The following is a 72,089-nucleotide window of genomic DNA, read 5'->3' as shown; positions in this document are numbered from 1 at the left end:
ACAAATCATTGATATTGAAAATCCATAGATTTCTTTTGATTTCAAATATCTAATATTCCTGATTTCCTCCTAGCCAAATAAGGCCTTAAAGGGACATGCCTTTCTCGAGTTGTTTCGATTCTCAAATTAACACGCTGGACCAGCTCTAAGTCAAATAAGCGGCCACATGTCGATATCTATTTTAAACTCTGCTGTCCATATCTCACTCCCTATATTTCATTGCACAAACAAGTGTGTGCTGTCCAACATGTGAATGATAAATTTTTGAGAAGCGGGTAATGATGCATTTAGACTCACAATAAATTGAGCCATTGGAACATCACTACAAACCAACACCAGAAACAAATTACATATATATACATAAAAGTTCTGTAATACCTGACCACTATAATGAAATCGAAGTCTTTGTTTTTCTATAAGAATAGAAGCGTCTCAACGAAGACTGAAGTATATAAGACTACATAGAAAATTTGCACACAATTTGAAGGGCAATGACTGAAAACACATGCAACTGTAAGAAAGAATGACATATTTTCACATGGCTGAATTTCAGCTTTTATTGCACATTTTTTTTATAGCCCTCAATAAATGGCACAATCGCACTGGCCATAGTTCAAATGATCAATCCACCCATTTAAATAATTCTAGATGCTTGAACTCTCGTTCGCTATCAATGCACAATAAAAAATCAATACATAATGTCCTTGAGATAATATCCTTGAATTAGAATTGAATGGCAAATAATATATATTTACATTACCAAAAGAACCCTTTTGTTACTTTCAACTACAACATTTTTTGTAAAAGGAGAATAAGTTGAATTCTACAAAAGGAATAATTACATTAATAAGAAGGCAACCCTTAGTAAAAAAGCAATTCCAAGTCAGAAAGTATCACATGTTTCTAATATGGACTATAAAAATAAAAAAGATGAATGCAAGCAATTACACATTTATTATACACAAAAAATACAAAAATTGTTGCAAACGCCCAAAGGCACCGAGTAAGAATTGATGCATGCGCCCTATGGCAACGAGTATCATATCATTGCCAACACTTGTTTCTTGATTGAGCATGACACATTCTTCTGATTCTTGCATTGGATTCCACGGCCGTGTATTGCGATGTCTTAAATTGACATTTTCCACGACGGTATTATATTCATCACACCATTGGGAGAGCCCACATATGTGACATTTATAGTACATCCTGTTCGGGTTATTTTGGCTTGTTGATGGGTTTTTAGCACAATTTATACTGCACTTTGGGCATCGTCGAATTGTTTATCCTCAATTACTTATAGAATCAGATGACATTGTTAGGGCATACAATAATCGCAACCACACTATGAAGGACTCAATAAGTACGTATTTCAAACACATCGTAACATTCATTGCAAATATATCAATAATAATTTTAACAATAACCACAACAACAACAACCATCACCACCTCTATGATGAGGCTCAGAACACTCAATAGAGCAACATCAATTCCACCTTGTTTGAACCATTAAGAAACCAATATTCATGATGATTGAAAGGAAACAAACCTAATGAAAAAAAAAATCAATCACTTAACAAAGCAACATCAATGCATGCCATTTGACAATTTAAAAAAAAAAATTTCTCCAAATTATGACTTCACAGAGCAACATCAATTCCACCCTGTTTGAACCATTAACAAACCAATATTCTTGATGATTGAAAGGAAACAAAACGAATGAACATAAAGAAATCATTTAACAGAGCAACATTAATGGATGCCATTCGAGTATTAATTTTTTTTTTTTTTTTGTCCAAATTATGACTTCACAGAGCAACATCAATTCCACCCTGTTTGAACCATTAACAAACCAATATTCTTGATGATTGAAAGGAAACAAAACTAGTGAACATAAAGCAATCACTTAACAGAGCGACATTAATAGATGCCATTTGAATATTAATTTTTTTTTTTTTTTTTTCCAAATTATAACTTCACAGAGCAACATCAATTCCACTCTGTTTGAACTATTGACAAACCAAAATGCTTCATGATTGAAACGAAACAAACCTGATGAATATAAAGTAATCACTTCACAGAGCAACATCACCTTGTTTGAACCATTGACAAACCAAAATGCTTGATGATTGAAAGTAAACAAACCTAATGAAAGAAAATCAATCACTTAACAGAGCAACATCAATGGATGCCATTCGACAATTTATAAAAATAAAAATAAAATCTCCAAATTATGACTTCATAGAGCAACATCAATTCCACCCTGTTTGAACAATTAACAAACCAACAAGCTTGATGATTGAAAGTAAACAAACTTAATGAAAAAAAATCAATCACTTAACGGAGCAACATCAATGGATGCCATTTGACAATTTAAAAAAAAAAAATCTCCAAATTATGACTTCACAGAGCAATATCAACTTCACCCTAATTGAACCATTAAGAAACCAAATAGCTTCATACAAAGCTATTATGTGAAGTTAAAAATAAAAACCCTAAATTGACAAACCTATAAGCAATGAAGAAAAAGCCCTAATATGTGAAGTCATAAAATGAAACCAATTTGGCATTAATCCATTCCTTCGTTGTGCTCTGTGGAGAAAGAGAGGTGCTTTGCTTTCTTTGTCTTGTTGCCCAAATGAGAGAGAGAGAGAGAGAGAGAGAGAGAGAGATGGCCTTGTCTGGTTGAGCTCTAGAGAGAGAGAGAGAGAGATGGCCTTGTCTGGTTGAGCTCTAGAGAGAGAGAGAGAGAGATAGGTTTTGCAGTAGAGGGAGAGAGCCTCCTTCAGCGTGATGGAGTTTTACTAAGTTGAGAGAGAGGGGTTTCGACAGAGGAATTTTACTTAGATGAGCAAGAGGGGTTTCGGCAGAGGAGTAACTAAATAGAAGAAATAATTAAGACATATATATTAACATTTATACAATAAAGTTGTAAGACTTACATGATAGTCTTGAAGAAACAAATGATATACCAACAAAGTGGTTCCTCTTCTTCAAAAGACTCAAACAACTTAAGCAAAGCTTACAGTCAAACAATAAGAAAGACCCAGACAAGCAAACACTAAGACACTCCCAAGATAATGTGCTCTCTCCTTTGGTTTGGCCTCCTTATATAGAGAATGAGGGGTCGGATTTCAAATGGTTTCAAATCCGCACAGACACACAAAAAGTAAGATGCTTTGGAAAAGTCATAATGCCTTTAATAAAAGAAAAAGTAAAAGTAATATTCTTCTATTGTGACCAATTTGTCGGTAGCAATAATGCTCCTTTTTCTGTAGAAACAGTAACCAACTTATCGGTGCTCTTCATTATAAATTTAGGTACACGTGTCCTAAATGTATTTGGAGTCGTACCTTTCCTTGCTCTTAATTCAATGTGGAGAATGTAATCCCTGCACAGTCATTGCCATTTAACGGGCTATAAACCGTCGTTTCTTTGTCTTTTGTTGGAGTTGATATTTTGTCTTCTTTTTCTTCCTGGGCTAATAGCAGCTTCTTTCTAAGCTCAGCTTTTGATAGTGTAGGGTTTTTATGTTGCATTAATGTAATGTATTAAGAAAAACTCATATTAGAACTCGGTGAGGAAGAGGGTATCATTTTCATGTGAATATTCTCTGGGTTCAGGGAATCATTCTTGTAACTATCCCACCATTTTATTGATATCTGTCGGCGTAATTCCGGGATATAATACCATTGATCCCTGTCATCCTCAGAGAGCTGATATGCTCATTTTAATATCAAGGGGACATGATATAAGGCCATAAAATATGATGATAGTCTCTTTTTTTTAGACTATTTTTATTATAATCAGAGAATTTTCTCTGTGAAATTTGTAATTTTTGAGAAAGTATCTGGCTACATGATCTCCATAACATAAACCAACTTTTAAACCAGTTAGGAAACTCTATTGATTCAGTTCTTTTAAATTGTACGTATAAGTTATGTGTGGTTTTTGTATTTTGGTAGGCAAAAACCTCATCCCATGCCTTTATATATTCAAAATAATAGTAGGATTTATTTTTAAATCCTTTAGTATTCAACATCCTTGGCTTTAAAGGATTTAATCCCAGGCTCTATAAGATATGATTTTATGGATTTGAAATTTCGACTATGCTATTTCAAAGTCATTATTTCTATAATGGTGTACTATAGACATCGAACATGTTTTCATCAGTATGGTTTCATACCATTCTCTACAATTGTCTCCCATATTGGGCTGAAGGTGATTGCATAAGTATATAGTTGCTATCTCAATAGGGTCCTTTTCCCTGTGATCATTTTCAATAATTATCAACGGTATATATGTTGTTTCAAGGAACGGGGTTCTATTTGCACTTTGATTATTTGTACTTATAGCGGATTGTTGGGGAGATAGATCAATCTCCTGAACTTGCTTTCGTATTAAAGATTTTTTAGTAGATTGGGAAGCTGGGCTTTTTCCCAAGCTAGAACTATGTGAGGCTAGACTTTTTTTTGGATTATTATATGGGGCCAGGCTCTTGCCTTGGCTGAGAACTATATCCATTAGCTGATATTGGCTTCTCCTTCCCTTCCTTAAAAAATTCTCGAGTCAAAAAGTCAGGAAAATGGTTATGTTTACCATTAATATGCTCAACATCAAAATCAAACTAGGAAAGAAATCCTTGCCAACAAGCAAAAAAAATTTTTGCAACGAGATTTTTTATGTCTTTCTCAAGAATATCTTTAGCAGATTTGCAATCAGTTCGAATGAGAAATTTTTTATTAAGTAAATCACTTTGAAATGTAGTTACACAATGATCTATGACTAAGATTTCTTTTTTGACAGTGCAATAGTTTTATAGAGCAGGATTCCAGGGTTTGGAAGTAAACCGTACTAACTGTTCTTGGTTTTGGGATTTCTGTTTCAGTATTCCTCCTAATTCTAGTTCAGAAACGTCCATTTCAATAATTTTGAAAGCTATAGGATCCGATAATGCTAAGCAGGGTAATTCTTTAGCTTTTAATTTTAGTTTTTTAACAGTCATTGTATGTTCATTTGTTCAACCAGGAGAGTTCTTTTTTTACCTTTGAAATAAAGGTTTAGCATCTAAAGCCAAGTCTTTGTAAAAGTCAGATATCAAGGAATCTTTGTAATTCAATTTTGTCTTTAATAATATCCGGGAATTTTGATGCAAATTCACTTGCCCTGTCGATAGGAATAATCCTTCCTTGGAAAATATTATTTCCAAGAAACCTTATTTTTATTTTAAAAAGGTTTATCTTTTTTGCTGAAACAACTAATCCAACATTTTTTATAGCTTTCAAAAATATTTTTAGATGTTTCCAATGTTGGTCAATGGTTTCTGAATAAACGAGCACATCATCAATGTAAACAATCATAAATTTAGTATAGGGATTAAAAATGTTGTTCATGATATTTTGGAATTCAGAAGGCGCATTTTTCAAACCAAAAGGCATGACATTCCATTCATAATGCCGAATGGAACATTGAAAGCAGTTGTATATCTATCTTTTTCTAATATCTGAATCTGCCAATATCCTGATTTTAAATCAAATTTTGAGAAAATACAAGCATTGATCAATCTATCTAAGAGATCTCTTTTATTTGGTATGGGATATCGAATCCATCTCAACGCTTTGTTTAAAGGTTTGTAATTTATAACCAGTCGAAGAGCTCCCCTTTCAATTTCGGAAGCTTTTTCAACATAGAAAGATGCACAACTTCATGGTGAGGAACTTTTTATGATAAGTTTCTTATCAAGTAATTCTTGTATTTCAGTTTTACAAATTGTCAGGAGCCTACTATTCATTTGAATAGGTCTAGCTTTAGCAGGAATTATTTGTTCATTAAAATCTGGTTCATAAGGAAGCTCAATAATATGATGTTCCTACTCCAAAAAGCGTTAGGAAAATCAGCACATATTTCTTGTTCCAGCATTAGTTTAAAATTGCTGATTTTATTGTGCATCTGGGATGTCATAAGCTTTTCATCAATGGTTTTATATTTGACTTCTTCTTTTAAATGAAAAAAGAATTTTTTCTTTGTAGATATTTTATTTTTAATATTATTTATCTCATGGACTCTGGGTTTATCTATAAATTCAAATTTTACCTCATGTCCCTCAATATCAGCTTTTATTCCAATGTTATCAATTTTTATAGGATAAAGCATATTTAAGAAAAGAGTTCCAAGTATAACCGGTTGGCTTAACCTTTAACCATGATAAATAGAAATTTAAAGCATGCACCATTATTATAGACCGCAGCATCAGATAGTTTATAGTTTATCAACATATTGCTTCCGTCAACGGTGTTTAAGACCTGTGTTATTTTGCTAAAGTATTTTTTTGGAATTAGGCCTTCATTTATACAATTCAAATCTGCCCCTGAATCTATGAGAGCAGTGGTTTGGAAAGTATATTCTTTTTGGACAACTATTTTAACAATGGTGAACCATCTCTGGGTTATGACTTTGTCTAACAGATTCACATATTCATAGTTTTCTAACATATTAAATTTAGTTGAAGTGTTAGGAATATCATTTTCTAGAACTTTAGGGAAAGTATCTTCGGCTTCAGGAGGAAGAAGATTATGATGGTAATCAACTATCAGGTTTCTGAATTCTTCTTCAGTATTCTCATTATGATTATCTTCTTTTCCAAAAAAGGTATTTGCCAATTATAAGATTTGAACTCTAGTTTTTAGAGTTATAACTTCATTGCGTACTTCATTTATCTTACCTTTTAACTCGGGGATCAAAGGTTCCCTTTGAGTTTGTGTTTGTTTTTTTACTCTCTTTAGAATATCAGTAAAACTATAGTCTTCCCTAATAGGGATGGGAGATGGTTTAAGAGTAGTGGAACTGGAAGGTTCTTTGGCCATATTTATATATTGCATCAAGGCATCTTTTTTAGTCTCTAGGTCGCTTATTTTACCAATTAAGTCTATGATTAAATTTTCTTCTTTTGCTAGTGTGCTTAAGTTTAAACCATGCATATCAGTAGTAGCCTTTAAAAAATTACACTGGTAGTTATTATCAAGCATATCCTCGGAATCTGAATCAGAGTCTGCGCTTGTAAAGATCAAATCTTCATCATCTATCTCCCCAATAAGTATTTCACTATCAGAGTTAGAAGACTCATCAGAGGCATCTCTTTTTATTAAGAGGATTTCAAATAATTGTTTTTTAATAACTAAATCTATTTCAACTGCATTAATTTTCTTTTTCACTCTGCATTTATTTTTATAATGTCCTACCTTCCTGCAATTGTAGCAAACTGGTATTTTTCTTTTTCTCCTTTGTTTAAAAGAATGGTCTTATAAATTTCTTTTAGGAAAAGTATATTTCTCCCTCTTGAATATTTAGACTTTGTTTTACGTAAGTTTTTATATTTTTGTTTATGGGTAGGATTGGAAGTAGGCAAAGTGTTATACCCGAATTGTTTGCAAAAATCTCCTAATTTCTTTTTCTCAGTCATTCTTTGCTTTTCTAATTGTCTTCTCAATTGTAGGTCTGTGCATAATGCAAGACCTTCATCACAGATTTATGTTGAGAGTTCTCCAAGTGTATAGAGGGAGTAAGGAATAATTCCTCCATGCTTATTTTTAAGCTTTTTCTTAACCTCTTCGGCGAACAGATGGAGAAGTCCAGCTATGAATTTTTCTTTCCAATGATCGGCTTTACTATCCTCTCTAGATAATAATCTAGAGTAAAAAAAGTATTTATACCATTTAAAGTGTGAGAGGGTTGTAAATTTGACAGTAAGTCCTCAGACCTAATAGATAAAAGAGACGTACTCCCTATAAAATGAAGTGTAATAGTGTAGATTAGAGTATTAACTGTGTCTCCCTCGTCTACAATGGTTTCTTGCACCTGTCCTGGTCCAATTTCAGTTTTAACCACTCAATTCTTAGTGGCATTCAAAATTTGATCTTTGGCTTCTTCATCCATATGAAAATCCCACCAACCTCTAAGCCATCCTGTAAAACCACATATAATGGCTTTGACAATCTCATGATATTTATTTCGCTTGCTTTATAAGGAGTGACATACATCGTCATATGTTTCATAAGGTCAAGAATTTGGTTTTTCGACATGCCGTCTATATTCCAATTTACAATAGACCTCCCTGAATATTGCACAGAGCTAGCAATAAGTTCATCTTCTATTTGGAGATCTACCGGAGTAGGTCTAGGATAATACATCCTAGTTGGGGCTACATGCCTAGGTTTTCTTCCATAACATATTCGATTAATATCTAAGCTTTCGGGTCTAAAAGCCTTCTCTAACTCAAATATTTTTTGGTTTGAAAAACTATCATCTTTTTGAAGAACTTGTACCTTATCAATTGTTTTCCCCTTACCATCTATGTTTAGTTTTTCAAGTCGTTTGACCAACTCATTCACCAATTCTTTTTTGTCCTCTTTTTTCTTCTAAGTTAAATTTTTCTGCTGCTATATTTGGTGGTGGTTTAAATAAGACTGTTCATTTTTCCCTCTCCTCCTTTTTCTCTTGAGGTCTTATTTTATTTAGTACATTTTCTATTCTGCTAGTTTGCTTTCCTATAGTTTGTAGAAAGAGATTTGTATAGTTATTTTGCTCTATTATATGAGGTATTCTTTCGAGTTTGGCCATATGATTGTTAGATTCTTTGGGCCCTATCTTAAAAGGTGAAACTTTTATTTCATGTTTTTCTCTTCTTAATTGTAAACTTGATTCAGGGGGGTGGATAGATTCTATCTTTTCACCTTTAATTGTATTAAAAGTTTGAAAGGTATTTTGAACTGTATTTATTTTAAATTCTGGATACCTAATCCCTTTTTTTTTTAGAATATATCTGAGCCATTTAAAGAATTTGACATTTGTTTTGTGCTGTAACATAAATTTATTAAATTTTATATGAAAAGCATTTTTCAATTTTTCATTAAATTCTTACAAAAACCATTCTCTTATTTGTTTGTTTTCTTCTGAGAAAATATTTTCGGATCCACTCTTTATTAATAATAAATTCATCAGACTTTTGGATGGTGAGAATTTCGAAATCGAATTCAGAAAGAGTTGGTTCTTCATGTTCAATTTGAGAAGAACTGGGGGTATCAACCTTATAAATAGGGTGTTGGACTTGGTTTGAAGCTTTTCTTAGTCTTTCAATAACTATCCTCTCATTATGAGCTTTTTCATAATCAGTTTGAGGAATAGAGGAGATTGAAGTTCTAGGTGGAACTCTGAGATGTGTATTAGAAATATTCAGCTTAGTGCTCTTAGAGGATGAGAACTGTATTTCTATATCTCCATCAGGATATTCCACTATTTGTTTAGGTTCTTTATTTTTCGGGTTCTTAGTCCGGGTTTCAGACTGGAGTGACCATTTTTCAGATAATTTTACCTGTTTTCAAGATATAGACCTAGGTATTACAGGATTGGATTTATCCATATTAGTCTGGAAGAAAATAGTTTGCCCTTTAGTATTTATTTGCCTAGCATTAAGACAAAGATTGTTCATAACCTTATAACAGATCCTATAAGCAAAGGCTAGGTTTTGTGTTCCTGGATCCATATTAAAACCTTGAGTCTTAAGGGTAAGAGTTAAAACTTTTAACAGATTAGGATTCGTAAAGCTATTGAGAAATTTGGAAAGCAGTTGAAGCATATAGGTCCATTATATAAAGTAGATTCTACGATTCCTAACAAAGAAGCGGTAAATCGTATGTCTATTATCTCTTAAACAAAGTAGTATATAATTGTTTAATCCTATTCTTGTTAAGGGTTTCACAGCTATTTGGACAAGACCTATGTGAAGATAGTTGTAATCCTTCTTTTTATACTCTTCAATCATTCTAGTTAATAAAAGTTGAAAACTATCTTGAGTTTTCATGACAGAAATAGTTTTTTCAATAGTTTTAATTGAAAAACTTATTCTGAATCAAAAGTCTATTTCTTATAAACATCAACTGTGGGAACTTTTGGGATATTCCAATTTTGGATTTGTTTGTCAATATTATCGGTAATCACTTCTTCCTTATTATTAACTCGAAGAGTATTACTACTGGAACTAGAAACGGTTCTATTCGATAATGTTCTGAATAAATTTGTCATTTTAATCTTGGTATTTCCCGAAGTTAACTGGAAACAGTCCCTACACCTTACTACCCTTCTTGCTAATGGTGGTTTTTGAGTCACAATGACTTTAGGGATTTTGACAAGATTTAAATGAGCAAGAATGTTACGTTCACCTCTGAATACAACTTGGCTCTAATACCATAAATAGCGGAAGAAACAAACGGAAAAGTCAATTATCGATAAAACAAAAGGAAGAGTCAATAGTCGATAATTTGTAAGTGGAAATAAAGATCATGAGATTGCCAAAGCCATTATTTGTAGTTTTACAGGATGGCTTAGAGGTTGGTGGGATTTTCATATGGATGAAGAAGCCTAAGATCAAATTTTAAACGCCACTAAGCAATGGGTGGTTAAAACTGAAATTGGATCAGGATAGGTGCAAGATAACTGTCCTCTCATTATGAGCTTTTTCACATTCAGTTTGACGAATAGAGGAGGTCAAAGTTCTAGGTGGAACTCTGGGGTATGTATTAGAAATACTCATCCTAGTTCTCCTAAAGGGTGGGAACTGTATTTCTATTTCTCCATCAGGATATTAAACTATTTGTTCAGGTTCTCTATTTTCAGGGATCGTAGTCTGGGTTTCAGACTGGAGTGACCATTTTTCAGGTAATTTTACCGATTTCCAAAATACAGACCTAGGTATTACAATATTAGATTTGTCCATATTAGTTTGGAAGAAAATAGTTTGCCCTTTAATATCCATTTGCTTAGCATTAGGGCAAAGAGTATCCATAACCTTATAATAGATCCTATAAACAAAGGCTAGGCTTTGTGATCTAGGATCCAACGACTTTAGGGATTTGAGAAGATTTAAATGAGCAAGAATGTTCAGTTCACCACTAAATACAACTTGGCTCTGATACCATAAATAATGGAAGAAACAAAAGGAAGAGTCAATAGTCAATAAAACAAAAGGAAGAGTCAATAGTCGATAATCACTAACAATTTAATAATAACATAAGAAATAAAACAAAATGAGTAACTAAATAGAAGAAATAATTAAGACATATATATTAACATTTATAGAACAAAGTTGTAACACTTACATGATAGTCTTGAAAAAAAAAATGATATACCAACAGAGTGGTTCCTCTTCTTCAGAAGACTCAAACAACTTAAACAAAGCTTACACTCAGACAATAAGCAAACACTCAGACAAACAAACACTCAGCCACTCCCAATATAAGGTACTCTCTCCTTTGGTCTGGCCGCCTTATATAGAGAAGGAGGGGTCGGACTTCAAATGGTTTCAAATCTGCACCGACACACAAAAAGTAAGATTCTTTGGAAAAGTATAATGCTTTTAGGAAAATAGAAAGTAAAAGTAATATTCTTCTACATTGACCAATTTGTCGGTGGCAATAATGCTCTTTTTTTCTATAGAAACAGTGACCAACTTGTCGGTGCTCTTTATATATATATATATATATATATATATATATATATATATATATATATATATATATATGGAAAATGCTTAGATTAGCCTACTAGCACATATGAACATATGAGCCCAAACGCCTTTATTGAATTTGGGTCGATCTGACAATCACGACCTCATTTCGTGTTTGAATGTCAATGTTTTTTATACAAATATAAATAACTTGAAACTTTAGGTGTTCATTCTTCTCATCATGACGCACCTAATAAAACTATTTAAAAAATAATTTGAAATAATTAAATTGACCAAATACCCCCGAAACACTTTAGGGGTATTTTGGCCAATTTAATTCTGGTAAATTTTTTTTTGATATTTTTATTAGATGGAAAGTGCTGAGATTAACCCACTAGCTCATATGAACATATGAGCCCAACAGTTCAGATTGAATTTGGGTCGATCTAATGGTCACGACCTCATTTCGTATTTTTTAAGTTTTTTTCTACAAATCCAAATGGCTTGAAATTTTAGGCATTAATTCTTCCCATTAAAGTACACCTAATAAAAATATTTAAAAAGTAATTTGAAAAACTAAATTGATTAAAATAACCCAAAATATTTAAGAGGTATTTTAGTCAATTTATTTCTTGCAAATTATTTTTTTGATATTTTATTATATTCTTATATTTTTTTAAGAATATATGCCTAAAATTTCAAGGTATTTGGATTTATAGAAAAAAATTAAAATTAAAACATGAAATGAGATCGTGACGGTCTCATCACTCATATATATATATATATATATATATATATATATATATATATATATATATATATATATATATATATATATATATATATATATATATTGATTCCCCTTCCGCTATTTATGATATCAGAGCTAGTTTTATTCAGTAGAAAATTGAACAAGTTTGTACATTTATCTGGTTAACATACCCAAAGTCTCTGTGACCCAAAGACCACGGGGAGCCAGGAAGGCCATAAGGTGCAGGGACTGTTTCCGGTTGACTCAGGGAAAGAAAACTAAGATAAAATGGCAAATTTGTTTAGAACAGTATCAAATAGAACCGCTTCTGGTAGTTCTAGTAATAATACTCTAGGAGTAAATAATAGAGAAGAAATAATAATAGATAATATTGAGAAACAATTGCAAAACTGGAATATTCCAAAGGTCCCTACAAATGCTATTTATAAAAGGGGAACATTTGAATTTAAAAGTAGTTTTTCAATAAAAAAAATTGAAAAAACTCTCTCAGTTATGGAAAATCAAGATAGCTTTCAACTCTTTTCAACTAGAATGATTGCAGATCATATAAAAAGGGGTTATAACTATCTTCACATAGGTCTTGTATAAATAGCAGTAAAACCATTAACTAGAGAAGGATTAAACAATTCGTTTTACTCTTTCTAAGAGATAATAGACATAGAAGATTCAATGACTCTCTTTTAGGGATCGTTGAGTCGAGTGTCTGTAATGGACCCATATATTTCAACTGCTTTCCAAATTTTTCTGTGTCCTTATTCGATCCAAATCTTTGGTTTTTGAATCGTTTGAGGAAGTTGGTATTTTAACTTCCACTTCTTCCAGGGCAAAGAGTAATTTTCTCCTGAGCTATGCTTTTGATAGAGTAGGATTTTTTTGTTGCATTAGAGCAATGTAGTCGGAGAATCCCATATCTGATTTTGGTAAAGAGTTCGGAATTGCCTTCATACAGATTTTTCCTGTATCTAGAGAATCATTCTTATAGTTGTCCTGGTCTGAATCATCTTCAGAAATTTAGTAGGACCATTTTAAAATCCAGAGAACTTGATATAGGGTCATGAAATATATGTGATAATCTCGTTTTAGACTAGCTTTATTATATTCAGAGAATTTTATCTGTGATATTTGGAATTTTTTTAGAAGTATTTGGCTTAATGATCCCCATAACAAAAACCAACTTTTACACCAGTTTGAAAATTCTATTGGCTCAGTTATTTTAAACTGCACATACCAGCTGTGTATATTTTTTACATTTTGGTAGGTAAAGACTTCGTCCCATGCCTTAATGTATTCAAAATAATGATAGGATTTGATTTTAAATCCTTTGGCAATTAGTGCCCTTGATTTTAAGGGATTCAGACCCCAGTCATTATAAGAGATAATCTTATGTATTTGAAATTTTGAATATGCTATTTACGAGTCATTGTTTTTATAGTGGTGTACTATTGACATCGACCCGGTTTCCATTAAAATAGCTTCATACCATTCTCTACATCTTTTTCCCATATTAGGATATAGATGATGGCGCAGATATATGGCGGCTAATTCAACAAGATCTTTTTCCCTGTGTTTATTTTCTATTATGATTAGCGGGATATAGGCTGTATCAAGAAATGGAGTTCTATCAAGGTTTGGACTATTATAGCTCAGAGGGGATTGTTGAGGAGATATTTGAATCTCTTGAGCTTGCTTTTATTATTAAAGCATTCGGATTTGATGAGGATGCCAAGGATTTTCCTGGGATAGAACTATTTGTAGCCAGGTATTTTCTTGGATTATTATATAAAGTCAGGCCTTTTCCTAAGCTAGGGACAATATCCATCGGCTGTATTCTAGGTTGTTGGCTTCTCCTTCCCCCTTGCAAAAATTCTCTAGTCACAAAGTTAGGAAGATGATTATTTTTCCCTTGAATATGTTCAATATCAAAATCAAAAGCGGAAAGAATACCTTGCTATCGAGAGAAAATTTACTTGGCGACGAGATTTTTGACATCCTTTTCTAAATTGTCTTTGGCTGATTTGCAATCAGTCCGTATGAGGAATTTTTTGTTAAGTAGGTCACTTTGAAATTTTGTGACACAATGTATTATTGCTAAGACCTCCTTTTTAACAGTAGAATACTTCTATTGTGCCAGTTTTCAGGTTTTAGAGGTAAAGCGTATAAGTTGTTCCTCATCTAGGATTTTATATTTAAGGATACCTCCTAATCCTATTACAGAAGCATCTGTTTCAATAATCTTAAAAGCTGTAGGATTGGATAGGGCTAACAGGGTAATTCTTTGGCCTTTTGTTTTGATTTTTTGACTGCCATGATATGCTCATTAGTCCACTCTGGAGGATCCTTTTTTAGTCTCTAGAATAAAGTTTTAGCATCTAAGGCTAAATCTTTATAAAAATTTGAAATATAATTTAGACATCTCAAAAATCTCTGTAATTCTTTTTTATCTTTTATGATGTCAAGAAATCTGGAAGAAAATTCAATTGTCTTATCGATAGAAATCAACCTTCCTTGAAAGATATTATGCCCAAAAAACCTAATTTTTGTTTTAAAAAGATTTATTTTTCTTGCAGAAACAACTAATCCGGCATTTTGTATAGCTTTTAAAAATATATTTAAATGTTTCCTATGTTGGTCAATATTATCAGAATATACAAGGACATCATCAATGTTGACAATAATGAATTTAATATATGGATTAAAAATGTCATTCATAATGTTCTGAAATTCTAAGGGGGTATTTTTTTAACCCAAAAGGCATTACATTCTATTTAAAGTGCCCGAAAGGAACATTAAATGTTGTTTTATATTTATTTTTCTCCAAAATTTGAATTTGTCAATATCCTGAGTTTAGATCAAACTTTGAAAAAATACAAGCATTGACTAATCTATCATGGAGATCTCTTTTATTTGGAATAGGGTAGCGAATCCATCTCAAAACCTTATTCAATGGTTTATAATTTATAACAAGGCGTGGGGCTCCCCTTTCAATCTCCGAAGCTTTTTTTACATAAAAAATTGCACAGCTCCAGGGTGAAGAACTTTTTATGATTAGTTTATCCAATCCTACAGCTTTTAATATTATTGAAACATATGCTCTTGAAATAGGATTAGAAGGTATCTTTAAACATATAATCCTAGATGAGGAACAACTTATACAATTTACCTCTAAAGCCTGGAATCCTGCACAACAGAAGTATTCTACTGTTAAAAGGAGGTCTTAGCAATAATATACTCTTGGATAATTTTCAGCAAAAATATGTGCTAAAGGTCTTGCTTTATGCACAGACTTAAAATTGAAAAGATAATTGGAAAAACAAAGAATGACGGGGAAAAAGGAATTTAGAGATTTTTGTGAGCAATTCTGCTTTAATACAATACCTACTTCCAAGCCTTCTCACAAACTGAAATTTAGAGACTCTAGAGAATTTAGAAAGATAAAGTCTAGATATTCAAAAGGGAAGAAAAATACCTTTCCTAAACAATTCTTACAACAATCACTCAGAAATCACTCAAACTTACAACAATCACTTAGAAATCACTCAGACTTACTAAAACCTTAACTATGATATATATACAAAGAATAAAGAATAATTCCACCATGCTTATTTTTTTATCTTATTTTAATTTTTTCTCCAATTAAATGAAGAAGTCCAGCAATGAATTTTTCTTTCCAATAGTCAGCTTTACTATCTTGTCTGGATAGTAGTTTGGAATAAAATACATCTTTATACCATTTGAAATGTGAGAGAGTTGGACAACAAAAATTTGAAAGTAGATCCTCATATCTAACTGATAAAAGAGTCGTACTCCCCACAAAGTGAAGTGTGATGGTATATATTAGAGTATTTACTGCATCTCCATCAGTAACTATGTTCTCAAGGACCTGACCTCACTTTTAACAACCCATTGCTTAGTAGCATTTAGGATTTGATTTTTTGCTTCTTCGTCCATATGAAAATCCCATCATCCTCTAAGCCATTCAGTAAACCCAGATATAATGGCTTTAGCAATTTCGTGGTCTTGATTTCCACTTACTTTACATGTGGTAGCATACATAGTCATATGTTTCATGAGATCGAGAATTTGATTCTCAGACATCCCATTAATATTCCAATTTACTATACATCGTCCTAAATAGGAGACTGAGGTAGTAATGAGGTCATCTTCTATGTGTAGATCTACAGGAGTGGGCTTAAGATAATACATTCTTTTTGGGGCTACAGGCCTAGTCTGTTTCCCATAACGTTACCTGATTTTTCTTTAATGTCTAATTTTTCAAATCTTTTCATCAGCTCATCTACCAATTCTTTATTATCTTCTTTCCTTTTAACTCTTTGCAAGTTAAATTTTCCTGCAGCAATACTTGGAGACTGTTTGAATAAAAATGCACTCTTTTCTTTCTCTTCTTTCGTCTCTTGAGGTTTTATTTTATTTAAGACGTTTTCTATTCTATTGGTCTGTTTCCCTATAGTCTGTAGGAATAGATTTGTATAATTATTTTATTCTATTATATGGGGTATGGTTTCAATTTTAGCCATATGGTTATCAGAATCTTTTCTTCCAATTTTGAAAGGTGAAGCTTTTATGTCTTGTTTTTCTCCTTTTAGGTTTAGACTAGTTTCAGGATGATGAATAGCTTCAATGTTTTCTCCTTTAACTGTATGAAAGGTTTGAAAGGTGTTTTGGACAATATTAATATTCTGGACAATATTATCCTGAAATTCTGAGTATTTTATTCCTTCTTTTTTAAGGATATACCTAAGCCATTTAAAAAAAATTATGTTTGTTTTATGTTGTATCATAAATTTATTGAATTTAATATGAAAGAGTAGTTTTAGTCTATCACTAAATTATTTGAGGAACCATTCCCTTATTTGTTTATTTTCTTCAGACAAAAAATCCCTTTTTACCCATTCTTTATCTATGACAAAAATACTAGTTTGCTATAATTGTAAAAAAGTAGGACACTATAAAAATAAATGTCGTGTGAAAAAAAAAATAAATGCTTTAGAAATAAACCTTGAAATAAAAAAGCAATTATTTGATATCTTCTTAATTAAAAGAGATGATTCTGAAGAATCATCTGACTCTAATGAAAAAATGCTCATCGGAGAGATAAATGATGAAGAATTGATTTTCTCTAGTTCAGACTCTGAAACAGATTCTGAAGATATAAATTGTCAGTGCAATTTTTGGAAAGACCTAAACTTAAATACTCTTACCAAGGAAGAAAATCTCATAATTGACCTAATTAATAAAATAAGTGACCCTGAGGCTAAAAGAAAAGCCTTAATTCATTACATCAACAATGGCCAAAGAACCTTCAAGCCCTCTTGCTCGTAAACCAACTCTAGTTCCTACTAATGACGATTACAGCTTTAGTGATATTTTGAAAAGAGTTCAAAATAAAACTCAATACCAAAAAGAACCTACAATTAACGATCTAAAAAATGAAATAAATGAAGTCCGGAATGAACTAATAACTCTAAAAACTAGAGTACAAATTCTTGAAGTAGCAGCCACTAAAAAGGAAAGTGGGAATGAAGAAAAAAAGCCTGAAGAAGAATTTAATAATCTAATGCATGATTATAATCACAATCTGTTACCACCCGAAATGGAAGATACACTCCCACAAGTAATAGACGATCCACAAACTTCCAATAACTGTAATATGTTAAGAACAATACAAGATTATAAATATGTAAACCTCCTGGATAAAGTGATAACCCAAAGATGGTTTACCATCATAAAAATAGTGGTACAAAAGGAATTCACTTTTCAAACTACTGCTCTTATCGATTCAGTAGCCGATCTAAACTGTATAAATGAAGGATTGGTTCCAACCAAATATTTCAACAAAACAAGCCAAGTTTTGAATACTGCTGATGGTAGTAAAATGATAATAAAATATAAACTATCTGATGCAGCAGTTTGTAATAATGGTGCATGCTTTAAATTTCCTTTTATAATGGTTAAAGGATTGAGCCAGCCTGTGATACTTGGAACTCCCTTCTTAAATATGCTTTATCCCATTAAAATAGACAATACTGGGATAAAAAGCTGATATTGAAAGATATGAAGTAAAATTTGACTTTATTGATAAACCAAGAATTCATGAAATAAATAGCATCAAAAATACGATTTCTACAAAAGAAAGATTTCTCTTTCATTTAAAAGACAAGGTTAAGTATAAAACTATTTATAAAAAATTAACATCTCCACAAATACAAAGTAAAATCAATAACTTCAAAACAATATTGGAAAAAGAAGTTTGCGCTGAAATTCCTAAAGCTTTTTGGAATATAAAGCAACACATTGGGGAACTTCCTTATGAACCAAGCTTTAACAAACAGAAAATTCCAACTAAAGGCAGGCAAATACAAATGAATAGCAAACTCCTAGAAATTTGTAAAACTGAAATGTAAAAACTCCTTGACAAAAAACTAATTAGACAAATTTCTTCACCCTAGAGCTGTGCAGCTTTTTATGTAGAAAACGCTTTGGAGATTGAAAGGGGAACCCCACGCTTTGTTATAAATTATAAACCCTTGTTAATCCAAATAAAAGGGTCCTCCTTGATAGATTAGTCAATGCCTGTATTTTTTCAAAGTTTGATTTAAACTCAGGATATTGGCAAATTCAAATTTTGGAGAAAGATGAATATAAAACAGCATTTAATGTTCCGTCGGGCACTTTGAATGGAATGAAATGTCTTTTGGGTTAAAAAATGCCCCTTGAGAATTTCAGAATATTATGAATGACATTTTTAATCCATATACTAAATTCATTATTGTTTACATTGATGATGTCCTCGTATATTCTGATAATATTGACCAAGATTGGAAACATTTAAATATATTTTTAAAAGCTATAAAAACTGTTGGACTAGTTGTTTCTGCAAGAAAAATAAATATTTTTAAAACAAAAATTAGGTTTCTTGGGCATAATATCTTTCAAGGAAGATTGATTCCTATAGGACAATAGAATTTGTTTCCAGATTTCCTTACATCATAAAAGATAAAAAAGAATTACAGAGATTTTTAGGATGTCTAAATTATATTTCAAATTTTTATAAAGATTTAGCTTTAGATGCTAAAACTTTATTCCAGAGACTAAAAAAAGATCCTCTAGAGTGGACTAGTGAGCATACCATGGCAGTCAGAAAATTAAAACAAAAGGCTAAAGAATTACCCTGTTTAGCTCTATCCAATCCTACAGCTTTTAAGATTATTGAAACAGATGCTTCTGAAATAGGATTTGGAGGTATCCTTAAACAGAAAATCCTAGATGAGGAACAACTTATACGCTTTACCTCTAAAGCCTGGAATCCGGTAAAATAGAAGTATTCTACTGTTAAAAGGAGGTCTTAACAATAATACATTGTGTCACAAAATTTCAAAGTGACCTACTTAACAAACAATTCCTCATACGAACTGATTGCAAATCAACCAAGACATTTTGGAAAAGGATGTCAAAAATCTCGTCGCCAAGCAAATTTTTGCTCGATGGCAAGGTATTCTTTCCGCTTTTGATTTTGATATTGAACACATTCAAGGGAAAAATAATTATCTTCCTGAATTTGTGACTAGAGAATTTTTGCAAGGGAGAAGGATAAGCCAACAGCCTAGAATACAGCCGATGGATATTGTCCCTAGCTTAAGAAAAGGCCTGACTTTATATAATAATCCAAGAAAATACCTGGCTACAAATAGTTCTAGCCTAGGAAAATCCCTGGCATCCTCATCAAATCCGAATGCTTTAATAAGAAAGCGAGCTCAAGAGATTCAAATATCTCCTCAACAATCCCGTCTGAGCTATAATAGTCCAAACCTTGATAAAACTCCATTTCTTGATACAGCCTATATCCCGCTAATCATAATAGAAAATAAACACAGGGAAAAAGATCTTGTTGAATTAGCCGCCATATATCTGCACCATCATCTACATCCTAATATGAGAAAAAGATGTAGAGAATGGTATGAAGCTATTTTAATGGAAACCGGGTCGATGTCAATAGTACACCACTATAAAAACAATGACTCGTAAATAGCATATTCAAAATTCCAAATACATAAGATTATCTCTTATAATGACTGGGGTTTGAATCCCTTAAAATCAAGGGCACTAATTTCCAAAGGATTTAAAATCAAATCCTATCATTATTTTGAATACATTAAGGCATGGGACGAAGTCTTTGCCTACTTGAATGCAAAAAATATACACAGCTGGTATGTGCAATTTAAAATAACTGAGCCAATAGAATTTTCAAACTGGTTTAAAAGTTGGTTCCTGTTATGGGGATCATTAAGCCAAATACTTCCAGAAAAATTCCAAATATCACAGATAAAATTCTCTGAATATAATAAAGTTAGTCTAAAACGAGATTATCACATATATTTCATGGCCTTATATCAAGTTCTCTGGATTTTAAAATGGTCCTACCAAATTTCTGAAGATGATTCAGACCAGTGGGATTATATTCCAGAACTACAAAGGAAAATTTCAATTAAATGGTGGGACAACTATAAGAACGATTCTCTAGATCCGAGAAAATCTGTATGAAGGCAATTCCGAACTCTTATTCTCCGACTACATTGCTCTAATGCAACAGAAAAATCCCACTTTGTCAAAAGCAGAGCTCAGGAGAAAATTACTCTTTGCCCTAGAAGAAGAAGTAGAAGTTAAAATACCAACTTCCTCAAATGATACAGAAACCGAAGATTTGGATCCTCCAAATGAAGATGATTGTATGAGGATATTTTCCAAACTAAATTAGATAAAATATCAGGGACGGTACGACTCCATCATCATTTAGGACACGTGTCCCAAAAATGACGGTAAAAGAAGACTGTCAACACATCAATCACTATTACTACAGTAAAAGAAGCATTACTATTGCTACAGTAAAAGAAGCATTATTGTCGACACTGTTGCTACAGTAAAAAACAACAAGAATATTTGTTTTTTTCTTTGACGTGAAGGATAAGGCATATTACCTTGTCGGTGCGGATCCCCCCTTCTATAAAAGAAGAACCATGCATCAGAAGGAGAACACCTTGGGATTTCTTTCTACATATCATAGCTAAGGTTTTAGTAAGTCCGAGTGATTTCTGAGTGATTGTTGTAAGTTTGAGTCGTTTCTGAGTCGTTTCTGAGTGATTGTTGTAAGTTTGAGTGATTTCTGAGTGATTGTTGTAAACCTAAGTATTTACTATGAGTACTTTAGGTTTGCCTCTCATCTCTACTTCGAGCTTTCATGTTTGCCTCTTACTTCTACTTCAAGCTTTCATGTAAGTGCCTATCTCTGTTATGCTTCTATACTTCTATTTTATTTTATAATTTAATGCTATTGTGTTAGAATGTTATTCTTTCTATTTAATAAATTTTATTGATTCTCCTTCCTCTATTTACGTATGTATATATATATATATATATATATATATATATATATATATATATATATATATATATATATATATATATATATATATATATATATATATATATATATATATATATATATATATATATATATATATATATATATATAGCCTGCTAGCTCATATGAACATATAAGTTAACGACCTAGATTGAATCAGGGCTAATCTGACGGTCGCAACCTCTTTTCATGTTTGAATTTTAATTTGTTTTCTACGAATTCAAATAACTTGAAATTTTAGTCGTCCATACTTCTAATCAAGTCACACCGAATAAAAATATTTTAAAAATAATTCACAAAAAATAAATTGATCAAAATATCCACGAAATGTTATAGGGGTATTTTGGTCAATTTATTTATTGTAAATTATTTTTTTTGATATTTTATTAGATTTTACTATTTTTTAAGAATACAAGTCTAAAATTTCAAATTATTTAGTTTAATATAAAAAAATTAAAATTCAAATAAGATATAAGGTTGTGACCGTCAGATAGGCCCAGATTCAATCTAGGCCGTTGGACACATATGAACACATATGTTCATATGCGTTAGTGGGCTAATCTCAACATTTATATATATATATATATATATATATATATATATATATATATATATAAAGTCTTCCCAATACCTATAGGTGAAAATGAACAGTGATTTCATCTATGCTCATCACCGTCCAAAGTTCATCGCACGGTCACGATTGTTTGATAGTGTTTCAGTTTGTATTTTTTTTTTTATATATCGAAATGATATAAAATTTGGAATGTGCGTACATCTTAGTAAGGCACACCTGATAAAAATATGAAAAATATTTCGTAAGATATAAATTGATCAAAATACCCCCATAAATTGTCAGAGGTATTTTGATCAATTTATATTTTGAGAATTGTTTTTTATATATTTTGATTAGATTCTCCTGTTTGTGATGAACACACACCCCAAATTTCAAATCATTCTGATTTGTAAAAAAAAAATGAAAATTCCAGACAACTATGACCATGTGATGAACTTTGGACGGTGATGAGCATATGCAAAAGCACTGTTCATATATAAATAGGAAAACTTTTAAAAATGCCTATGGACAAATTTCTATAGTGTTTTGCCTCTGTCACGGACTATGTCCATGGTTTTGCCTAAAAACCATCATGGACCTACGGGAGCGGCAGCGGTCTCGGAATATTTTTTGTGTCAATTTTGCGTGAAAAAATTATCATCACGGACATGCTATATCCCTGATGGACTGCCACGGACATGCTATGTTTGTGACGGATCGCTACGAACATACTATATCTGTGACGGTCTTTAATCCACGCCATCCGAAAAAATCGAAAATTACCGAGCCTATGAATAAAAATACTGTATTTTCGCCCCTAAATATCTTACAGAATCTTCCATATATATATATAGGATTTTCTAGAGTTAACAACCCTCCAAAAACCATAGGCTCAAGTTAGAGGCAGTTGTGAAGTGCCATTTTATATTTACTACCCTAACATTATTGGATAACCAAGACTTGTACACAAAATTCTTGTACACAATGGTATTTTGGACTTTCACTAGAAACCCAAAAAAGAAAACAGGGGAATTTTGAATTTTGGCCTCTGCCCTTTATCCCCTCTCTGACACGCCTCTGCTCTCTCTCCCCGCCCCCTTGCCTCCCCCACTCTCTCTCCTACCTTGCCCTCTCCCATACTCTCTCTCCGAAAAAACGCAGTAGCCTCTGCTCTCTCTCCCCGCCCCCTTGCGTTCCCCATTCTCTCTCCTTCCTTGCCCTCCCCATACTCTCTCTCCTAAAAAGCGTAGGAGCCTCTGCTCTTTCTCCCCGTAGCTAGGAGGTGCCGATCTCCTGAACTGCACCGTCGCTTTGTAAATGCTCTGCAACAACTCGGTGGATCTCAGGGTAATTTTTCATTAATCTCTTTCTATGTTTCACATCTCTCTCTCTCTTTGTGCTTGTTTCTCTCTCCAAGTTCTCAAAAATCTATCCCTCTCTCTTTCAGGACCTCTCTTAGAGTTATTATTCAAGGATGTCTCTCTGTGTTTCTCTAGAAAGCTTCAATTGCAATGAGAAACTTGGATTGAATGGATTTTATTTGAATTAGAAAACAATGAATATTATTAAAGTGTGGGAACTGTTGAATTTGACAGTAAATGGTAGGAAGAAGTAAAATGGAGGTCTGTGTTTCAATGAACTGTTATGGTTCACCACAGTAGATAAGTGATGCATGTAATGATAGAAAACAAAATTCGACTTGTTTGTAATTTTTGGCTGCAATTATTGACTTGTTTCAATGAACTGCAATTATTGACTTGTTTCAATGAACTGCAATTATTGACTTGTTTGTAAATCTTGTTGAGATCCGACACATCTGCAAAGTATTCGACAAAATTCCTAATAGAGGGCTGTTATAATACCAAAATTCCTAGTGATTTTCATGCATTGCATCCCGATTGCCAAAGTAGTGTTATGTATTTTCTAAATGGTAGGAAGAAGTAAAATGGAGGTCTGTGTTTCAATGAACTGTTATGGTTCACCACAGTAGATAAGTAGTGCATGTAAAGCAGAAAACAATTAAAGTTAAAATAGGAAAAGACAAGCAAAAAACTGTGATTTTCTTTGTGTTCTAAGCAAATTTGAGACCCATATGGTAGTGGAATGAAATAAGAAACCAAAATTGATATTTATTGAAGGAATCATTCAATTCACTGAAATGAGTTGGTGGATTTACAATCGAATATTAGATTTGTTGAAATGGGTCTTTTTGTTTACAATTGAATGCAGTGAAATAGCAAGAAAATTCATCCAAAGTTTGCTTTTGAAACTTGTTCTTAGTTTATTCTTTGGATTCTTCCACAGTGGCCACACCAAAGGAGATCAGAGAGCTGATGAACTTTGATGGCTTGACAAATGATGAAGTGAAATGCCATTTACAGGTGGATATTATGGATTAACTTTTCTTTTTCCTTTGTTTTAGTTATAATTTTGGTGGTTTTATTTGCAAATTTGTCTTTCCAATCTCCCCATTTTTATGAATTTCAGAAGTATCGATTGCCTACTAGGCGCCCAAATGTGTCAGTTTCTTCTGCAAATTCTAACCAGCAAAACCCTCCATTGGTTCTCTTGAGCAACCTTTGGCTTCCCCATGATAAATTATACGACCAAACTTCTTCTACTCCTTCTGGTTCTTCTTCATAAAGCTACCAACCCATGAGAAAAAGCACTTCCTCAAAGTTTGGTTCTCCTCAAGGTCCACTTCAATATCCAGGAAAAGCTCGAACATCTGTTAATGGAGATAGCGGTGGAGAAGAATATGGTTTATCTGATGAAGAAACCAATTAACTCAAAACAAAAAATTATCAAATACTGACATAAAGAAACATAGGAGTTGGTGACCCATAGAGGGTTATCAACATGTCCCCAGAGGTGCTTGGGCTCAGTCAATAGTTGAAAGAGCTTGGGCGGAGAGATTTTGCATACTTACAGTTCTCTCTCTTATTTTGGTGTTTTTTTACTATTTTTTATGTATAAAGAGGTTTTATGTAAACATCCACCGAGTGTATCTAAGGAACATGGTTTTGACTGTCCATAGAACCTTTCCTGGTCTTCTTTCTGTGTAAAAGATGATTGGAGTAGATAATGAAAATAATAATGACATTCGGGATACATCTCTCTCTCTCTCTCTCTCTCTCTCACTCACTGTGTTCTTTTTCTGTAATATCATTTATTTTTTTTGTAAATTTTCCATAGGTACATCAGACGAATGTTACCTTCTGTTGTTTGTGGTACATGGAGAACTTTTTCATCTTATTCTAGTTGATAAGAAAAAGGTTTAAATTTCATGATATGGTTATGGAACAAAAAGAAATCCCAAGTGAGTTTGCTATTTCGAAGCTCATATGATTTCCCTCTCTTGTGGTGTGTGCTTGTACAGGTACCAGTATGCCTAACGGCCCATTTTGAAGGAGACACAAATGAACGATTGTGTTGGGATCATTTTCAGAAAATGCGGGGTCATGATGAACCCAAATCTTGAACACATGTTGGATTCAATTAGGCAGTCCAAATAAACAAAAAAAAAGAAGAAGATGTGCAGTTGCGCACAAAAAATGTTGGTTCAATTGTGTCAGTCATTCTCGGTCATTAAAATCATCCCTTTCCCTTTAACCTATCCATTAGTTAGGTTTGATGCACAACATCAATATTGCGTCCACATTTCAACCTTACAATAATCGTTATGTACAACTCCAAAATTACATATACAAAGTTGTCTAAAAAATCTCATATGCAAACTAGTATTTCTAGCCAAAAAATGGTGTCAACATCGCACCAAAAACAGTATCTAAAAAGAATGTAAAATAATTAAAAAATGCATTGCTTTTGGTATTATAACAGGCCCCTACGTATACATAGAAAAAGCTTAAATAAAAGCAAAATACATAAGACTATTTTGGCAATGGGATGCAATGCATGAAAATCACTAGAAATTTTGGTATTATAACAAACCTGTATTAGGAATTTTGTCTAATACTTTGCAAATGTGTTGGATCTCAACAAGATTTACAAGCAAGCCAATAATTGCACTAGCTACAATGAATAAAAAAAACTAAATTGAGTGACTCTAATATGAACTCATATTTTTTGGGAGAATTTTTAAAATTATATATAGAATGAGATAGTATATAGAATGAGATAATTCCATTTATATGAGGCGCTTGGGTTTTTAGCATTAGAGGTGCCTAAACAAATACAAATACAGTGAAAAATCAAAATGCAAAGAGAACCCGACACCAAAAATTCAATCAATGTTTTTCTTCTGCTTTTTCTAGTGAATGTGAAATAAGCAAGAGCTATACAGAAGTCTCCAGTAAGAGCATCAAGAGGCAGATCAGTGACTATGATGCAGATGTATACTCGGAAGCTTCCGAAAGCACAAATGCTGTTGAAGTACAGTTATCTCTTTTGAATTCTCTCACTAGAACCACCAGCTTAGACAACTGTGTGGAAAAAGAACAAAGAGTTTCATCTTACTCTTTCTTGATTTTGATAATCTGGTGTTGTTATTCCATGATCACATTACTGTTTGCTTTTTTCCTCAGGAGTTTTCGCCTAATGCAGCCTGAGTACAACAGTTAGCATTTTCTCTCTCTAACATGAATAACAATCTTAGAGCATCGAATAGTTCATCAACACCAACTTCAGATAGTGTTTCAAGGCATGAATTCTCTCATTAATCACATACCATATTCAAAATCCAGATTTTTAGGATAATCCATACCTCATTAATGGGTTCTCAAAGAAGCACTCCTCCATTCAATATTCATTTCCTACCTACGTTTTTTAGGACAGTATTTCCTGCCTGCGTTTTTAGGAGAATGCGAGTATGAGGGGGGGGGGATAGAGAGCAGAGGCTAAAATTGAAAATCCCTCCGTTTTCTTTTTTGGGTTTTTAGCGAAGGTCTAAACAAATATAAAATGGCAAAGTCCCTTTAACTTGACCTTATGATTTTTGGAGGGTTGGTAACTCTAAAAAATCCATGATTTTTTGGAAAGTTGTTAACTCTAAAAAAATCCATATATATATATATATATATATATATATATATATATATATATATATATATATATATATATATATATATATATATATATATATATATATATATATATATATATATATATATATATATATATATGGGAAATGATCTTGTGAAAACCTCCCACACCCATGTGTGTAGGATTTCAAAGGATCATCATTAAATTTGGCACAGATCTTTAGAAAAATCAAGTCTTACAACCATGTAATGACTTGTTTAGAGATCTGTGTCAAATTTAATGGTGATCTTTTGAAGTCCTACACACATAGGTATCGAAGGGTCTCATAGGATCATTACTCTTTATATATATATATATATATATATATATATATATATATATATATATATATATATATATCAACGAATTTATCAAAATATTATATTTCAAAAATAATATATATTTATATGTGTGTGCACATATATTTTAAAGGGAAAATTTTGTATAGAGCTTAGGCTCTAAACAATCAAATTAGAGCCTACCTCAAAAATTTCACTAGAAGAGATTGTTTTGATACCCAAATAACATCAAATTGATCATCTCCACATCAAGATGCATGGACATGAGAAAATAAATAAATTTCAAGTTTCATAAATAGTGCATCTTGTAACGTATTTTTGGACCGTCAATTTTCAATATTTTCAAGATTTCACATATCTACTCGATCTACACTATTTTTGAAGCTTTAAAGTTTACAACTAAAGATGAAAAAATAATTTAAGGTTATCACAAAACTTTCCAGAATTAAAATCATATTTCTCGACACTATTTAAAGGTGGGCTCTAATTTGATCATTTAGAGCCTCGGCTCTATACAAACATCACCCTATTTTAAATATGTGTGTGCAAATATATGTTTGGGTCAAGTCTCGGTGACCTGTATCCGACTTGGGTCTAGGGTCAGGACCTAGACCCGACCCATCGGGTCCAAAACCCGGACCCAGATACGGACCTGGATCAGGTCCTGTTGGATTGTCAGGTCAACCCAACCTAATTGGCGCCCCCTATTGAGGGTTGAGGCTCACACTTCACTGCCTTATACAGTCTTTGGTTCACCTCGAATTGAACACTACGGGGTTATTTATCTAAAGGAAAATTGTTTCTTACGGGCTGGACCGCATTTCTACAATATGCGGTCCGGGGGTATAAAGCATCCATCTTAAAGATGGATGCAAATAGGTGGTCCATCTAAAAACAAGTGTAATTAACTGTCCAAATGTTTTTTTAACATAATTATTATTTCTAGTTTTCAATTTTTTTTTTTTTGTTTCATATTATACATTCTCTAAACAAATAGAATTAAATTATATTTTAAAAATATATTTATTACCAAACCCACATTTTCACATTATGCTGGCTGACCACATAGAAACGATGTCCTTATCTGAATCAAATAGTAGCACCTATAAGAAAGTTCAAATTTACCTGACGGAGTTGTTATACAGAGTGTTCCCGCAGGAGCATTCATTTTATTAAATGATTATTTTCAAGAAAATTAGATTTTAATTTCTTGAAAACCTAATTCTGGCCTTTAAAAAAATTAGAGGGTGCCTATTCAATCTTACGTTATTTAAGTTACATAAAGAATGCGATTTAATGCCTTCTTATTCTTTTAAAGTTACATCCCAAAATCTGCGGTCTAAAACTTGAATTTGATTAGAGAGAGAAAAGATACAGAATGCTCCAGTGGGAGCAACAAAATCAAGCTACCCAACCCAATTCCCGTCTCCAGCTTAAGAGTGGTAAAGATATTCCAATGTGCGATGAAACTGATGGTCAACAAGGGTATAAAACAACAAAGAGAATATCTAATAGGAGAATAGTTACATTTGTTATGAGGATGTCACAAATACGTCTAGCCATCCGATTTCATCTTAGTCGGTTTGAGTTGTTATGAAGATTGAGAAATTTTTATTTGAATTTTTAATATGGTTAGTGACACACTTACAATCATTCAATTTGAAATCTGATGGACATGAGTGATTGCGACCTATTTGTACCAAAAGTAAATGGACTCTTTGTACAATTTTTCAACAAGAAATATCCAAATATTCATGAAAATATCACATCAATTTAAGTTATATTTTGCCAAAATTATATTTTATTTATTCATGTTTTTCTATAATTATACTTTTTCGTTTAAATTGCAACCTCTAAATCCACAATCAGCCTGGCTTTTTGAGTTAGTTAATCTATCTAAGAAAAATTTAATTTCAATGATTTCATTACATTTATTTTGCACAAACAAAGGAGGTTGGAAAAATATTGAAACAGGAAAAAGAATAAATTGAGCACGAGTCCAGGACTTATACAAGGCACCCAGTAACCTAATTATAGAAAAGGAATACCATAGCCATGGGAATAACCCATTAACCTGATTATAGAAAGGGAATAACCCAATAACCTGACTGTACAAGGCACCCAATAAACTCTCGTGGGAATACCATTTCCATGCCTCACATGATAAATTGTGTAATGGGAAGATTATAGATACCGCCTTGACTCAACTTTCTAGGTATGCTACTTTCAAAATTGTGTAATGGGAAAATTATAGATACCGCATTGACTCAACTTTCTAGGTATGCCACTTTCAATATTGTTTAAACCACATCACTAAATCTATTTTTTTTTCTTTTTTTTTTTGGCATCTATCCGCAAAATAAAAGGTAGTTTTTTTTTTTTTTGTAGACATTATTGAAGTCAGTTTGACACACATTGTGTCAAACCAGGTTATCCATATTAAAGCTAATCTGACACAAATTGTGTTAAACCGGCCTTATTATAGCAATGAAACAAGTCTAATGCAATGTGTGTCAAGACTGCCTTATCCCTATTGATGTTAATCTGGTATGCATTATGTTTATCGGCTTCATTATAAGCAATGAAGCTAGTTCGGTACAATACGTACATGACTAGCTCTTGGTCCTTATTAAAGCTAGTGCAACATAATATGTCAGACCAGCTTCAATAGGGACAAACAACCAAAGCGAAACACGTCTTTAGAGAATGGTATTTTTATCATAAAAAGTTACTCTCTTTTTACTTGGGGGAGTAGATAGCAAAAAAAGTAGTGTTGGGGTTAGTAATGTAGTTTAAATAGTATTAGGGGTGAGGATGCCTCGAATGTTAGGTCTTGAGGGTTTGTATAATATTTCCTTATTTAATCGTGCAGGCCAATCGTTAATAAACTACAAATGTTGTGGGATGTTGAATAGAAAGTCTGAATTTTAGTTGCCAATCTAGTTTTTTTTCATCTCAAGTAGAGCAAAAGTTTATCGTAAATTAAGTTTATCGTGAATTGTTCTCCCTCGTAGGGCCGAAAAGGTGCAACACTTATAATGTGAATCCCAGGAGCCATATATGCCGCTCATCATGCCAAAAAGTACAAGAGGGAAAGGATTAATTTTCCTTTACCTTTTTATTTTTCTCTAGGGTAAGATATCACTCAAATGGTCCAACTACTCTACAAAATCATTTGACCTGGTCAAGTAATACAATTTGATGTTATAATACTTTTTTTATAAATTGTATTCCACACTATTAAGAAATGCTCAAATTGATCATGTTAAAGATATAAGAGTTTACAGTCTCACTGAAAATATGACTCTATATAAAGTAGAATAACGGATCATGATTCATGTAGTCGATTCTCAAATAATTACAAAAAGACTTGACGATGACAACTCGAAGGGACGCTCTTTAGGTTTTAGGAGTCCAAAACAAGTGGGGGCAGTTAGTAAAGTTTAAGTGGTCCGGGCGAAGTTATGTGGATATCGTCTCTTGTTATCAACAAAGAGTGGTAGAACCATCATTCTACTTGGGCCCATACCCATTCTTAAAGAGCAGCAACAATAATGCTTGCTTTATCCAGACTTAGGAATATGGAGTAAAAGATTTTCAATGAAAAAAAGAAAGTTCCAATATCCTAAACCTAATCAAATGGGGTTAGACCCATAACTTTCTAATTAAGTTGTACAAATTACCGAAATATCTCTACTTAGTTAGGCTTTTAAAAAAAATTGAAAAATGGAAAATTTGAGGATTTTTAAACTAATTTTCTAAGGTTCTACTTAGTGAAATAAATCAAGCAAAATAAACATTCAAACACTCAAATTAGATGATATTACACCTTAATGATTTTGTGAGTTGGTCTGATGAGTCGAATTTTATTGCTTTCATTTAAAAATTTCATTCCAAATGTAATTCCCTTTACATTCAGACATTTATATTATTTCTTGTGTGGAATATTTCAAATGTCGTTTGCATATATACCATAATACTATACTCTATACTTAGCATTATTAGTTTATAATTATTTTACTATACAAATATGAAAAAAATTAAACCGTCTTCCAATAACTTCTAATATAAAAAAAATTCTTGTTTATAACTATATAATTGAATCCAATTAATAATTAGATTAGAATTCATTAATTCATTTATTCTGAATGGTGTAATAAATTATTATAAAGAAAAAAATTATATAAGGTATCAACCTAATACTATTGAATTGAAGCATAACACCAAAATCTTCTGGCATGGGAAAACCCTCCAATTGATCATGTCGACCTCGAAATGTATGAATACGAAAAAAAGAATTTCAAATCTTTTAAAGTAATGCATCTCGTAATATATTATTTAGAATGTTATTCTCAGGCTAGAATTTCCAATATTTCATAGTCTTGGGAGCCTTATCAAAGCCTCATTTATATTATGACGTAATAATTGTAATGCTAATGGAACAATAAAATAAAAACGGAATCCGAATTATTGCATGATACGGCGTCATGTCTTTCTACAAGGTTTTGTCGTTTTTACAATTAACTCCAAAACGCATTTTATTATTGAAAATATGAAATTATCATAAATGCCCCAAACTTCAATGAAACATTCAAAATATGATATAATCATGAGGACTACGGGGAAACCATAATACTCGGGAGTCATCACCGCCCATTTTGGAGAGACACTTGTCTCCCAAGCCACATTTTTCTTGGATGAAACACCACATAATCACGTTGTAGGGAATAAACTAGTATACAATGATTCAATACAATGGTTGTATCGTGCTATACTGCAGCTACACTTTTAAAAAATTATGTTTGTGATATTTTTATATCTTTAAATTTTGCACGTACACGCTCTTTATCTCAATAATCAATCTCTTAAAAAAAAAGAGTTCAATTTGAACTATATATATGGTCAAAATGGGTCTCCTCAAAAAACGAATATAGACCATTCATTTTGTAAACTTCAAGATCTTCTCAAAATTAATTTTTTTTTTATTTTTTAACATTGTTCATCTAATGATAATAAAGCCATCCAAAAAAATTGGAAATGGAAAAATCTTTCTAAAGCCTAGATCTAAACATCTCACTAAAATGAACGGCCTATATTAATTGGGCTAAAAAAATACTTTTTATGTTGTGTTTTCAATTTTTTCTTTCTTTTGTGATTATTCATTAGAATGAAAAGAGTGTATATTTCCAAATGTGGATCAAACAAATGGCCATAAGATGATTTTTTAAGGTTGTTACATCATATTACTATCCAACGGTTGCATGAAATCATTGCCCCTATACTAGTACTTTGAGAAGAAGGTTTAAAAACAAGGTCCAATGATCTAGATCGCCCCTCTGATATTCCAATCCAGTTCGAGAGATCGACGATCTGGACTTTTAAATTGGATATCAAAAATTTTAAAAAATAAAGAAAAAGTGGGGTGAGTTCTAGTTGGTTCCGGGGACCAACTATTCCCGATATTTTATAGAAACTGATTTGATATTATTTGATTATCGATTTGAATCGACGATACCGATCAGACCAAGGTTTTTCAAATAATTGAGAAAATACAAAATGACAAGATTTGGTATTATTTTAAGTTTATTTGCACAACTAAAACATAAACACGAGTAAAATGTGGATTCCTTTTGGCTACACTAAACTTCGTGAAATTTGCGTATAATATCATACGAAATGATTGTGGAGATTGGAAAACGAGGAGAGAGAAAGTTGGGGAGTTGGAGTAGCGTGGACGCCGGGCCAACGGCTGCCGGTCGGTAACCACTCCAACGGGTAGCGGGCGAGCCTCTCTCTCTCTCCATCACGGAACCCAAGGGAGTTGCAGAGAGAGAAAGAGAGAACGGTACAGAGAGGGAGAGAGGGGGTTGCGTGAGAGGGACAAGACGTACAAGTGGGGACCGCAAATACGTGTCGCTATCTGCCTCGCGTGGCGACAAAAACCCAGCTGTGATGTATGTATCCACGTAGGGGACCACGCTACACCCTACCCTTCGTATACGAAGGATGTTCACAATAATATGTGTTAGACCGCCCCCAAACGGAGCTACCCATTCGCCTCTCTCTCTCTCTCTCTCTCTCTAAAAATCACAACTTTCTTTCTCTCTCTCTCTCTCTAAATCAGGAATGCTGGTCCTAAGATCGTGATGGCGTTTTCTTGGGTGGAAGGGTTCCACCAGGTATAGTACAAGAAAGGAAGGAATCACTTAGAGGAGAAGTTAAATGCGGTGGCCGTAACATAACAGGGCCAAAAATATATTCTGCATTGTAAAGGACTTTTTTTTTTTTTTGGTGTAATGATTCGGTTGAGGGAAGGTGGATAGTAGATAGAAAAATTCCCCCCCCCCCTCGCTCTCTCTCTCTACAAATTTCTCTCTCTGTTAGTTAGTACACGGCAGTTGCGTTTTGAAAAGAGGCTAATTTGCGCAGGCAGGCTCTAGAGTCTAGAGAGAGAAAGTTAGAGAGATGCATGCAGGAAAACATATATGAGAGGCGGAAAAGAGCGTGGGATTGCGAAAAAGTTGGGTACTCAGATCCCAATACAAAGCACAGAAAAGGAAACGGAAGCCTCACCTTTAACGAGAAAACCGCCTGCTTTATGCCCACTCTACAGTAAATGAGGCGCTGCCCCTCCTGCTCCCTCTCTCTCTGCCACCACTCAGTGGTCCCCTTGATTCCATACTCAAAACCCCTGCCATCCTCCTTTTCTCTCTTCATCTTCATCTTCCATCTCCCGTTTCTAGAGATGGGAGCGATTGATTTCTAGAGAGAGAGGGGGAAAACCTGAGGGAAGAGAGAGATGGTGGGTGAGGGGGTTGCAGAGGAGGAGGAGAGAGAGAGGGTGAAGGCGGAGATTGCAGGGCATCCGCTTTATGAGCAGCTATTGGCCGCCCATGTTGGGTGCCTGAGAGTGGCAACCCCCATTGATCAGCTCCCTCTCATAGATGCACAGCTCGCTCGCTCTCATAACCTCCTCAGAGCTTACTCCGCCATCCGCCTTCGAAACCCAAATCCCATCCTTCATCCCCACGACCGTCAGCATCTCGACCAATTTCTGGTATGCTACCCACCTCAAACCCTCTCTCTCTCTCTCTCTCTCTCTCTCTCTCTCCATTTCCTTCTGGTTGTTCGCCTAGTTGATGTCTCGCTCTTGTGCAGGCTCAGTACGTGCTGGTACTGAGTTCCTTCAAGGAGCAGCTCCAGCAGCATGTACGCATCCACGCCGTCGAAGCCGTCACCGCCTGTCGAGAGATCGAGCAGTCCCTCCACGCTCTTACTGGTGTGCCACCCTCTCTCTCTCTCTCACTCACTCTTAATGCTTAAGATTACACTGCAAGTATTAGATGTCACTCCATCTCTCTCTCTCGCTCGCTTCTTGAGACATTTATTTGCAAATACGGTTTCTGAAAATTAGTACTAGATGATCAGAAAATATTGAAAAACTAGAAAAGCTGATGCACCAAACACTAGTACATATTAATCTCTCTCTCTGGAAACACAAACAAAACGGATCTGCTGATGCATATTTATCAGTTGTCTGAATGTTGACAAGAAGAATTTACCTAAAAAGATATTAATCTTCACACATTTCACTTCTTCTTTTTTATGGAAAAATAATAAGCTCCATGGGATGAGTTGATCTTAATGATTTTCCAAAAAATAAAGATGGTGTGCAATTGTGGGAGCGCCTCATGTTTAAAAGGAAGATGAAATCATCTCTCAAACACAAAGCATAACAATGTTTATTTTTTTCCATTTACCAAATATCAATTGATGCATAAAAATGTTAAATTAACTTAAAGCATATCTCATTCTGCATGCTTCCTAGGAAAAGAAAATATGCTATCTGGCTCTTAGGCACGGTATTTTATCGTGGTATTATCAGTGTACCAGGACTCAGACCGAGTCAACTCGGCTTCACCCTATTGGCCTAGGCCGATCAATCCCGAGTTGTGTGACAATTTGGGATATTACAAAACAAATTTTAAAAAATAAAAATCGGTAAAAATCAGGTTATATTACACAATTATACCTTAAATGATTTAGATGCATTTTGGTGAGTGATTCTTCCGTAAATCATTGTTTTATATTTTTCCCATTTTTTTTTAATTTTTTAAGAATGCCCCAGCTATAAATCTGTTTTTTTCTAAATCGTGGAGTACTTTTTAAGTTTATTTGGAATCCCAAAGATTTATTTTTTATTTTGTTTTACCTTTATCTATATATATATATATATATATTTCTTTTAGTTTATTTTTACTTTTTTTGAATTTTTCTGCACATTTTTTTACAAGTTATTTAGGGCTTTTCAGCCCTAACAGCTCGGCCAGGTAACTCGTCTCGGCCATGGGGCAAGTTCCCCTGCCGAGGCTAGGCGAACTGCCGAGAATATGAAGGTATTTTACTCGAGTATAATAGTTTTATTATAATGCTTTTAGAATTCATCATTTTTGGAAAAATTGATTGTCCAGTTCACAGGATATCTAAAAGAAACTGCTAATGTTAAATTAAAATTAAAGATACAGACCTCTATTTAGATGAGTTATCCATACTTTCTCTTGGTAAATAATATTATCAATATTTAGTTTAATTATTTACGTTTTAAGCTAAGTCATAATATTTAGTTCAATTTATCCGATTTTTTCTCACGTTTTTAACGTGGGAACCCGGCATATTCAGTATACCGGCGGTAGTTATCTCTTTAAAATGGTTGGAACCACAACCCGCATGTCTTCACGCTGCCGGAAGCATGAAGACATGAGCGAGAGAGAGATGAATAATTGGTTTGTGTTGGTTTTGGGGCATAATCAGGCTTGAAATGGTGATGTTAGGTGACAAATATAGGACCCTTAGAATACAAATTTTGTCTTCCTGAGAATATATATAAGTTTGGTGCATAACAACTGTGCTGCAATTTCCCCTAAGGATTATTTAGTGTTGTTGAAGACTGTCTCACCTTCTTAGAGAGAGAGAGAGAGAGAGAGAGAGAGAGAGAGAGAGATAAATTGGTCTCTAAATTGAAATGCTTGAAATGCATGGCATCTTAATGGAGTTAGGACACATTTCTTGTTATTCCATTACAAAAGAAATGGTTATTAAATTGGTCTCTAAATTGAAATGCTTGAAATGCATTGCATCTTAATGGAGTTAGGACATATTTCTTGTGATTCCATTACAAAAGAAATGGTTATTGACTTCTTGTTTTAGCAAAGGTTGCTCCTTTGGGATGGGTTGGTTTGAATTGGAAAGGAGGTATACATTCACTCCTGAACAAATTTCACCAAACCATTGTACTTTCATACTTCATCATTTGTTTCCATTTTCAGTCTAGTGAACAAGAACCTTAAAAAAGAAAAAAGAAAAAGAAAATTCCCATAAATATTTGTAACCAATCACATGATACTGCATGCTTGAACTTAGTTATGAAACTCAAATATTATTTAATACTACAAGGGCAGTTGTGGATGACAATCAATTTTATCTGGAGCATACTATCTTATCTAAGATTAAGATAATCTAATGTATTTATATTTTTGTTCGTTATCCAGTATTTACCTTGTACTATGCTTATACTATATAACTGTTATTGCTTTTTGTTGCCTCATTGATACTTTGGTAAGCTTATGGCTGTTGAGTAAACCATGGAAATGGGTTATTTATTGCTAAATGTTACTTAAATGGTTGCCAATAATAATACTTCTTTTTTTTATCGAATAATGGAGTTGAGTAACTCAACATTTGTTTAGAAGATTCCCTTCTTTGATAAGCAACAAATTGACAATCAACAGACAGCGTAGAGTACTTTGTTTACTTGCTTTAAAGTAATGGACAAAGGGAGACATGTTGTTTTATTCGGAGGTGCATTAACCTCCACATGAAGCACCTTTATTAGTGGAAATATCTATTGACTTCTACCATGTTGAAAGATTTATGTACAATGGACTAGAGATATCATGTTTTTGAAATGTAATAGTAACACTAAGTATTGAAGACTTTATTGACAAATAAGTAATTGATCAGTTCCTATGTGAGAAGAATACATTATGAATAATACCCGTGGTCGGAATGGAACTTAAGACGTCAGTTGTAGAGTCCTACGAGCATGACCAGCTAGCTTTGAGCCCATTCCTACGCCAACCTAATAAAACTTAAAAAAAATACCACTTTAGGGCTCCACTTTAAAAAAATAACATTGTTTCTATGAGTCCAAATGAGTCATCTCTTAAAAATCTATTTTTAAGATGGATTTTCAGACCTAATTTTTAAGGATATGTAATATTTAACGTGGAGATCATGAATATGAAAAAATAATATAAATTTTGAAAATTAAAAATAATAATTATATCAATAAAATATTTGGACTGTTAGTTTCAATTACTTTTAGATGGACCACCTATTTGCATTTAAGATGGATGCTTTATACCTCAATGACCGCAAATGTAACGCATGAAACAATTTTACTTAAAAAAAGGGAAATTGTTTAAATTGTTTCATGCGGTGGGGACCGTATTTCTATATTTGCGGTCCTCGAGGTATAAAGCATCCATCTTAAAGATAGATGCAAATACGTGGTCCATCTAAAAAAAATTGAAATTAACGGTCCAATTGTTTTAATAATAAAATTATTATTTTTAATTTTCAAAATTTATTTATTTATTCATGTTCATGATCTCCATGTTAGTGATTATATGCCCTCAAAATTTAGGTCCTGAAATCCATTTCAAAGTAGATTTTTAAGACGTGACTCATGATTTTTAAGACGTGGCTCATTTCTACATGTACCCTTAAAAACCGTGTCCTAAAAACCAAAAAAAGACAAAAATGGACCATCTACAAGCAACTAATAAAATGAGGAATCACAAAATAGAAAGTATTCCACATCTCCTCAAGCCTATCATCATGTTTTTCTTTCGAATGTGAAAACTCTACCAACATGTTGAGGAGCTCTTATGGACGTGCATCTATTTGTAAAAGGAGAATGTCTTACCACTTTGATATGATAATATTATCTACATTTGACAAAAACATTTTTGACAAATTGTACTCTCTGTAAGAGCTTTCCATAAAGAAAAAACTTGGATTCCACAAAGAACACCAGTTAAAGTTGTGGTTTGCCAAGTAGGCCCTAGGTTTGGGCCCAAGAAGCACCAATAATCTAACAGCACTTCCCTTCACATACCATGTGTTTTACTCAATTTTCATTCATGAACCAGATTTTTAGCTAAGCAGATGAATAACTTTGTAAGCTTAGGGCCCAAAGGATCAAAGAAGCCCAAATATGATCCTTGAGGTTACTCCTTACTACTGGTGTCTTTAAAGATCCCATATTTACTTTCTTTGAAGGACACCAACAAATAGGCAAAGGGAAATCTTTTAGTGGAGGTAACCACTAGGCCTAGCAATGGACTGGGCCAGCCTAGCCCTTCTAGCTAGCCTTGGCCTGGCCTAGGCTAGCTCGGGCCTTCTGTTGTATGTGCAGGGCTCGGCTATGAATCGCTCAGGCCAGGTCGGCCCATGCAATGCCCAGCTTGGCCCCATAGGCTACATATATTGGCCAGCATTTGGCCCGGTCGCCAGCCCATTGCTCACCCTTCTAGCCTAACATTTGAGAATTTTTCCTTAACACTTCTATCAATATTCATTTATTAGGTGGCACTCAATTCATAATTTCCTCGTTTCAAAGACTCCATGAAATTCAAACTGTCATTAGATAATAAATTTTCTTTCGGCATATCAATTGGCTTTGATCCGTCATTGCAAAAATTTATGGGCACTCTTTCATAAATAAAATTTTGTTAAAAAAATTAACAAACCAAGAGAGAAACACCATGACCTAGCCAAAAAGGAAAAGTCATACCATGCTTTGAAACTGATAAGACTATCAAGCATTCAAGCAAAATAGTGAAAGTAGTAAAGAAATGAACAACTAAGGTATATCAAGATAAAAGTATATAAATGCTCCTTTGTTGGACTCCATAGGCGCTCTTCGCGTTAAGTGGGAACACAAAAACATGCAAAAAACCACAGGGGATCTAACATAGATTACAAAGTTTTTTGGATATCATCGCCTTTGTGTGAATCTGCCCTTCCTTTTACACACGAGTATATCTTGCTGATGGGTCGAGAGTTTGATGAAAGTATCTTGAGGCCAGCCTCATCATTACTAAAACCAAGAGCAAAATTTCACAATGCAAGTCTTAAGTATTTGATGAAGGGCAAAAGTTCTTGAATTAGCATTGGTATTTTCTCCTTAATTTTTTTAAAGACATCCCGATCCCGATTGAAGAAACTGTATGTAACCCAAATTCTCCAGGATAACCATCCCACATCCCAAAGGCCTAAACCCTTCCCAACATCTAAAAAGAACCTTGCAACACCACCCAGACCGCGGGCAAAAGTCTAAACTCGGCAAAGCAGCCTCAAGTGATCCCAGAAGAAAAGAAAGAGCCTAAGACAAGTGTCTATAGTAGAGGAGAGCCAACGTAGGTTCTACCAGCACTCTAAGTCAATTCCAAGTGCAACGCAGGTTCCACCATCGCTAACACAGGTCCCACCATCATCAAACTATATCAAGTTTTGATTGACTAGGAAATGCAGTTTAAGCGCCTGACATCATAATGAAGAAAATGTAATCATTATACGTAATGATGATGCCATTAGCACCAACGAACATCAAAGCTACACTCTTTGATTGGTTGGAAAAGGCGATTTAACCACCTGATATTGGAATGAGAGAAATTGCAATCATTACTTGAAACGGGAAAGCACATAATGTCAACGAGGTTGCTTTCTGATTGGCCAAACCAACCGCATTTCACCAGACATCGGAATATGGGAACTGTCACCTTATGATTACCCATCATTAGCACAAACGACGATGCAGATTTTGATTGGTCGAAACCACTACCCAAGAACATGTTTCGAGGTAGCCAGTTGGCACCATCATGACCTAACAGAGGAGGGACCCTCACCATGAATATCAGAAACTGTTGTGTGCGGAAGCTTTGAACTCGATGCTTTGATTTTTGGCAAATAAAGTACGACCAATAAAGTATGAAATGCACATATCCATTAATACAAAGATTTATATGGTTCACCCCATGGGCATGACAAATTGAAATCTATTATACCAATGAAAGTTATATCAAAGATTTTAGGACATAGAGTTATCTCTTTAACCCTTGACAATTGAAATCTATTATACCAATGAAAGTTATGTCAAAGATTTTGGGACATAGAGTTACCTCTTTAACCCTTGACAAAACCGAGTCAAGCAAACAATTTTAAACCTGTTCTCTTGGCACCACTGTCGATGTTTTATCTCTATTCCATAACTAGACCACTGCTTATGAAGAGACCATAACTAGATTACTGTCTAAGAAGAGAACTTTGAGAGCAATCAAAAGTTTCTCTCATTAAAAGAGGAAACCACCCAAAATCTCCATGGGAATCACTTCTCTACAAGAAATCATCTTCTCAATCTTCAGGAGGTACCATCGTAATGTTGCTCTCTATAGGATACCCTCTTCTCTTTAAGGGAGACCTTGCATCTCATGCACAAGAGGCCCTACCCCCCTCTCTCTCTCTCTCAAGAGGAAGCTACCTTTCCCATATGGTGACCTAAATAGGGCCCACAAATTCTCTACTTTTTCATCCCATATATATAAGGTTAGGAATCCACACTAAATAGGAAACTTTCTATAGATGTTTCATATATATAAAAAACCAAGAGATATATCCAAGAGTGCTAATATTTTGGATTTCTATTATCTTTAAGAAACTAATTAATATTAATCTCAATCCCGCATAATATGGGATTTCTTTATTTTGGATATCATCATATTCAACAATCTCCACCTTGACATCAAAATCAGCTTCTCACCATGCCAACATCCATTGGATAACTTTATAAATTTTTCATCTTTTGCCAAATAAATCTCTTCATCATTCTTGCTAAACAAATGCTTGCTATCATATTTCTCTACTTCTAACCTTGCATTCAAAACATTTACCACCATACTAAAAACCCCAAAATATCTAAACCTGATGGTTTGATTTTTAACAAATAAAGTACGAGAAATAAAACATGAAATATACGTATCCAATAACATAAATATTTATGTGGTTCACCCCAGAAGGGCTACATCCACAAGCATGGCAAACTACAATCCACTATACCAATGAAAGTTACATCAAATATTTTGGGACATAGAGTTACCTTTCAAACGTTCGACCAAACAAAGTCGAGCAAACCTTTTTAATCCTGCTCTTCCGGCACCACTGTCGATCTATCATATGTATTTCATAACTAGACCACAATCTAGGAAGAGAACTTTGAGAGCAATCAAAACTGTCTTTCACTAAAACGACAAACCATCGAAAATATCCATGGGAACCCCTTCTCTACAAGAAACCAGTCTCTCAATCTTTTGGAGTCTTCAGAAGGCACCATTGCAATGTTTCTTTTCATAAGAAGCTCTCTTCTCTCTAAGGGAGACACGTGCAGCTCATGCATAGGAGGCCCTGCCCTCTTTTCTCTCTAGAGAACGCAACATTTCTCATATAGTGAACCAAATAGGGCCCACAAATTCTCTGTTCTTTCATCTCATATATATAAAGTTAAGAATTCACACTAAATAGAAAACTTCCTATAGATGTTATATATATATATATATATATATATATAAAAAAAATCAAGAGATATACCCAAGATCCTAATCTTTAGGATTTATATTTTTTTTAGCAAACTAATCAATATCCATCTCAATCCCAAGTAATGTATGATTTCTTTATGTGGGTGATTTTGGATGTCACCATATCCAACAGAAACCTCATTTCAAGATCAAAATAGTCAAAACAAAATTCCAAGAGAAGCCAACTAAGGTGAAGGTTTCGTTGTATACACAGCACGACACCACACAAAATCACCCGAGCCACAATATCAAAATATCATTGACACAAAATGTAATCATTGCAGTTGAGCCACTAAGAATATTAATAAACTATAGATATCCTTAAAACCTCAACGGGTAGACTCCAAATCCAACATCTCTCTCTATCCCATAGTTGGTAAACAAAAACATGTTAGTTACCTATCATTGTCATTTGAAGAACATCACATTACAAGAACTCTTCCATACCTGGTACTGAAATTTGCTAGGATATACTAGGGTGCAATGCATCTTGCAATGATAACCTCATTAAGTTTACATTAAACTAACATGAAATACCTCTTATGTCTTATCCAAATTGCACTAGTATGCTCTAGACACTCTTACCCATGCTGAATAGAGTATCTCAAAAAATCTCTCATGAGCTTTTTTTGTGCACATGAGACTAATCAACCTTTTCGTGTATACCTGCTCAACTAACAAAACTTTGTTTTTTATAAACTAAGACACCACTATGCATATCATATGTTACATACACATTATAGTAATTTGTTTGAAACACCTTTCCATTTTTTTAAGGTAAATCAGTGGGGAAGAAGTCCTCTACATGTAGCAGGAATGGAACTCAAAAAGTCATATTGTGGTGTCTACCACCCAACCACCTATGCCTTGAATATATTCCTGATTTTTTTTTTTTAAAAAAAAAAAACACTTATTGCAAAAGAACGTTCTTGGAGAACCTTTATATCTTTGCAGTAGAAAATTGTCATGGTATGCACTTGTTTCTATAGGCACCAATAGTAATTTGATGTCAATGGTCTATCCTTGGCACTATTATGGTTCCGTTGTGAACCTGACTACTTTCATAGGTCTAATCCTAGCTTCACCAAACAAACGTGACCATGGGGATGACATGCTAACTTAACGACATCAAGTACCAAGCGTATAATATAAAATTAGGGTCTCTAAGGGCACTTAGGATCACTTTATGGCTAGTTATTCTCATTTAGTGTAATAAAAAAATAGGGATCATCGTATACACCTCCATGATGATTGTTGGGCTCACCCGTTTGAGCCCCTCTCACAAAAATTAGGAATGCGCGGAATGGTATCGAGATTTATGGGACAAAAATACCATATTTGTGTATGAGTACGAATGAAAAATAATATGTAATAAGGAAATAAATAAATAATAACTTATTGATACCGAGATTTATGTAGTTCACCTTTCATGCGAAGTCTATGGGAGAAAGCGATCAAATCCATTATTATAAATAATAGCAAAAATTTAATGGCTACAATTTTCTTCCAAGAGGCTAGGTCTCTTGGGCTCTCTGAGTTTTTTCTAGCGACTTTATCTCTCTAGGTTTTACTTCTTTAAGGTTATCCACTCTATCTTTCAGAGGTTTTCTTCCCTTTCACCCTCTAACAGGGTTATCTCTCTCTCTTCTTCTTCTACTTCTTCTTTGTCTTCTCCTCACAATAAGGATCGCTCTCTCTTAGGGGTAGTACATTTAAGAGGCTTCTCTTTTTCTTTTCTCTCTAGAAAGTAAAAGAGGCTTTTATAAAAGAAGAGGAACATCTCCAAGATGAGGCACACCACTATCTTTTCTCTCATCTCGATTAACCAACGCGTGAGTCTACTATTTGTTGTTCTCTATTTGCAACTACTTTTCCCCCTTCTACAACTTGGATTGCTATGAAACAGCTCCCCCTACAAATGTAAATAGCTATCTCGAGATTGACTTCCTAGAGTTTGTTTCTCTAGCCATGTCTGCATCTGTGTATCTTGTAGTATAGGTTTACCTCTTCCAAAGTTCAAACACTATTTGGACGTTCCCCTGATGTATTTGAAATTTAATTGACTGTTGCCCAGCATTCCTTGGTAAGATTAGCGATAAATCTGCGCATTATAGCAATATTCACCCGCGTGCACACCATAACATTTATTAAACTTCCTATGAACGACCCTTAGGGCACTTTCTGCATGTCTTCCTTCTCATTCTCGGTTTAAGGGCTATGCTTGTCACTCAACTTATGTGCCTTCTTGCCTTTAGCAACTTTACCAAATCATAGTTGTGGTTCTCATGCAAGGATTCTTTAAGTGCAAAAGTTTATAATCATTCAAGAATAGACTTTTGGTAGATAAAAGACATGTCTAAAATGAAATATTTAAGCTCAATTTATTAATAGAACGGGACCTCCTTTTGTTTATTTGATTACTCTTTTATTTTATGGCATGATCAACTAGGTCTTCTACATACTTAAAGAAAAATGAGTACCTTAAAATTTAATTTATAATGATGTATGTAGTCTTATAGATATATAAATACTTGCAATATATGCTTTATATCATTCATTAAGATTATTCGAAATAGAGTATATTTATCCAATGAGAAACATGATGAAGCATTTGAAAATTTCAATATCTACAAAAAAGGAAGTCGAAAAATAAAAAAAATTCTTAGACAGAATAATGGTTGTGAATATTGTTCTTACTAGTTAAATAAAGTTTTGCATAGACAACCAAATCATTCACCAAGTAACAGTCGTATGCCAAGTAACAGTCGTATGCCCACTGCAGCATAACAGTTTGACGGAAAGGAAAACGTACACACTAATGGAAATTGTTATTGTGATGCGCATTAGTTTCAAGCTCCCTTCAAATATTTGAAGAAAAGCATTGTATATACATTATATTTTGAATAGAAACATTTATCTAAGATTCTTCACGATAGCGGATTCCCTAACCTATGTGAGACCCCTTGAACTTAAGTGTCTCAAACTTGGACCTAAGTCCTTGAAATGTGTTGTTGTAAGGCACACTAAGAACATCAAAGGTTGCATATTTTTTAACGTAGATGGAATTTTTTTCTAAAATAATTATTTTTGTGAGCATGCTAATACATATAGAGATAATAGAGATAGATATGTACTACATGGGCGTGAGGAACATGATGTTCAGTGAATTAGAAGTTAGGAAAAGTACAAGACTCAAGATACCAATTAAGTATATTTCAAGGGTGTGGGCCACATGCCACTTAGAGATTCACAAGAACGATATTAAAACTATTGGGCATCCCGTCCCATTAGTGATGGACATCAATGGAATTGTTTTTTCTTATATAGGGTATTTAGGGAAAGTGGAAGAGAGTGACTTGTTGACCAAGTCACCATCCCACGCGATGTCACATATGATTTTGGTACGGAAAGATATTCTTCATATCCCTTTTTAAAATGAAATAGAGATGGATCTCCTTTTTTAGAGGTTATGAAATACTTCCATATATGTTTGTTATCCCTTGGCCAATACATAAAAGGAAATACGTGAGATGTGGGTTGTTATCCCTTGGCCCATACATAAAAAGGAATACGGAGATGTCGGTCTTGGTTGGTTAAATCAAAGCTACATCTTTAGGTCATTTTTGGATGTGAACATCTCTGGGTCATTTTCAACGTGCATCTCTCTAGATACATGAAGCCTCTTTCTGTAGAGAAGAAGAATATATAAATTCATCATTATCTGTGAGAGTAGAAGAAGAAGATAGAGATTCATCATTCTCTGTGAGAGGAGAAGAAGAAGATAGAGATTCATCATTCTCTGTGAGAGAAGAAGAGAGAGAGTTATCATTCTCTAAAAAAGAAAAAGAGAGCGAATTATCATTCGCTAAAAAATAAAAAGAGAGAAAGTTATCATTCTTTTTAGAGAGAAGAAAAATATGAAAGATAATCAGTGATCCTCTTCTTAAATCTTTTCTTTGTTGAGAGAGAAACGAGGAAGAATGGAAGAAACATGAGAGAAAGAGGGAACATTTTCCTTTAGAGAGAGAAAACCTCTAGAAAGAAGAAAAGTCTCTGAGAGAGAAAAACGTCAAAGAGGGAAATCCTAAAGAGAAATTTCTAGATGAAATCAGTGATCCCCAAAAAGTTGGTTTCTTGGAAGTCTATTTAATATTTGAGTTAATAGTGGGTTCGTTTCTTTCTCCCATTGACATGGCCTAAAAATGTGAACCATGTAAATTCGACGCCAGTAAGATTTATTTCTTTCTTTTCTTTATTGCATGTTTTCACACTCATGCACACACACGCATCAACTTTGGCATATTTTGTATCTCATATTTCTTGGTTCCGTTGCGTGCATACGAAAACATGTGAGATGGCTCTAAGTGGGTGAGCTCAAGTGGTATCAGACCGTGTTTCCATCGCCGTTTGGTCCTGCCTATCACCATCTTTCGATATAGTGAACTTAGCCATCATTGGACGAGTAAAGAAGAAAACAACTCCCGATCCTTTTAATCTTACTCACAGCTCCGGGCTCTGCCTCGACTTGAATTTTCAATTAATTGGGCTTAGGGGATTTTTTTGGGATTCAAACCCTCATGCGAATTCTATGTCAAAATTTTGTGAAAATTTCTACAAAAGCTTAACAGATGATCGAGGGCAGTAACGATAGCTGATTGTAATACATGGGCAATAGCTGACTGTAACGCATAGGCGATAGCTGACTGCAACACATGGGCGATAACTGACCATAACGCACGGGCGATAGCTGGCTACAACACATGGGCAATAGCTAATCGTATCAAACGAGCAATAGCTAATCATAACGCACGACCGATAGCTAACTATAACGCATTGGGGATAAACAGTGTGTGTGGATAGATGGATTCCAGTATCGAAAGCATGATGATATCGCTCAATGGGAATAATTGGATCATCTGTAAGCAAAAAAATGGAAGATCTACTATACTGTTGGGATTTGAACGCATGTATTGAAGGGGTACAACACAAGCCCAAAAGTATAACAAACGATGAGTGGAAGAGATTGGACTGAATGGCTCTGAACTATCCGACAATAGTTGGAAGAAAATGTGTTCCACCATGAGTCAATAGAGACACCCTTGAAGTCATTGTGGGATAAGCTACATGACTTGTACGAGAGAAAGACTGCCTGAAATAAGGTGTTTTTTATCTAAAAGTTAGTGAACATGAAGTTCAGAAACGGGGAATTCGTTGTAGATCGCCTGAATGAGGTGCAAAGCATGGTTAACCAACGCGCAACGATGAAGTTATTCTTGAAAGATGAGCTACATACTTTGTAAACAGTTAGGAAACCCTACAAGTCTCTGTGAGTAAGTACCAAATGGGATAGTGACTATTAATAAGGTCACTAGTAGCTTGTTGAATGAGGAGGTGAGAAAAAAAGCTTTCGACACATCAAATTCGCAAGCCCTTATCACAAATCGAGGAAGGTTCAGGAATGGGGACCAAAACCGATCGAAGACGATAAAGGGATCAAATGTTTTCATTGTGAAAAGGAATGACACGTCAAGAAAGATTGCTGGAAGCTCAAGAATGAGCAGAATGAGGATAATACCATGGATAATGGCAGGGAAACCACTTCAGTGACTACAAATGATAATGTTGTCGGAAACTGTGGTGAAAGGTGCATAGTATTCAATCATGCAACTCGGATTGGGTTGTGGATACTGGAGTATCGGATGTTACTCCATAAAGACATTATTTTGCTTCTTACAGACTAGAAGATTTTGGCTCTGTAAAGATGGAAAACAACGGTTCCTCAAAGATTTTGAGCAAGGGAGATGCATGCCCAATCCCATGTGAGCATTGTTTGATAGGAAAACAACATAAAGTCTCTTTCTCCAAGTAAGGGCTTTAAGAAAAAATTGGATCTAGTGGATTCATGTGTGTGGTCCCATAGATGTCAAGTCATTTGGTAGGGCATCATACCTCGTCACCCTTATCGATGATGCTTCATGAAAGGTACGGGTGAAATCGAAAGATCAAGTATTTGTGATATTTCAGGATTTCCACATAAGGTGAAAAGGGAGACGCGCAAGCTGTTAAAGTGTCTCAGACTTAGGAGCATGTTATCCACCACCAAGCCATATTGGGTGAAGCAATCCTCACAACATGCTACTTAATATTGATCTCTATTATTTTCTCTAGATGGTCAAATCCCAAAGTGAGGTTGGACCGAAAATGATATCTCTTATTCACACTTGATGGTGTTTGAGGCATTGATGTAAATACCGAAAGAACAAGGATCCAAGTTGAATGAGAAAGCACTCCTAATGCATCTTCTAAGGGTATTTAGATGAAAAATTTAGTTGTAGGCTATAGGATCATGAGTACAGGAATGTGATCAGGGATATGAGTGTGGTCTTTCAAGATGACCATACTATTGAAGACGTGAAGAAGGCATCAAAGCCACAAATCTTCAATGGTTCAGAACCGGTCATAGTTCTTCCATCTTGGTAAATGAAGACAGGGGAGAAGTGAAACAAAATGATGGGTCCAAAAAATTGACATGTCAGTTTCGAGTGATGAGGAGCAGGGGGCTGCCTGTTCAAGAAGTGCCACCTACAATTGAACTGAGAAAGTCCTCTAGGAGACATAAACCCTCTAATAATTACCTTGTAAGGGGTGACCCAGAAATTTATCAGGAAGTCAGGCCGACAAATACAAGGGGGTGTTGATTACAGTTATGTAAGATGAGATATAACCTTGCATAAGAATCACACCTATGACCCAGTAAAGTTGCCAAAAGCCAAGAAGGCATGGGAGTTAAGTGCCTGGAGATCCCTTTAACCAAGAGGAAGAAGGAAGAAATACAGAAAGTTCCCTATGGGTCGACTGTAAGAAGCACATGCAACAGAAGCGTGGTGAGCGCTGTGAGAGACTGTCAGTGAGTGCCCACTATGGAAAGGAAGTTTTCACCGACAAACCATTAGCCCACAAGTGAATCACCATTATGCAAAGAAGGTATTGACCAATGGACCATTAGTCATCACCTTGACTAATAATGAATCACCACTGTGCAAAGAAGGTATTAACCAATGACCAATCAGTCACCACTTTGACAAACAGTAAATCACTTTTACCGTCCGCGACTCAATTGACTGACAGTGAAACCATAAACAGATTCAAGTATTGCTAATCTTAAGAAAGAACGCTAGACAGTAATCAATTTGATAGTCAAGTATGTCAGAAGAACATCCAAAGCGTGTTTGCTTTGGGGGATGACAACCTATGTTACATGGGTACAAAGATGAAGACATCACTGGAGAACTAGACTCCATAAAGTCAATCTAGAGATACTCGATTACCTTTTCAAAGGAGTTGTTGTATGGCAGTCCAAGCTGCAGAAGGGTGAGAAATGGATGCAACTAGGGAAAATCCATACCGACAAGAGAATGTCAAATATTATGACGAAGACCTTTGCCAAATATAAGCAAGAGTCATGAAGAAGCATGACTAGCAAGGGTGTCATTGGAGCACCTGGTTGATCTATGAAGGGAAACTTCCCTTTTGGGATTGGAGGGAGAGATTGTTGAGCATCTCATCCCATGAGGACGGACATCAATGAAATTGTTCTTTTTTGTAGAGGGTAGTTCGGAAAAGTGGAAAAGTGTGACATGTTGACCAAGTCACCATTCCACACAAAAATAGGATCTCACATATGGTTTGGTATGAGAAGATATTTCTCATATCTCTTTCTAAAATGAGATAGAGATGGGTCTCTTTTTTTAGGAGGTCATGGGATACTTCCATATATGGTTATTTTCCCTTGACCCATACATAAAGGGATACATGAGAGGTTTTTTTTGTGGGATTTTGATTGGTTAAACCAAAACTACTTCTCTGGGCCATTTTTGGGCATGCATCTTTTTGGATACAAGAAGCCTCCTTTTGTAGAGAAAAAGAAGATATAAATTCATCCTTCTCTGTGAGAGGAGAAAGAGATTCATCATTTTCTGTGAAAGGAGAAGAAAAAGATAGAAATTCATCATTCTCAGTGAAAGAAGAAGAAGAAAGAGAGAGAGAGAGAGAGAGAGAGAGAGACAAAGAGAAAGAGTTATCATTCTTCTTAGAGAGAAAAAGAAGATGAAATCGAGTCAGTCATCATCTTCTTAAGTCTTTTCTTGGGAGAGAAAAGAAAGAGAATGGAAGAAAAAAGAAAAAAAGAAAGAACATTTTCTTTTAGAGATTGAAAGTCTCTAAAAAGAAAAGAAGTCCCAAAGAGAGAAAAACTTCAGAGAAGGAAATCCTAGTGAGATAAATCTCTAGATAAAATTGTTGATCCCAAGAAATTTGGTTTTTTGGAAAACTATTGTAACCTTTTAGTTAATAGTGGATTCATCTCCTTTTCATATTAACGTAACATGAAAAGGTAAACCACGTAAATTCGGTGCCAATAAGATTTATTTTTTTATTTGTTTTATTGCATGTTTTCCCACTCATATATACACACATCAACTGTGGCATATTTTTGTATCTCATATTTCCTAGGTCCGTCATGCGCATCTGCATTGTGCGGGAAGGATCTAAGTAGGTGAGCCCAACAAAAACAACATTCCTTGAGAGTGAACTAAATGAAGAAATATATATGGAACAAAGAGAATGATTTGTTTGAAAAGGTCATAAGATCAAGTTATCTAAATTTGTGAAATCCTTGCATGGTTTGAAATAAGCATCAAAACAAATACATGAAATATGAGATAGCGTAATCTTATTTAGTGATTCTGCATTTGTTATACAAATAGGTATTATATACAGGAAAATATCAAATGTTATATTATGCTTATATGTAAATAGTATGTTCATGCCTTGTAGTAACATTGCATGCATCTAGACACCAAGAACTTATTGTCTCTTGATTGTAACACAAAGATTATGTAACAAGCTGATGTGATTCTAAGAATCAAGATAGTGAGAATTTCCAATTGCTATGCTTTTATAGTCTCACTATATAGAGAAAGTTCTCAAAAGGTTCGACAACTTTGAAGTAAAACCAAACTGGTCTCATATTCAAATGAGAAACAATAACAGAATTTATGTTTCCCAATTAGGCTATAGAAGAGTACTTGAATGTATTTGTAATTGTGGTCTAGAGCATTAGAATTAGAATGCATCTATATAGTCCTATGTATTTCAATGGGACTATGTAGATGGCCTCCATTGTGTTGGTGAACTTGTTGTACTGGAAGTTTCGTTTTTTTTTTATTTTTTTATTTTTTTATTTTTTTATTTTTTTTATTTTAGCAATTTACATATAGAACTTTTGTTGTTTTTTTCTTTCTAAAATATGAAATAATCCATTTATAGGTAAAAATTACAAAGAAAGTCAGTCAACCCACTTTTTTTTGTATTTTTTTCAAAATTGCCCCTCGATCTCAAGCCGGAATCCTAGGCTCGAATTATTATTATTTTTTTAGTTTTTTTCTTTTGTAAGGCAATATTCCAAGCTTTAGTGCAATGCCCTACTTAAAAAAAAAAAAAAAGAAGTCTATATGAGGATGTTGGAGGACTGAGGGACAATTTTGAAAAAATTAAAAAAAAGCAGGTTGACTGACTTTCTTTATAATTTCCATCTATAAATAGATCATTTTATATTTTAGAAAAAAATTTAAGATTCACACGTAAATCACTCTTTTTCTTGTTTGGGGGCTGGAGGGGGGCCGGGGCGGTGGGGGGGCGGGGACGGGGGCGTTTGCGTGGGTAATTCAAGTATACTGGTGGTTCAATCTTAACCTTTTGTAAGAGTGCAATTGGAAGGAGTTCCAATAAATAAACATTTATCTCTATATCCTCTTTGGAGGCATGGTTAATTATTTTGGAGGAAGCTAGTGCGAGGCAAAATGACTAAGAAACTTGTCGATAAATATATTCCCTTTTCAAGAACCCATAGATGCAGTCTGTGATTGACTATTACTGAGTGACGAGTAAGATCTATAATGGAAAGCCAAGGCATATTTCCTTGAAGTACAATCATTGTTTGCAAAATATCCCGATCTAACAGCTAATCGCCCGGTTAGATCGGAACCGGTCAGTGCCGGTATTGGGCGGTTAAGGTGATCAACTGGTATTTAAAAAAGAAAATCAAAAAACTGTAAATAAATTCTCAAAAATAAGAAATTTTATTTGTAATGCAGTTTTAAATATTCTTTACATTATGGTAAAGATTAAAAATTGTTTTGATCATTAACACTCACTTTTATATTTTCCCATCTTTTTTAGAAATTTTTTAAAATAGCCCTTGGAAAATATAAAATGGGTTAAAATCCATTTTTTTCATTAATTTTCAACTTCATTTGAATGTGTTTCATTTTAATTATTTTTTATATGTTTTTCATATTTTAGTAGATTTTTTTTTGTATTTGTTTTATTTTTTTTCAACACTTTTTTTACCGCCCGAAACTTGTCAGACTAAAGTGGTTGAATCGGCCGGTTTACCAGTTAGACAAGTTAAACTGCTTTCATGCCCATGTCTGATTAACCGCTCTAGTTCGATTTTACAAACACTTAGTACAATCAATAGAGACAATTACTCGAAGTTGGACTAATTATAGTACTAGAACTTAGCGGATCCATTACTTAATTGCCTTGGAAGAAACCAAGTCTATAATACAGCTAGAGGAATGTGATTGAAGCCCATTCAAGACAAGTCACAAGATGGTGGGAACCCTACTTGGTAGATGGGATCTCATGTCCTAGCCTTACGGGGAAGAATAAGTCACTTATGCATCATTATAGAGCACCACAATTGTTTTAGAGGAAATAAATTTTGTCTCTCTTCCTTGACTATATATGGTGACCTATGACCTATAGTATGTTGAGCTTTGCTATTAATGAGTCCATGCACCTATGACATGCCTAAGGCTCACTGCCTTTGTAAGCAGTTTGCATTAGACGACGTGAATTGTCTTTCCTAATTTGTCCCTTGGAGTTATTATTAATACTTCAGGGGTGTTTCAAAATAATTTAAGGTATACTTCAGGGGTGTTTCAAAATAATTTAAGGTTCAAGAGAGAGAGAGAATACTTCAATACTTTCTCATGATAGCTTAGTCACATTTCTAACATCAATTGTGTTGCCCAACTTCTTATTTTCTTATAATTGATTGCCATGTGTCCCAACATTTCAAAAACCAATATGAGATCAACTATGAGTTTTAGGCTTTTATAGTACTGAGTGACAAAGTCTCAAAATCTGCATAGAATTCTCTGTATATTAATTGATTCAAGAATACACAATATCCATATATATATATATATATGATCAGTAATAGTCACGGATAGATACCTATACCTATCATATATATCAAGGATACCTAAACTTATCATAATCAAGAGATACGCATCCATACGACCTAATCTAATCAGTTTATCCATGCGATAACGATGAGCTCCATGATGAAGTTTCTGACTCCATTCTCATCAAAAGGGTAGGGTCCAAATTCCCACTGTTTTATCCCTTTGGGTTTGACTCCATTGTGGTCGTTTTTCCAAAATCCAACTCCTAACCACTTAAAAAGGGGCCTGTCTTCCCTATTGAATTATCCAAAACAAAAAAAAAAATCTATCCTCTTGGAAAATTGAAAACAACTTACACACCCTTTTTTATGAGTTCTTAGCCGTATTCACTGAGAGACCACTTTCTCTACCAAAATTCCATCAAATCTCTTCATTTTGAGTTCTGAATTCAATCCAAGACCAAAACCAATGTAGAGGACAAAAAGAACATGCTATTGTATTTCTCCATAAGCTACTCTTACTGTGCAAATTGCAAATTAGAAAAGAGTTACAATGCTTCACCAGGCTTAGTTATATCCTAGAAGTATATGCAGCGAAAAATGCGGTTATCTATTGGAAAATCCAAGTCAGAAGTATTCAATACCTCGAAGACTACAAGAACGTCTCGCATCTCGTTCTTTGTGTCCGTTGTGGAAGCACAAGGCTAAGTCAGTTCTTATGGGGAAAAGTCCAAGTTTTAGGTTTATTTCCGAATCAAGTTCCCAAAGATAAAGAATTGATCTCATTTTGAACTCTGTTCATTTTGGAAAAGAAATGCAAGAACTATACTCGAGTTGGATCATGTGTGTGCTTTGTTGTAATTTGCAATTTTTTAAGGGGTCTCCAATTATCACTGTTGTTAAGATATTTCTATTTCTAAACCAGCAATTAAAGAAACCATAAACTTGGATCCAATGACCCAAAAGCCAACAATGCTCATCAAAATCATTCTACTTAGTTTAAAGAGTGTGTTTTTCATAAAGTTGCAACCTTAAACAAACATATGAAAATCTTGAAAATGGACAGTGTAGATAATATGTTGTAAGATGCACTATTTCTGATACTCAAAATCTTTTTATTTTTCATAGTCATAATTCTCGATGTTGATAAAATCAATCACAGGGTTTTCCAACATTAAAATAACATTTTTCAATGAGTTTTTGAGGTGCATCTATACTTCTACATTTTAAGGTTGCAACCTTATATACACTTTTTTCTAGTTTAAATGGTATACCATATATCCTCATTTTTAGCACAATATAGCACCTGGATTTGCACGTGTCCCCCATCCTTTGCAGTAAAAAGCACGTACATTATGGTCCTCCAGGACTGTACTATATGTTTACTCCTTCAGTTTAAATACCCCCTTAGGATAAGTTTTTCAGACTGAAATTTTGGAAACTATGTAAGAATTACTGGATGGTTTCTTTTAAAGTAAAAAATTTTAAATTTTGAAATTTTTTTACATTTAGGTCTGCCCTTCAAAAATCGGACACCTCTGTTCATTTCTGATATATAGAGATTTCAATTCGGAATTTTTTTTAATGAGTTTAGTATATGAGTTGAAAATGTTATATCTCCAAAATCTGGGGTCTTGAAATATTCTTGTAGTGGATTTTACACAAGGGAATAAGTAGACAGCGTACTTCTGCGGAACTATAAAAATCCTTTGGCTTTAGTAAAGTTGCTTGTGAGTCTTACATATGCTCAGACATTCTTGTTGAGATAAAAACACACTTGTTGATATTTTATTATGTGCCACTTTCCGGGAAAAATTTTGCATGGCTACTTTATTCATTCGTATTCACTAGAATTGTTTTTTTTTACTTCTGCCATATGCGACCCTAGGAGTTCTTGAACAGATGAGGTTGGTCTTCCCTAGCAAATAAAAGAGACCTTAAAACATTGAGCATAAATTTGGGCTAAACATATTTTTTATCTGCAAATGCATTTATACTGAGAATTGATAAAACAATAAATGATACAGAAATTTGGGAACACTGCAAATTTCCTTTTAGAATTTACATTTACTTCTGATATATTCTATTTTAAATATGGGGAAATTAATTATAACAAGAAAACTCATGCTTATTAGAATGTCACACTCATATTTTCAGGGGCAACACTGGGTGAAGGAACAGGAGCAACAATGTCAGATGACGAAGATGATCTACAAATGGATTTCGCGATGGATGCTGGTGCCGAAGCACAAGACATGATGCGGTTTGGGCCACTTCTACCAACAGAGTCAGAACGATCTTTGATGGAGAGAGTCAGGCAAGAACTTAAGATAGAACTCAAACAGGTGATTTTACTTTCTTATAAGTCCGTTCTTTTTTTTGTTAAAAGGAGATCTCACTAATTCAAATTATTTAGGCCAAGTAAGTTTTTGTTGTGTCATCTGTGCATGTTACAGGGGTTTAGGTCAAGAATTGAAGACGTCAGAGAGGAAATTCTGCGAAAGCGAAGGGCAGGGAAACTGCCAGGAGATACAACATCAGTGTTGAAGCAATGGTGGCAGCAACATTCAAAATGGCCATATCCTACAGTAAGCAATCTTTCATACTTTTTGGAAGAATACTTTTCAAAAAGCTGATACAATGACCAATTGCTTTCAAGTTTCAATGTTGAAACAATATAGAAACAATGCTAGAAGGCAAGATTTCCACATGTTCATAATTGTATTCGGTGATTGTTTTGAGATGCTCCTGTACAGCAAATTTTGCAGTCTTCCATGAATGCTCATATTGAAGCTTGAACGAAACAAAATGCTTATATTATGAAAAGATAGAGGATTTAAAGATATTATGTAGAAGACGAAATACTTTAAGAAAATAAATCATAAAGAAGAGAAAAGTAGTTTCGGTTCTGGTTCAACACTTCAACTAGGGCTAGATTCAAACAGTTGCTTCTAGTTGGACTCAAGTAGTGATCATGCACCATAAACCAGTTCAAATTTTATGATATTTGAAAACAGACTTCTGAGTTTCCATCAACAAGTGGACGAGATATTTTAATTCTTTGATGGTGTTGCAGGAAGACGACAAGACGAGATTGGTGGACGAGACAGGGCTACAGCTGAAGCAGATAAACAACTGGTTCATAAACCAGAGGAAGCGCAACTGGCACAGCAACTCCCAATCTGTGACTTGTTTGAAATCCAAGCGTAAAAGGTTCGGAAGAAATTGACATTCATATGTACTTGGAGTAGTGATGATCAGCTATATTGATTTTTCTGCATTTATTTATTTATGCAGGTAGTAGTAAAAGGAGCTGGGATACATACACCAAGAAACAAGTGACAAATTTGTCCATCCACTGCTCTCAAACAGAACCAACCAGATGTAATATAATCAGAATCCCATACAGAGGGCGCAACCATTATATCGCAAAAGTCTTACTTCCAATGTTTCATGTAATGTTTGTTGATTGTCTTTCTAATATGATGTTTCCCTTTGAATAATTTTTTTTTTTTTTTCCTTTTGTCAACTTTGTCCTTTTTCTTTATTCATTAAAATATGTGATCCGCCTCGAACCCCTTCTCACCATAGCAAAAAAAAGAAAAATTAAATAAATGTCAAAAAAGAAAGACTACAATGCACACTGCAGGGGTATCAACTATCAACCATGACTTTCTAGTACACGTTCTGGTGCAGGGGATACTTACCTTGTGTAAAACTAGCGTTTTAAAATCCCAAGATTCTTAATCTGGATAGGAATTGGAAAAAATGAACCGGTTATAGATGGTATGGCTCCCGATCCAGCCCTTCTTTTCTTTTGTAAGCTAACTAATGTTTTCTTAATCTTCTCTAAATTCCCACACATAAACTCCAATTTTAATTTTAATTTAATTTTATTTATTTATTAATACTTTGTAGATCACTGATTTAGAACAATCCAAATTGTTGATCCAGTGATCCGACATGAACCTATAGGATGATTGATCCACCCAACAGGTCTAGGTTTTGAAAGACAGTGTAAAACAAATGCCTAACGATCACTTATTAATTAAATATGCATAAAGTGATGAAAAAGCACAGAATATATTTCTTTCTTTTGGTGCATGGTTGCAATGCAGTGTATTTATACATAGTGTGCGGTTAACATAAGGCATAGGCCCTACGTTCGAAATAAAAAGTAATGTTGCACTCAATTCTGCTGGAAAATGCATTTTTGCTGGGTGAAACCCCTGTGATGGTCAGAAAATTCATTCCCCTCCATGTCTGGCCCTAATGTGAAATTTGAAATGGTATAGATCTGATCATTCTTGACATCTGAGAGTTTGAATAATGTGTTTAGAAGTTTTTATTTTTAGAGTTTGAAATGGCTTTTTCTTTATTTCTACAATTATTAAGGTCGAGATATCCAATTTGAGGTTTTGCAACCAAGAATTACAATTTTTAGGGGGTTTTCAAGGTGAATGTGGGGTCTTTGAAATGCTTTTATTGTAAAATTAGGAAACCTGAAGATAGAGATCCCACCTAAGATCGTGTACATAGTTGACTAAATATGAAACTGGTAAATACAAAAACAAAAGAAGTGTAAGAAATGAAGTAAATATAAAAAGACACACCACAAGACACATGATTTATGTGGTTTGCCCCAAAGGGTTATATTCACGGCCTTTTGTAAGTAGAAATCCATCATCTCAATGAAGATACAAAATTTATGTTATGACAGATATATCTCTCTTAAACATAAGCAAAACCTTCAGCAACCTTTTATTCTAAACTTGCTCTCTTAATCCAAAAATACCAATGATCAACAACATCTTTTTCACGGCTACTAGAAAAACAGCTTTAAGAGCAATTGAGAGACTTTATCTCTCCAGAAATAGATATTGAACCAACTCAAAACCCATTACTGTCAAGGTTATACTTCACTGTGGGAGAGGTCCTATGTCACTCTCTCATAGGCCCTACTTCTCTCTCTAGAAACATACAATTCTCATGACCTACAAATCGATGATCCCAAAAGGAGTCAGTTTTATGGCTTCCTTGATCACATTTTACAGAGATCACTAAGTTTTCTTGCTCCTTAAGGAAACTCTATTGTTTTTATTATAGTAACTCAATCTATGAAAACATAAGTAAGATGATTTAGCTATAACTAAACTTTTTATGGAGATTAATAGGTCATGGTGGTAGCATCCACATTGATGGCTAAATTTTCATCATTGCCAACCTCCATTTACGAGATTTCGTGATTTCTTACTTCTTGTATCTATTGTAGAATTTTCACATATACTTTGCCTTCATATTTCTCTACTTGAAATCTTGTATTAGGCGATCTTCTCCAAGTTTTTGTCTCCACACAAAAATTAAATTTTAGCCCCACACATACATTATGCTCTGATATCAATTTTTACAGTCCTCTCAAACCCCTTCTCTTGTGAAACTCGAAACTTTAAATACCAAGATCCCACTCAAAATTGGGTACACAGTTAGCTAAATATGAAATAGATAATTACAACCACAAATCAAGTATAAGGAACAAGGCAAAATAAAAGCACATTAGAAACCTTTAGTCCCAACAAAGATTATATATTTACATATGTCATATATACCTCCCTTTAACATCAGCAAAATCGTTGCTTACCTTGCCCTCTAAACCCACCCTTCTGACTGACCAACACCACTAATCAATTTCATCTTTTTACTATTATACCATTATTGGAAAGAAAACTTTGAGAGCAACATAAAGATTTTAACTCTTTAAAAATGAAAATTGAACCAACTTAAAACCCTATACCACCTCTTTCTTTTAAAGTACAAACTTCTCTTTGTAAAACTAGAAAGAAAATTTTAAGAGCAACCAACTCCCTAGAAGTGGAAATTGATCCAACTCGAAATCCTATGGGAATTCCATCTTTCTCTTGAAGGTCATAATTCTCTGTGAGAGGTCCTGCATCTCTCTTATAGGCCCTACGTCTCTTTCTGGAAACAAACAATTCTCATATCCTACACAATAGTGACCCCATAAAGGGACTTATGCTTCTTTGATCCCCATTTATAGAGATCACCAAGTTTTCTTGCCCTTTAATGAAACTCCATTTTTTTATTATAATATCTTCAATCATTTGATGAAAATATAAGTATGATGATTAGGTATCCCAAAACCTTTTAGAGGGGAAAAAGGTCTCCAATGCCTTGAAGTTTCAAAGGGGGTTTGGTTATCTGGAAAACACCGTTACTCACCGTGATTTCTCATTTTTTGACGACTTACATCTCCTATGGTGAGTTTTTCGGTGACTTCCCACTAACCCATGTGGCCAGAGCGGGAAAACCGTGCCAAATTTAGTAACTTTCAGATCTGGGTTTCGAAGGAAATCTCTGGAATTCGACCCTTTTGACTGGTTTCTGGGCTAGGGATAGCAGATAAACTTGGGATTTAAAGTGGGTGGACTGTTTTTCAAGATTTCATTCACTGAAATTGAAGAGATTTTCGTGGTTTTAGAGAAATTTGAGAGCCTTGAAGGTTGATTAGTGGAGAATTGACGATTTTAGGGCTATGGGAAGACCAACATATCTTGTAGTAGCCTGAAATTCATACTTTGGTGGTCGAAAAATTAAGATATTTTCTTGTTTTTGGTCGGATTTTCTTAGTATCCGGTGGCCAGAAAATTATTGATCTGGCTATGATTTTGGATAATGAAAGTGAAATTTTGAATTGGTTTTCGGAGTTCGACAAAATTTCGAAATGTGTCTGATATTTTGCCCAAATTCATACACTAAAACCCCTTCACTCCACTAACCCACATTTGCTGGCCATCCATGGAGAAACCAATAATCCAACTCTCCACTTCAGGTACCACCTTCGTCCAAGCTAACACAAACAGTTTCAGGGACAACTGACTGGAATTTCCAATGAGCCACGTCAAATTTCAGCATCCCTAAGTGCCGGAATCAGAAAACTGGCATTCAAGTTGCAGGAGAGGAGGCCATACCATAGCAAGTCGAAGCTCCAGATCATAAAGCCAGGTAATAAACTAGCTTTGCCCAGAGCCGGTTTTCCTTTGGGCCAAGCATTGTTGTCGTCCCAAAACACCGGCTTTGTCTCAAGCCAGGTGATTCCATCACCGGTTCTTTCTGCACTATTCGGGTGTATGGCTGTTATATCGCCGCTTGTTCCCAGTGTCCCGCGTAGCCCCTTAATATCGTCGCCTTGTACATCCGATTACCGGTCTCCCTTAACAATGGAGACTGCGGAATCAACAACGATTAGAGAAGGAAATAACGAGAGAGGACATTTGGGGGAAATTTATAAAAATAATGGAAAATAATTGAGTGTGGCAAATTGTGAAAAAATAATAAAGAGGAATTAGCTATATGAGTGAGGAAGAAAAGGCAATATCGGAAAGAAAAAAAAAAAGATTTTATTTACATCCATCTCCCCGGTCTAGAGAGCCTGGTTATGGATTTTCTCAGCAATAGTTGGATAATGTAGTGGCTCGAGGTTGAAGTCCTATGGCTTTCCCATCTAGATGTGACTATGGGATTTTTCTATCTCCTTTATGCTGATAATGTAGTTGTTTTTTGTAAAGCATCTCGAAAGGCCGCCGGCGGTATGTCCTCTCTCCTATCTGTATTTGAAAAAATCACAAGACAAAAACTCAACTTTGCTAAAAGCAATATTTTTTTCTTTGAGGTAGCCCAGTGTTCTAAACGAATGATTTTGAGGGAGCTTGGTTTTGGTTAGGGCTTTCTTCTGGTTAGGCATTTGGACGTGCCTCTTTATCATGGTAATTTGCAGTATAGCCATTTGTCACAGTTTAGTTGCTAAGATTAGTTGGTAAGGTTATTGGTAAGATTGGGTTGTGGCAAGCTTTATCATTGTCTTCTGCAAGCCAATTACAACTGTTGAAATCGGTTCTTTCATCGTTGGCCATTTTTTGGATTATGTATGTGATCTTACCCAAGCGTACTCGTTTTATGGTGGAGAAGCTACAACAAAATTTTCTTTGGGTAGGTTCGGCTGAGAGGAAGGGGATTCATTTGGTCTAGTGGAAATCAGTATGTCTTACTCTCGAGGAAGGGGGTCTTGGTATTCGTGATATTTCAGGGTTCAATATGTATGTATGATATAGTTGGCATGAATAATCCTGGCTCGCCCCTCTTCTTTAATATCCTAGATTTTTTAACACAAATATTTTAGAAACTCATATATTTGGGAGGTCAAAAGGAAGTGTTATTCTTATGCATGAAAAGGTATTCACATGAGACTATCTTACCTACGCCATAATGCTAAGTGGATTATTGGAATAGGCCAGACTATAGACTTTTGGACAGATCCTTTTTTTTCAAAGAAATCTATTTGAGAGTCTTATTGTTCCTAGATTCATAATGATCTCAGAGTTCTTGCTAAACCTAAAGCGGCTGATTATCTACAGGGTTTTTCTCAAACATGACGGCTTCTTTCTCCGAGCTTTAAAGATCGAGAGCGATTCGCCATTATTAGTCAATGTAATCCATGATCGATGCCAAGCTCCATGGGTGCTCAATGTTATTGCTGCTAATTTCCGTCATAAACTTTTGGATCATGTTTGGTCCCTAGACCATATCTTTTGTAAGGCAAATATTGTGGCTGATGCACTCGCTAAGAAAGCCATAAAATATACCACTAATTGTCGATCTAGACCACCGGATTTTCTCTCTTGCTCTACTTCATGATGTGGCACAAATGCCCTACGCTAGGATTATAACTTTATGAGTTGTATTTTTTTAGGAGATATATCCTTGTACCCCTTATTTTTTGTTTTCATATCTCAATAGACTCAAAGATTCAAAATATATATCTTAACCTTCTGACTAACTTTACGCATTTTTAACTATTTTTTTAACCCTAACAAATATAAAAAAGATATGTTCATTCTAAACCCTTTCTCTCTTTGCGTAATATATTCCCCCCAAATTTCTCTTTCTCTAACATTCACCCTCTTTGTCTCTCTAACGGGGGAGAGAGATAGTGAGAGATACGGGAAGTGAGAGAAAGAAAATAGGTAGAGAGATTGATTTAGGGGAAAATAACATAAAGAGAGAGATGATGGTGTTTAGAAAGGATGTGTCTTTTTTATATTTGGTTTAAAGGGGATAAAGTTAGCTTATGGGATTAAAAGATATAACACTTAGAATTTTTATAACTCAAGATATGTTTTAAAACCTTGGGTCTATTAAGATATAAAACTTAAAAATGGGGGGCATGAAGATATTTTCTCTTTTTTATATATTATTAATGACAAATCTGATAAGGGATTTTCTCCTCCACTGACTTACCCAAAATAAAAAGCCTTTTAGAGAGATTAATAAGCTTTCTTGCTCTCCAAAAAAACCTCTATTTTTACTATAATATACTAAATTTATACATGTGGTGATTTGGCTATCATCAAACCTAAAAATCTCCATAGTGATAGCAAAACTATTATCATTGCATTGCAAATCTACATTTGAGAGATTTCTTGATATCTTAGCTCTTGAATTTATTATGGAATTTTCACATATACTTTGCTTCCATATTTCTCTACTTAAAATCATGTGTACATTGAACTTCTCTATTTGTTTTTCCATCAAAACTTTAAATTTTAGCCCCATACATACCTTTTGCTTTGATACCAATTACAGGGTCCTCTCAAACCCCCTTTTCTTGTGAAACTTGGACCCCTAAATACCAGGATCCCACACAAAATTGGGTACAGAGTTGGAGAAATATGAAATAGATAAATACAATCATAAATTTGAGTACAACAAATAAGGAAAACAAAAACATACCAAAATAATATAGAACACCACAATAATAACAAGATTATAGGTATTGCTCTTAATAGAGATAAAATGGGGATGTTGAGATTGATGAGTGGCAAGGCAAGAAGGGATAAATACATTTGGGAGAATTTTGGTGTGTCTCCAATTGGTGATAAGATTAGAGAAAGTAAACTTAGGTGAGTTGGTCATGTACAGTGCAAATCCACTACAACACCTATTAGGAGGTGTGAGTGTGTTCATGTGGAAGGCCCGAAAATGGCAACGGGTAAAACCAAAATGACATTGGTGGAGATAGTGAGAAAAGATGGGGGCAACTTATGGCTTCACTGAGAGTATGGCCATTGATAGAGCAAAACGATAGATCATGATTCGTGTAGACGAACCCAAATAGTTGGAAAAAGACTCTTACAATGATGAATAATACAAAGATAGCGTGATTAGAAATCTATTGTCTCAATAAAAATTAAACTTTTACTTTTGAGAGATATGCTTCACTTTATATATCAGCAAAACCTCACTAACATTCCCTTCTAAACCCACCCTTCCGACCGAGCAACACTAATAATCAGCTTCCTCTTTTCCACCATATACTACTATTGGAAAGAAAACCTTGAGAGCAACTAAAAGAATTTTCACACTAGAAGTAGAAATTGAATTAATACAAAATATCGCATCTCCCTTAGAGGATTCTAAGAGCTAACTATTCACACAACCCATAATATGGTTGAAAGAAAGACCCATATGATTTTTTATAGGTTTTTTTTTTTTTTTTATTTCACCCCTTTCTGTTTTTTTTGGCAAAAAACCACTTACAGGTGGTCTTTATTACAACAAGATAAATTTCAAAATAATTTCAAAGTAACAATAAAACCAAGATCTTAACAACTTGATGTCATTGAAACAACTATGCACTATACTTGAGAATAAAAGACAAGATTACAAGAAACAAAAGGAAGCGTGCCGGATATTACCTCAATTGGGCTTGTTACACCCCACACCTAGTCACCACTATCCGATGCACGAGGAATCTACGGTCTAGCTTCAATCTCGAACCGAAAAAGCAAATTTCGATCAAGCCACACCAATAGAACAAGAACTCATTTGATCACAAACTCAAACCCTAAATGAATTCCCTTAACAACCTAGTTTGAGAGAGATGGATACTCTTTTTGCTAACCCTAAAACACTTAGTCATAAATCCATATTTAAGAGATAGGAGAGAGAAGAACACTATCACCTAAACGCTTATGTTCTTTCACAATATGAGAGAGAAAAAAACTTTTCTTAAGAGAGAGAGAGAGAGAGAGAGAGAGAGAGAGAGAAATTCTAAGTCGAATATGAGAGAAAGTACAAGAGATAAGCTGTAGAGATTTTGGGTAAAGACAATCCTTTTTTTATAGGCTTGAATAAGATTTCTTAGGGTTTTTCTTATCTTGCCTCTTTTTGTGATATTAAACATAGAGCGTCCATCAAAGGTGACTTGTGAGGTGAGAGATTTGAGTCATCAATTTCATAGATGGGTCATCAACATTATGAAATATGCATGGACCATTATCCCTCTTTCCTTAACCATTTTCCCATCAATAAAAATTAGATAAATCAAATCTAATTAAAATATTATGCTTTCTATAATCTTTTACAGATTATTCTAAAGATATATTAAGTCAATATACACTTTCAATATTTGGTAAATATATGATCAAAATATTCTCATATCTTTTATTTGACCACATGTCATATTATATCTTATCAAATCTTAAATTAACTTAATGTACAAGAAAACAACCAAGAGGTGGGGTGTGCATCCCATGTGGCATGTGTGGGCCCCACCCACTTGTCACATGGTGGACCCATATGCATTATGGGCTCCCATGATATTTTATATAATTTTAAATTAACAAAATAATTTTAAAACATTATTTGAATTTTATAATTTTGTAAAAAACAATATCTTCATTTTTATAAGTTTAAAAGTTATAAATAAATATCAAAAGACTCATAAAAATTCAAATAATAATTCTAAAATAATTTATATCATAAAACAAACATAATTAAATTAACTTGATGGGAAATGAATCCATATGGTTCAGGAATTCAATCTGCAATCATGGGGCACTCTACCTTTAACTATAGACTGCAGACCACACTTATTTTATCGAACCGACCCAGTGTTTCTCATGACCCATAGTCCAAGCAGAGGCTCATTAGTGGGTCACAAAAGTCTGGCCGATGAGCCAAGGGGTTGTAATCCTAGTTTGTGGATTATAGTTCATCCCCTAGAGATAAGTCAATGTCACCAATACCTTATGCCACTATAGCTCAATGACGTGTAGGGGTATCTCTCGCACATGCATACGCTTTACCCTAAAAGATGACTTTCTGGCTTTCTATAACGATCTATCGATATGCATGCCGTGTGATGGCACATGGATGAGGTTTTGGCCTATGTCTCTATAGGCCACCATCAACACAAGGGTCACACAGTCCCTCTGCTCACTCATCCGGACATGTTCTCCGACCTCATCAAGGGCTAACCCATAACCCTCATTGATTTGTTCTTCATGCCCAGGTAACATGAGTTTTTCCCAACTGATTGGTCTAGATCGTCAAGTACAGATCAGTATTAGCAAACCATCGTTTGCTTAGTATAGTCCACAAGGGACCACACTCCCATTGAATTCATGTTCCACTGTATCATTTTATTTTACGAGCACTTATAAGGCCTTTCAAGGCCATATAAATCCAACATCTCCCACTTGGCTTTTGAATCCTTACATTCTCTCTTCCTCACTTTTTCTTATCCCCATCTCTCTCCCAATTACATTCTCTCTCTTAAGTATTTTTCACTTATTCTCTCTCAATACATTAAACATGACTTTCTCTATCAATCCTTTCACAAAAAGATTTATAGAGGCAACGCCTTTTTCTTTTTTCTGTTCGGATCATATCCCAAAAGTAGTCGTAGCCCATCTTTTACATCACATCGCGAATCATTGACCTGTTGTTGCAGAAGACCATAACGTACCCTCATTGCATGGGGTCGTATGTTCATGGGCTCGAAAGAGTTCAAATAAGCTGCTCCCTTTTTGTAGTCATACAACCAGCACCACACACCTGGGTTCCATGGGTGAACAACATCATATTATGTTGTTCCATCTGACCTGTCAAATACTAGCAAGTGCTCCCACTGAAATATTTATTTTATCTAGATCTCGATCTTTCTCAATCCCAACTCATTCCTCAAGTGATAGAAACATAGTTTCATATGCTTTGAGTTCTTATGGAATCGTGGTTCCTTTGACATGCATATCGCCGCCATGTTGTCATGGAAAATCCTTACTATCTTACAACGCACGGGGTCAAAGTCAAGTCGATTAAGAAATTTTTTAATCCATACGACCTCCTTGGTCGACAAACAGCACGTCACGTACACTGCCTCCATAGTGGATAATTCACCACATCCTATTTTTTTGATTTCCAAGAATTTGTTCCCTTTCAAGCATGAACACATATCCAGATGTAGACTTTGCATCATCTGGATCCATGAGATAGCTTGCGCCTATATATCTGAATACCCAAGCAGCTAAAAGAAATATGGAACTGTAGCAGCTCTCACTTAATTATTGCACATACAACATATACATTCTAAACATTCGTATGCATATAACATGAGATAGAATAACAAGTCTTATGCAATCCATTGATTTCACAATATGCAAAACCTTCATGAACCACAAAGATTCAACCACACTAGTCATCTTGGTAGTAAATCCATACAAACCAAGTTATTTATTTAATCAACACAACATATGTTAAGGAAGCCTAGCATGATGGCTTTCCTTCAACATTCTTTATGGTTCAAGGTCTTAAGTAATTGTAGATTTTAAATAACTAGAAACATGGGTCAAGGCACATGGGTATTCAAAAACTAGTGCATGACAGTTTTTATCTAATTTTTATAAAGACCGTCAAGACACAATGTTTTTCCTTTTAATAAAAAATATTGACTTGGTATGTATGTATATATATATATATATATATATATATATATATATATATATATATATGCATTCACATGCAATAGTTATGTAATAGTATAACAATTTAAAATGATTTTCTTAAAGACTTAGTGGACCAGGTAAGACCATATGGTTTTCTCAAAACCATATTTATAGACTTAGGTTTTTTTAAAATCATCTATTTTAATTTTAAACTACATGCTTAGCCTTCATAAATCATTTTACCTCATTTACCTTTAATTTCCTATTAAGTCAAATTCAAGGCCACAAAAACAAATCATAAATACCATCTTATAATTCTATCAAAAAATAAAGCATGACTAAAAAATGTCTATTAAAGCCTTGACAATTTTTTTTTTTTTTGGTAAATATGGAGACTTTATCAAGAGATCATCATCACATGCAACACATCATATTATAGACAATATTAGGAGGATGATCACTACGACCAAGTTCATCGAAACAGTCCCTTCGTGCTTACATATTTGATTAAGCCACACCCATCTCTCGCGTTTTATCCTTAAGGATCAAAGCCCTTGATCAAATCACATATCTATGTGTATTACTACCTTAAGTAGTTCATACTATAGCACAATGACGCACTAAAACACATGCTATTAAAAAATTAGCTCTTTCAAATTTGTTAACACATGTCACTTAATGTATATGCACTCCATACATATTCATAAAACAATTAGCAAAAAAAGAACCAAAACATATAACATAAAACGATATTGAATCATCTTTCCCTATAAGACCTTATCATGTAATGTAGGATGGATTTCATACCTCAAAACCATGTAATGTGGTACCTGGGTTTTCTTAATTCATTGCTTTTATTTGTTTGACAAGCTTTTGGAAGAGCGCGCAACTAATGGAGAATATAGTGGTCATCAGTTTCACATGTCATAAGTGTCCATCTTTTTGGCACTTGGATTCTTCATTTTTCACACCGCGAAAAATAATATTATTCATCTCATCATTTCAAACATCACAAATTTGATCCTCCCACTGATGTTCAGTGTTTTTTTGTTACCACCAAGCATCTCTATATATCCCTTCAGTTCGAAGAAACCAATATGTTTTTATAAGTATTGTATTTTTTCTTCTTTTTGCTATTCCCAAATCGAACATTCTTCATATAGAGTGTCTTATCTTGCCAACTCTGTATTATATCTCTCTGAAATTGTACTTTAATAAATCATACTCATGGTATACTATAAAACCTTTTAAAATGAGCCTTAAAAATGTCTCCATAATTAGAATTCCAAAGATGTGCCTTAATATGTCACATCTTTCAATTTGCTGCATAATAGAACATGAACATCCCATGACAAAAATATGATATATGTCAACTCATAAAAAGTTTATCTTCGAATCCCTTTGAGTATTGAAATAGACTAAAAAGTATAAAATAATACTCAGTTCCATCCCTAAATCATACTAATTAGTGAGTCTTCGTTTTAGTGACATTTAGGTCACAATGCAATTTTTTCAGCAGAAAATCAAGTTGAGCACCTTTGAATAAAAAAATTTGTTTCTCTCAAGCCTCAGAGAATTTCTTCCTCGAAATCTTTAGTGTTGAAAACTAGACTCAAAATCAAATCACAACATTATAGTTTGAATCCTAAATAATATTTTCTTCAGAGAAATAAATAAGTGACATTCACTTCACAAAATAAATTATATTGCAGAATTCCAGGATAAACACTAGCTAGTAAAATTGTTTTTTCCCTCTATTCTCTTGGAGTTTCCATTTCAAACCAATTTTATTTGAAATTAAACACATAATTATAACATATATATTTCTACAAGCCTCATATGACTCTGTTAAGTAGGCTTGATAAATATAGTTATTCATGTCTCAATGAAGAACATACAGAAAATTTAAGATGACCTCTCTTCAATCCAAAATTTTTATTCATCTCTTCCCGTAGATATTTCTATTTAAATTAAATTTTATTAAAAAATATACTCATAATGAAAGTTTAAAATTTTAGTATGGACTATAAAACATGATGTTAAGTATAGAAACAAAATCATGACTTCCAAGTCATGGAAATAGTCTTCGTTGCAGAAAATGGCACTTGCTCAATAAATTGATCATATCTTCCAAACTATAAAGAATTTCTTGATGAAACTTTTTTTTCTTGAAAGTATACTCAATTTTGTGAGTCACAGTAAAATTTCAGCAAGAAATAAAATCATATGATTGATGGGAAAAATCACGGAACTCAATGAACACTTCCTGGATTTTACAAGGTTAGAATTGACATCCTTCATTGATGATTTCATATCACTACTTCAAAATAGCTCAGAATACTCATTATGCAGAGTGCCTTTTCGGTATTGGAATATTTCAATAATTCTTAATGGTTGGTGTATTTCTTGACCACAAAGGTCATTAGTTTTCTCATATATCATTTCCATGTTTTATCTCAACCCAATAAAGAGAAAAGACAACTAATGACATCAAGTATCAAAAGCTCTGATACCAATGAAAGAAAGACCCATACTATCTTTTATCGCGAAATTTTTTTTTTTATTTCACCCCTTTCTTTTTTTTTTGGCAAAAGATTACTTACAGATTGTCTTTATTATAACAAGATAAATTTCAAAATAAATTCAACATAACAATAAAACCAATATCTTAACAACTTGATGTCATTGAAACAACTATACACTATGCTTGAGAATAAAAGACAATATTACAATAAACAAAAGAAAGAGTAACGAACATTACCTCAACTGGGCTTATTGCATCCCACACCGAGTCACCACCATTCGATGACGGGGGATCAACGGTTTAGCTTCAATCTCGAACCAGAAAAGCAAATTTTGGCTAAGTCACACCAATAGAACATGAACCCATTTGATCACAAACTCAAATCCTATGTGAATTCTCTTAGCAACTTAGTTTAAGAGAGATGGATTTTCTTTTTGCTAACCCTAAAACACTTAGCCATAAATCCATATTTGATAGATAAGAGAGAGAATAACTCCATAACCTAAACTCTTAGGTTCTTTCACAATGTGGGAGAGAAACTTTTTTTGAGAGAGAGAAAAAAAAAAAATCTAAGTGGGATATGAGAGAAATATGGAATTAGGTACATGAGATAGCGTGTAGAGATTTTGGGTAGAAACAATCCTTAAGATTAGGATTTTTTAGGGTTTTTCTTGGCTTGCCTCTTCTTGTGAGATTGAACATAGACCATCGATCAAAGGTGACTTGTGGGGTGAGAGATTTGAGTTATCTATTTCATAGATGGGTCATCAACATTATGGAAGGTGCATGGGTCACTATCCCCGTTTTCTTAACAATTTTTCCATCAATAGAAATTAAATAAATCTAATTAAACTATTACGTTTTCTATAATTTTTCATAGAATATTCCAAAGATTTATCAAGTCAATATACACTTTCAATATTTGGTCAAAATATTCACATATCTTTTATTTGACCACATGCCATATTATATCTTACTAAATCTTAAATTAACTTAGTGTACAAGAAAACAACCAAGAGGTGGGGCATGTCACCCATGCGTGGCATGTGTGGGCCCCACCCACTTGTTACATGGTGGGCCCATATGTATTACGGGCCTCCATGATATTTTATATAATTCTAAATTAATAAAATAATTTCTAAAACGTTATTTGAATTTTATAATTTTATAAAAAAATAATATCTTCATTGTTATAAATCCAAAAATTATAAATAAAATATCAAAAGACTCAAAAATTCTAATAATAATTCTAAAATAATTTCTATCATAAAACAAACATAATTAAATTAACTTGATGGAAAATAGATCTATATGGTTTAAGAATTCAATCTGCAATAGTACTTATCATCTTCAAACCTATGGCCATAATGAAATGATAAATAGAATCCTTGGAATCTTGTGTTGCATAGTTGGAAAGGGGGTATCTCAATCAGACTTAACTTGTAGTTAAGCTGAATTTGAATAAGCCCTAGTGAGTAGGCCCACTGGCCATGCTCCACTCCGGATTTTGTACCTTTACCTGTACAAGACCGAGTAAACATTCACAAGAGAAAGAGAAAAAGAAGATTTAAGAGAGCCTTATGAAATTGAGGGGGAGACCTTGTTATGATATCCTGCGTAAGGAGAGGTTTCCTATGAGGACCTACAAAAAGTTAAAAAACCTATGGGGCTTAACACGATATGCATATGAATAAAAATGTAGTATGAGACGAAATTACCTGGTGAATTTGATATTTCCTTAATATTCAATGATGTTGAATTAATCGAATTTCATAGAGACCAGCCTAAGGACCCAATTGAAGATCGTATTTCTTTTTAAATGAAACTTCCAAAGAAAGAGATAAGAAATCAAGCAAATTTTGAAGATGCCTTCTGAATAGAGAAAGAAACCTAGTTAGCCTAGGGGACCTAATGGAATGATCAAAAGGTATTGATGAATCTGACAGTAGTATAAGGGAAGCAGTGGATGGAATCTATCTTAAACCACCCTCTCATCCACAACCTTGGGGATGCCCACAGATGTACCGACCCGTAAAGTCTATGGCTGGAAAGTGAGCAAGTGAAAGCATTCTCCCAGAGAGTTTAAATAGTTTTTTTACATAGAAAAAGGGGATTTTTTTTGTTTTTACCTACTGTTATGAAATTTCTTTCCCCTTCCATGGTTGATTTCTTTCTCTAGCTATTGTGCAGGAAAGTTGTGCTTATTGGTTTGATTATTAG

General features: G+C 34.1%; 2 protein-coding genes and 1 long non-coding RNA gene across 4 annotated transcripts; all 3 read left to right on the top strand.

The window, feature by feature from the left end:
- Nucleotides 1–13,881: 13,881 nt before the first annotated feature.
- LOC105421839 (uncharacterized) lies at nt 13,882–25,369 on the top strand. The gene is made up of 5 exons (XM_011630802.3): nt 13,882–14,030; nt 21,495–21,558; nt 23,511–23,607; nt 24,565–24,641; nt 24,748–25,369. The coding sequence occupies exons 1-5, from the start codon at nt 13,882–13,884 to the stop codon at nt 24,901–24,903; spliced, it is 543 nt and encodes a 180-aa protein (XP_011629104.1). The 3' UTR covers nt 24,904–25,369.
- Nucleotides 25,370–33,995: 8,626 nt separating this feature from the next.
- On the top strand, nt 33,996–57,121 carry KNAT7 (homeobox knotted-like protein). 2 transcript variants are annotated; one of them, XM_006829043.4, is made up of 6 exons: nt 33,996–34,656; nt 34,758–34,878; nt 55,704–55,891; nt 56,003–56,134; nt 56,623–56,759; nt 56,844–57,121. In XM_006829043.4, the coding sequence occupies exons 1-6, from the start codon at nt 34,399–34,401 to the stop codon at nt 56,845–56,847; spliced, it is 840 nt and encodes a 279-aa protein (XP_006829106.1). In that variant the 5' UTR covers nt 33,996–34,398; the 3' UTR covers nt 56,848–57,121. The 2 variants fall into 2 exon arrangements, with proteins under 2 accessions (XP_006829106.1, XP_011629007.1); XM_011630705.3 differs by having other exon boundaries at nt 56,623–56,881.
- A 3,308-nt stretch (nt 57,122–60,429) lies between these two features.
- Nucleotides 60,430–62,220, top strand: LOC148780413 (uncharacterized). The gene is made up of 2 exons (XR_016040559.1): nt 60,430–60,566; nt 61,976–62,220. It is a non-coding gene; the product is annotated as an uncharacterized LOC148780413 (long non-coding RNA).
- The last annotated feature ends 9,869 nt before the right edge of the window (nt 62,221–72,089 follow it).

This window comes from Amborella trichopoda, chromosome 9, assembly GCF_054954075.1.
Source record: "Amborella trichopoda isolate Santa Cruz 75 chromosome 9, AtrichopodaSantaCruz75HAP2 v2.0, whole genome shotgun sequence".
NCBI classification, from domain to species: Eukaryota; Viridiplantae; Streptophyta; class Magnoliopsida; order Amborellales; family Amborellaceae; genus Amborella; species Amborella trichopoda.
Note: the sequence above shows the minus strand (reverse complement) of the source record. Positions and strands in the feature narration are given on the sequence as shown.

Excerpts from the sequence above, each read along its gene's own strand:
- LOC105421839 (XM_011630802.3), top strand. The coding sequence starts at position 13,882 with ATGGAGTTCTATCAAGGTTTGGACTATTATAGCTCAGAGGGGATTGTT. Across the intron at positions 23,608-24,564 it reads ACAACTCGGTGGATCTCAGG|TGGCCACACCAAAGGAGATC; the intron begins GTAATTTTTCAT and ends ATTCTTCCACAG. Across the intron at positions 24,642-24,747 it reads AAGTGAAATGCCATTTACAG|AAGTATCGATTGCCTACTAG; the intron begins GTGGATATTATG and ends TATGAATTTCAG.
- KNAT7 (XM_011630705.3), top strand. The coding sequence starts at position 34,399 with ATGGTGGGTGAGGGGGTTGCAGAGGAGGAGGAGAGAGAGAGGGTGAAG. Across the intron at positions 34,657-34,757 it reads AGCATCTCGACCAATTTCTG|GCTCAGTACGTGCTGGTACT; the intron begins GTATGCTACCCA and ends GCTCTTGTGCAG. Across the intron at positions 55,892-56,002 it reads TTAAGATAGAACTCAAACAG|GGGTTTAGGTCAAGAATTGA; the intron begins GTGATTTTACTT and ends TGCATGTTACAG.